This window comes from Martes martes, assembly GCF_963455335.1.
Source record: "Martes martes genome assembly, chromosome: 2".
In the NCBI taxonomy this organism is placed as follows: domain Eukaryota; kingdom Metazoa; phylum Chordata; class Mammalia; order Carnivora; family Mustelidae; genus Martes; species Martes martes.
In genome coordinates, this window is record NC_137889.1 from 159,019,907 (window position 1) to 159,081,733 (window position 61,827).

Below are 61,827 nucleotides of genomic sequence, written 5' to 3' on the forward strand. Positions count from 1 at the left end.
TGGAGCCGTGAGCAGCGTGATGCTCCCTCCCAAGGCTCTGGGGTGGATCCTTTCCTGACTCTTCCTAGATTCTAGCAACCCTAGGGTTCACCTGGCTGGTGGCCGCAGGGCTCCCATCTGTGCCTCCCTCTGTCTTCACCTGGCTTTCTCTGCATGTCTTTCTGTGTCCCCTCCACTCCTCAAAAGGACACTCTTGTCAGATTTAGGGCTCCTGGAATCCAGTAGGACCTCACCTCTGTCCTTAACCCATTACATCTGCAAAGACCCTATTTCAAGGTCACATTCCCAGGTTCTGGGTGGGTACAACTATTTGGGGGAGTCCTACTTAACCCACTACCCATGGAACTTTGCTTTTCATAGATTTATTTATTTTTAAGTTTCATTTCTTTCTTTCTTTCTTTCTTTTTTTTAAGGGTTTTATGTATTTAAGAGAGAGAGAGGGTGAGCAAAAGAGCACAAGCAGGGGGAGCAGCAGAGGGAGAGGGAGACGCAGACTTCCAGCTGAGCAGGGAGCTGCACACAAGGCTCCATCCCAGGCAGGACCCTGAGATCATGACCTGAGCTTAAGGCAGATGCTTAACCAACTGAGCCACCCAAGCACCCCCTAAGTTTCATTTCTCTGTGTTCCCAGAAACAGTCCCTGTCATGCATATACACATATTCTCTTCTGTCCCTTGTTCTCAGCTCTCATGCTAGAGGGGCAAGCAGAGGCAGGAAGAGATGAGTTGGCAAAGCCCCTTCAGAGCCCCTGGAGTGCTTCCCAGGGGCTCTTTGTCTCTGTTGTTCTCTGAGGTCCCTTCCCCTGGGGGGCTCCTCTCTGTCTGGCCCCAGGATGCTGGCCAAGCCAGGCACCTCGGATGACCAGCAAGTCTCAGTAGATTACCCAAATGTCCTTACTTTCAGCATGTTCGGTTCAGAGTGTTGCTGTTTTTCAAAGATCCGAGGAAAATCGCAACAAGTACCTTTGGATCCAAGTCCTTCCCCAGCCAGGTTGTCAGAATTCAGGCTTCTCAGGGGTGGGGAGAGGGTTGGTGAGTTTTCCCCTCAGAAATCAAAGCAGAGAGGGAAAGTCAAGGGTATGCATGACTGTCTTGGTCAAGGGCGGCCACAGCAATACCCCAGCTCTGTGGCATAAGCAGCAGAAAGTTATTTCTCACAGTTCTAGAGGCTGAGAAGCCCAAGATAAGGTGCCAACAGATTCAGTCCCTGGTGAGAGCCTGCTTCCCGGCCAGTGGGTGGTCTGTTCCTTGCTGTGTTCTCACTGGGCAGAGAAAGAAAGAGAGAAAAGGAGAGGGAGAGGGAGAGAGTAAGAGGGAGGGAGAGAGGTAAAGAAAGAGAGGGCGAGGAAACTCTGATGTCTCATCCTTTTCTTATAAGGGGACCAGTCCTATCTGGGGGCTCACTCTCATGACTTCATCTAAAACCTAATTATATTCCAAAGGTCCCCTATCATAACATTGGTGGTTTAGAGTTCCAACATATCAATTTGGTGGGGGTTTGGCGGTGGAGGGAGAGGGACACAATTCAGTCCATAGCACTGACCCTGTGAACAGGGAAGTTAGGATACGTAACCAGAGAGCAGAGACAGCCAAGGTGAAGTCTGTAAATTTCCTTCATTTTTGGTGGTCTCCCCTGGCAGCTTTCCCTTTAAAAAGAAGTAGGTCCATGGGGTGCCTGGCTGGCTCTGTCGGTGGAGCATGAGACTCTTGATATCAGGGTTATGAATTGGTGTAGAGCTTACTTAATAATAATAATAATAAAGTAGGCCTGTGTTCTTGCTTTGGGGCAGCAAGAAGAAGAGCAGGTAGGGGGACAGAGTTCCATGACAAAGGCCAGAAGAGATAGATGGGTAGGAGGGCAGGCAGACTGACAGGGGGAGTGGCAGGGAGAAAGGAGAGCAGGGTTCGCTGGTCTTGACTGGTAAAGGGTTTCAAGGTGTATTAACACAGATACATCCATCCCATGTTATGGCCGCAGCCATAGAGCCATGGAGTTGGCATTCTTGGGTGTGGTTGATGGAACCAACCGCATCTCAAACCGGCTTAAGGAGACAAAGGAACTTATGACCCCTATAACTGAAAACTTCAGGCATGGCTGGATCTAGGTGCTCATATGGTATCCTCACACATTCCCATTTCCTAGTTCTGCTCTGGCTTTTCTGCCAAGGCAGGGGCTCCTTGAGTGGTGGGAAACCGCAGCAGCCATAACTACCGCAAATACAACAGACCCGTGGTTGCTGCTGTGGAAAGTGCTTCAGGGATGGATTGTGCTGCCCGCTCCACTTCATCACCCCCTTCTGACCCATGCCCTTTGCGAGGTTCACCCTGCTTGGGCACATGACTCGCCTAACCCAAAAGCGTATGGCAGAAGTGACAGGGGCATCTCCAAGCCTAGGTCTCCAGATGCTTGTCCCTTTCTCTTAACTCTTGTGCTCCGGCCATTCCCATATGAAAACATGTCCAGGATGGCCCTCTGGTTCCAGGAGGGGGATGAGAGACACATGGGACCGAGATGAATTACCTCCGCCAAGGCAACCCTAGACAAGCCAGTCACCTGTCCCAGGCAAGGTGGGAAGGCTGAACGTGTGTGACATATGAACAGTCAACATGACAGATGCCACTAAGATGACAAAATGTAACCCTTGTAGTTTCTTTCCCAACCTTTCCAGCAGCGGCCCCCAGTCATCTGCCCGAATCCAAGCCAGCCCCTCTGGTCCTTTGCATTTCTCCCACTACATGGGCTAAAATTGGGAAGAGTTGGATTTCCAAAGGGAAACTGAGGGGCTGATTACAGAGAACACAGAGAAGTCGCTCAGGCATTACTTAGAAAATGTTCCTCAGGCATGAACCATTTTCTCTGTAGTAGGTTTGAGGGTGAAAGTCCTTCTGCCCCACTAACAAAGTAAGGAGCATGCCTTCCTGGTCCCTGTGGGAAGCTCCGTGCTTTGTCCTTATCCTCTGGTGGGGGAATTGCCAAGTCTGAGCCCATCTTAGCGATGTGGGAGAGTCGGCTCTGTATGAAGGCATGCACCCAAGTCTGTCTCCATGCTCTGGCCTCAGAGGACCCGTTTCCAGCTCTGCGCTTCTGCCCCTTTGAGCATCCTGCTGACATCCCTCAGTTTCCCTCTGCTCAAGGATTTTCCTGCACACATAGACAATAAAAAGAAACATTCCCAACTTACTGTTGTGAGCCCCTATCTATGCCCCTCTCAGCAAATATTCAGAGAACATGAATTTTACCATAAATGTCTGAATCTAAGGTGAGGTTTTTTTTTTTTTCCTTCCCAAAATTGTGCCCCAGAAAAGAAGGAACTGCCTTATTTTTGAAACTGTCAAATTCTCTCCCACTAAGGGGTACTCTCTCATTTTCCTTCTTTGGGTCAACACTTGCCATGCTTTTACTGTCTAGGGAAGGTTACCTGTCAAGGCTGCAAATCCATGCTGGTTTGGCCTGCCTCTATAGGTCACCCCACAGCATCAGTGTTGTTTAAGACAGAATCAGAAAATATAGATGCAGTGACAATTTTTGGTGGTATGATTTCATGACCTCAACTGTAAATTTTGTAAAGAACTCTTTTAATGATCACAAATCTGTACCTATAAGAAAAAATTTTAAAGATTTTATTTATTTATTTGAGAGAGAGTAAGAGTGAGAAAGATCACAGAGGCAGAGGGAGAAGCAGACTCTCCACCGAGCAGGGAGCCCTATACAGAGCATGATCTGAGCTGAAGGCAGATGCTTAAGACTGAGCCACCCAAGTACCCCAAGAAATTTTTTAAAATAGAAGTGTTAATGCTAATGAGAATGTGTAGTTAAGTCTTGAGATAAAATTTCCCAAAGTACCAACATAGCTAGATCTAGAGTTTTCCATCCAGATGACGAGCTCGTGCAGATAAGGTGCTCTGGCAACTTGTGCTGGGCAGTTTGAATAGGGCCCTTATTACGTCAGACCAGATACTACAGGTGAAGGTGAAGGATTTAAGTGAAACTACTGGATGAAATGTGCGTGGAAAAATGCAGTGTTTCTACATTAAGACACCACAGAGTGTAAGTGTGTGATGTTACCATGGGTGTGTAAATCAATTCTTCAGTACTGTAAGAGACATTTGACCAGTCCATCTACAACTCCGTGGGTGTAGGTGTGTGTATACTATCATGTCTTGAAATTGGTTAGACTGATTCCTCCTACTTTAATATTTTTAATATTTTTCAAAGTTCCTGCAGCTATTCTAGTTCCCTTGCTTTTCCTATGAATTTCAGAATATCATTTTTATCTACAAAAATCTGACTGAGATTCTGAAGAAATTGCGTTAAACTTTTTGTTTCTGAAGATTTTACTTAATCGCTTGAGAGAGAGAGAGAGAGAGAAAGAGAGAATGAGCTGGACGGTGGCGAGGGGCAGAAGGAGAGGAACAAGCAGGCTCTCTGCAGAGCAGGGAGACCAACGCAGGGCTGGAGCCCAGGACCCTGGAATCAGGATCTGAGCCAAAGGCAGACGCTTAACCAACTAAGCCCCCCAGGCCCCCTGAAATTGTATTAAACTTGTATATGCACTAAACCTGGGGAGAAATGACATCTTCACTATGTTGAGTTGTAGTAACAGTCTCTGTGTTTATTCAGACCGTTGATTTTTTCATTAGCATTTTGTTGTGCTCTGCATACAAGTCCTGTACATATTTTGTTAGATTTACACCTAAGCATTTCATTTATCTGAGCAGTTGTGTTTTATTTCTAGTTTGGGTGTTCATGGGATCATTCTTAGTACACAGAGGTATGACTGGTTTTTGTGTGTTTGTTTATCTGGTATCTTGCAAACTTGCTGAACTCAATTTCAGCTGGAATTATTTTTGCAGACTCCTTGGCATTTTCTATGTAGACAATCGTGTCATATGCAAAGAGGGACAGTCTTGTTTCTTTCTTTCTGATGTATAAATGTCGATGGATACGCAACTACAACATGCAACGGGAAGTGTTGCCCAAGAGGTAGAAGAGGACAGTGTGACTCTGACTTTGGGGGAAAAAAAAGAAGAGGATTTTTTCCTCAAACGCGGTTGTTGCAGTCATTTCTGTTGTCAGGTGCTGGTGGTGGTGATGCTGCCTTTCGGTCTGAAAACCCCACCAAATCTTTGCTCCAGACGGTCTTCTCATCCTCAGGCTGTATTCTTAATGAGAGGACGGTACTAGAGGTGCTGAGGGTAAAGCAGAAGATAGGTGAACTTATTGCACAGGTCCAGTAAATTGCCGGCAACCCCCCCCCCCCCGCCCCCTACTTCCCAAACCCCTATCCCGCGGATCCACCAGGTATCCCTTAGGGGAAGCCTGGGCAGAAGGGACTGCTTTTTGGGGGCTCAGTTCCTCCAAGGAGCATGGGGGCGCTGTGAGTCCTCGCGGGGCGCGGCGGCACTCTTTCTCAGCCTCCTCGGTAGGGACTGAGACTTTTGGGACGGTGGCGGGAAGATGGCGGCACCCAGGGATTGGCTGGGAACCGTAGAGGCAGAGGGGATCGCGGGTCGTCAGGGAAGCTCGGGAGTGGAGGTGGTATTTCCTTCCGATCCCGCCACACCCGCCCCGCTGTGCCCTCACGGTGGGTGTGAGTCTGGGTTCAGCCGAGCGGTCTGGCGCGAGGGGCGGAGGTTAGCCTGAAGATGCCTTGGGCTTCTCAGGGCCCCCACACTGTTTTCCCAGATTTTTACCTTCCTCTCTTTTCACCACAGGTGATGCCAAAAAACGCCCTTTCCCGGGGACGCAGTGTTTTCACTTTACTTAAGAAACTGTCATAGAAAGTTCTCACTGTGGTGGTTTTGGCTCCGTGGCTGTTACATTTTATTTTTCCCGTCAAGGGAAGAGGCGAGCTAGGCAAAGGCGATGCATGTTACTGAGTGAATCCGTTGTCAGGTATTTGGGGGATTTCATTGGTTGTTTTGCTATCCTTTTATTTTAAAAACTTAGGAAGAAGGATAGCATGAATTGCTCAGATACCAGACCCAGTTTTTCTGTAATTTGTGTAGAGAGGATGTGTCCAACTCCAAAGCCCGGATTTTCACCGAAATGATAATTGGTTGGAGGTGGCCAAGTGCTCCGTTCTCTGGATCCCTTCCAGATTTTAGTCTCAATACCGGATCATTCACCACGTAGACAGCAACTGACAATAGCATTTTCTTTATGCAGAGACTAGTTATCAAGAGTTAGGTCTCAAGTGATCAGTGCCTAAATATAATAGGTTAAAAAAAGTAATCAAATGGAGTGGTGGGCTTAATTATGACAAATTGTGCATAAAACCAAATCAAGTTTTATTTAAGGGTGGTGAAAACTAGGTACTTGATGTAGATGACTCTAGTTTTACATGTTTTTTTTTCCCCATTCTGGAACTAGGACCCACTCTTCTGTTTGTAAAGGTGAACCAAGGGAAAGAAGAAACACGGAGATTCTATGCCTGCTCAGCCTGTAGAGATAGAAAAGACTGTAATTTTTTTCAGTGGGAAGATGAAAAGGTATATCAACTTCTTAGGCATATTTTTAAAAAATTTTTGAAGTATGTGACAATTTGAGAATGTCTAAACCAATAAAAACATGCAACTTGAGCATTAAATGAGGTAAATCTCTTTAGATAATTGAAGATACTATCGTTTTTGGTTTGAGAGATTGGAGTTTATACTTACTCTAAACTTTACTCTGAGTACTGATGTTGTAAACTGTCTCAAATACCATTCGTTTTTAAGACAATAAGGTATCAGTACTGGTTGGGTGATCATTTATTTATTTATTTGCAAATACAGATTTCTCCATAAAGAGTTTAGGTTGTGATCATTCTAGGCAGTGTTTTAGAAAAACATTTATTTTATTTTATTTTTATTTTTTAAAATTTTATTTATTTATTTTAAAAGATTTTATTTATTTATTTGACAGACAAAGATCACAAGTAGACAGAGAGGCAGGCAGAGAGAGAGGAGGAAGCAGGCTCCCTGCTGAGCAGAGAGCCAGATGCGGGGCTCGATCCCAGGACCCTGGAATTGTGACCTGAGCCAAAGGCAGAGGCTTTAACCCACTGAGCCACCCAGGCGCCCCCATTTTTTTTTTTTTTTAAACATTTGCATTGAACATCCTTTATACTGCTACTGTATAACCGATGAAGGCACTTAGAGATTTGGCTATGAGCTTGGTATCCTCTTGGACTCAGCTCTAATTAGAGTTTCAGAAAGTTTTGCCTAGAAAAATTTCAGCTGTCTTAGATTTATTGGAAAAAAATCTTGTTTACCACTTCTGCACACCTGTTAAAATCACCATGTGTGAGATAATCTCGCAGTGCTTTAATATGTTAGGTATTGCTTCATAGTATTCTAGAACTTTCCCAGTTTAATGTGTTCTGTTTTTATTTTCCCCTGAAACAGATGCTTGTTTACAACATTGAGCTGTTTTAATTGGCTTTTTAATGTTAGCATGCGAAACCAGTTTTTCTAGGATGGTAGCAAGTTTGGTAGTTTATTAAATGGTGTTTTTATTCCTTTTCAGTTGTCAGGAACTAGACTTGCTGCCCGAGAAGCTCATAACCAAAAATGCCAGCCTCCTCTCTCCCGAACGCAATGTGTGGAAAGGTGCTGATGTGTTACCATTTTTATTTATTGTTTTTGTTTTCTTTTTCCCTGTACCTTTGCATTTACTTTCATTTAAAAAAAATTTATTGTGGTAAAATATATATTACATAAAATTTGTCATTTTAATAATTTTAAGTATACAGTTCAGTGGCGTTAATTATATCCACAATGTTGTGCAGTTTTCACCATTACCTATTTCCAAAACCTTTTCATCACTCCAAACAGAAACTCTGTTATTATTAAGCATTGACTCCTCATTCCAATTCCTCCCAAACCCTGGTAACCTCTACTACACTCTGTGGATTTCACTATTCTAGCTACCTCATGTAAGTGGAATCAAATATTTGCCCTTTTATGCCTGCCTTATTAACACGTTTTCAGGGTTCTTCCATGTTGTAGTATGTGTCAGAACCTCCTTACCTTTTAATGGCTGAATAATATTCCATTATATGCACATACACCACATCTTGATCTGTTCATCCATCAGTGAACACCTGGGTTGTTTTTCCCCTTTTGGTTGTTGTGAATAATGCTCCAGTGAACATTGGCATGCAAATATCTGTTTGAGTCTTTGTCTTCAGTTCTTTTGCATACATATCTAGGAGTGGAATTATTGGATCATATCGTAATTCTGTGTGTAGTTTTTTGGGGAACCACCAAATTCCTTTCCACATTGGCTGCACCATTTTACATGTCCCACCAGCAATGTACCAGGTTTCCACTTTCTCCATATCCTTGTCAACACTTACTATTTTCTGTTTTTTGTTTTTGTTTTTGTTTTTGTTTTTAATTAGAGTTGTGAAGTGATGTGTTATTGTGGTGTTGAATTTTGGGTCCTTGATGAGTAATGATCTTCATTATCTTTGTGTGCTTATTGGCCATTTGTGTATCTTCTTTGGAGAAATGTCTATTCGAGTCCTTTGTTCATTTTTAATAGGATTGTCGTTTTTGTTGTTGAGTCATGGAAGTTCTTTATATGTTAAGGGATTTATGCCCTTAACAGATGCAAGATTTGTGCAGCTCTCTCCTGTTCTGTAGATTGCCTTTTCACTTTCTTGATGATGTTCTTTGATGCACCAGAGTTTTTAAATTTGATGAAGTCCCAATTTATCAGATTTTTGCTTTTGTTTTCTTTGCTTTTGGTAATATAGCTAGGAATCCATTGTTATATCCACTGTTAGGAAGACTTACCATACTATTTCTTTTTTGAAATACTAATAAAATTAAAACATTTTTTGAATGCTGTGAACATCACTTTTTGAAAAGCTACGTTGTTGAAATGTTTTATTGGGTGACTGGGAGTTGAATCCTAGATTTAACTCTTTGGAGACATGTGAAAAGCACCTCTTCCTATGTAATAGGCCTTATTTGTGTATGCTGGGAGAGGCTCCTTAAGAAGCCCCTGGTTTGGGTTGCTGGAGGTTTTTCCTCTCAAGGCAACTCCTTTGGTTACCTGGGCTGCCATTTTCAGGAGGATTCTGAGGTCTTTTCTATGTTAAGTGGAAAGGAGAACTGGGCTCTATTAAAAATACCTTCTTGAACTTTTTACATTTTGAAGTCTTTTGATGGAGTAGGCTGTTTCTTAAGATAACTTGATCACTCCTAACCAAAGTACTTAATCAGTGATAACTACTTACTACATGGAAATTCAATCAACAACAAAACATATTTACAAGGGAATTGTAAATTTAGCACTACTGTGAGCTGGTTAGTGTGCTGTGTTTGACATGAGAATTATTTAATCTTGCTAAGGTAGTTTACTTAGATGAGAAAATTGAGGCCTGGAGAAGTTGAGTGACTTCATTAAGCTCTTACTGCTAAAATGACTTAGCAGTGACTCCGACTTATGCCTCTGATTCTAAAATGTTATTTTTAAACATAAAAGCAGATAGTAATTAACATATGATGTGTAATGATTTAAGGAGATTTAAGAAGTTAAAACGTGAGTTATATAGAGATATAATGAGATTATCATAATGACATAAAATGGAATATCAAAGATGCAGAAAGTAGAAAGCAGAAAAACATCACCGGTTGTTTCTCCTTTTGAACCCATCTCCTTGTTCATTTTGTAATATTTTCTCCTGACTTTTTTTATCTGTACCAAAGTTTGTTTGTTTGACAAGGTCATTGCCTTAATGCGTACATAGTCTCCTGTACTCTGCCTTATGGATTTTATCTGATAAGCCTGTTTTTATATCATAAGGATATTGATGATTCAATTAAACTCTATAAGAAAATCTAGGTGATCTTGTTTCCTTGTGTAACCAAATTTTAGTCTGGAGTTAAACCACTGTTCTGTCTTTGTAATGCCAGGGTGTGTTTTTTTGATAATAATTTTGGAAATTCATATTTCATGTTAATTAGAAGAAAACACTGGCTAGAATGTGAAATATCAAAGAATTTCCAAAAGTTTATTTCTTGGAGGCCATACTCTCATTGCTGGTGTTGATTCTTGAGAGCGTATCTTAATATTTTAAATCATCTGGAACCCATTAACCTTGAATTTTGTTGCCCAAGCTTGCTTGCTTCCTTCTTTCCTCTCTCCCTTCCTTCTATCCATGTATTCATTCTTTGAGGACTCAAAAAGAACTTAAAATGCTAGTAGTGGACTTGAGATATGTAAAGATAATGCAGTGCTAAGAAGAATATGCTAAACATAGAAAATAGTGATAAGAAAAACCATGTGCTCTAGAAAGTCAGCAACGATGCTGCTACCTTGTGCCATCGCTGATCAGTACAGTTTAAGGACACGAGACTTGAACAGGTTGTGGAGGATGGGGAGAAGTTGAAGCTTTTTGACAGGTAGTATCATTGATTTCGCTGCCCCCCTTTGTGATCGATGCTGTCATGCTTGCTTGGCGGCTTTCTGTGGAGTAAAACATTTGAAATCAGTCATTCCTCTAAAAGTTTAAACTTTTGGCTTTTTAAAATCCAAAAGTTTACTAACAGACTTACTCCATGTTATTAAGTTACCTATTCTCTTAGATGAGAGAATTGAGACTAGCCGATCAAACTCGTGTGTAAAGGAACCTAAGAATGGTGTACTGTTACTCGAGATTGTAACTGTTTTCGAAGTTAACTTTCTACAACTCATTTATAAATTATCTTATGAAATAAGTAGTCCATTTGAAAGTATTAAAATACATTTAAACATGATTTCTGTTCTATAATGCAAGCCTTCATCTGTCACTGTGGAGTCACAATAGCTTTTCACTGATAATTTCTCTTCCAAATTGTTAGAAAGGAATTATGGTAGCAAGCAAGATAAATGGGCCCGTGTTACTTGGTTTTTATGACAGAGCTGGGACTGCTCCACAGATGTCAAGGTGCTACAGAACGGGATTTGATAATTCGTTTTTTTAATCTCACTCTTTGAACCATGCTTTATATTTCATGTGTTCAGTTGACAGATTTACCTTTTGTGTCTGAGATTTGACTTTCCTTATAGTTGTTAGCTGCCTGTTTTGCCCTTAAATGTTATTCTATTATGTAGTATGTTGGCACCTTATTGTGACCTATGAAGTCTTAGAGAAGATCTATTTTAATGCTAAAATAAGTATTAATTTATGTGCATCCATATAGTTTTGTTTAGTTGATATTTCATTTGGTTATGTGTTTTCAGAGCTCATTTAAACTCAGATTTTCAAGGTCTGCTATTAGGGAAATGCCATAAACATAATTCGTCTACTCTAGGAAAGGCAAATGGAACATCAAACGGAGATCAATAAAAATGACATTTCAAAATGCTAGCCTGCAAATTGTGAATCATGCTGAGCCCTGCGGCAGACTGGATTTCTTCTGCCCACCCCGGGTCTATGCAGAAAGGACAACGAGGAGGGGGCGCTGAGTAAGCCTCAGCCTTCCACTCGCGTGTTCTTCCTACTGTACTTCGAAAAAAGCTTGTTTCTGAGTGCAAAATTTAAAGCAGTGTACTTGAATGATTATGATGTGATTTTGAATAGAAAGAAGTACGCACGAGATCTCTGTTTATCTTTTGTCAGAAAAAGGTTAATAAACTATCAGGAAAGCTTTCTGAGGAACAGTTTTGACAAAGCACAAAGATATATAAGTGGAGGTTCATTTAAGAGTATTTTTTTTCCCTTTCTTTAAAAGCCATTAAACTAAGCGCCGTCAGACAGTCCTGCGTATGAGCAAATTATACCCCGGTCCTTCATGGTTTTGAACTGTCTTTCATCTCTTCCTGGTGATTTGGCAGCTTCCCCTGCCCTCAGTGGGCATCACGAGGTGAGGGCTAGGCAGTCCTTCTGATTGTGTTTAAGTAACAGAACCTGACACAGTTCTGTCTATGGGGATCTTCCCTCTCTTTTTTCCTGTAAAGCCCTTGATTGTTGTCATTCTTTCAAGGATGAGTATTTGCTTCCCTAATACCAAACATACACTCTGTTGCTCGGTTGTGGTTCCTGACTGCATGTATGATACCTTTGTGTTTTGGGACTGAAATTGTAGGTGATGGCAGTGACCCTCGCTTGTAGTTCCAACAGTCTGCTGTGCTGAGTCTAAGAGATGACAGCATGAAGGGCTGGGACAGGTTTGCACATTGGAGGACCATCCCAGCTACGTCATGACCTCAGTCTGGCTGATGGCATTATATATCCTATCTCTATGTTGTAGATGCTAGAATGTGAAAACATGTGTCTTAGAAGTGATGGAATGGGATGGTTGGATTTTGCTTTGTGATCTGGTCCATCAGGGTTTCTTTTCATGGGTAGATTTAGCTCATTTGCATACTGGATATAACAGATGTACTTGTTTTTTTTTTTTTTTTTTTTTTTTTTTTTTTTTTTTTTTTAATTTTTTATTTTAATAAACATATAATGTATTTTTATCCCCAGGGGTACAGGTCTGTGAATCATCTGGTTTACACATTTCACAGCACTCATCATAGCCCATACCCTCCCCAATGTCCATTTCCCCACCACCCTCTCCCGTCCCCCTTCCCCCCCGCAACCCTCAGTCTGTTTCTTGAGATTGAGTCTTTTATGGTTTGTCTCCCTCCCAATCCCATCTTTTCATTTTTTCTTTTCCTACCTCCCCCCAAACCCCCCCACCTTGCATCTCCCCTTCCTCATATCAAAGAGATCATATGATAGTTATATTTCTCCGATTGACTTATTTCGCTAAGCATGATACCCTCTAGTTCCATCCACGTCGTCGCAAATGGCAAGATTTCATGTCTTTTGATGGCTGCATAGTATTCCATTGTGTATATATACCACATCTTCTTTATCCATTCATCTGTTGATGGACATCTAGGCGCTTTCCACAGTTTGGCTATTGTGGACATTGCTGCTATAAACATTCGGGTGCACGTGCCCCTTCGGAGCACTACGTTTGTATCTTTAGGATATATACCCAGGAGTGCAATTGCTGGGTCGTAGGGTAGCTCTATTTTCAGTTTTTTGAGGAACCTCCACACTGTTTTCCAGAGTGGTTGCACCAGCTTGCATTCCCACCAACAGTGTAGGAGGGTTCCCCTCTCTCCGCATCCTCGCCAGCATCTGTCATTTCTTGACTTGTTAATTTTAGCCATTCTGACTGGTGTGAGGTGGTATCTCATTGTGGTTTTGATTTGTATTTCCCTGATGCCGAGTGATGTGGAGCATTTTTTCATGTGTCTGTTGGCCATCTGGATGTCTTCCTTGCAGAAATGTCTGTTCATGTCCTCTGCCCATTTCTTGACTGGATTATTTGTTCTTTGGGTATTGAGTTTGATAAGCTCTTTATAGATTTTGGATACGAGCCCTTTATCTGATAGGTCGTTTGCAAATATCTTCTCCCATTCTGTCAGTTGTCTTTTGGTTTTGTTTACTGTTTCCTTTGCTGTGCAAAAGCTTTTGATCTTGATGAAATCCCAATAGTTCATTTTTGCCCTTGCTTCTGTTGCCTTTGGCGATGTTCCTAGGAAGAAGTTGCTGCGGTTGAGGTCGAAGAGGTTGCTGCCTGCATTGTCCTCAAGGATTTTGATAGATTCCTTTCGCACATTGAGGTCCTTCATCCACTTTGAGTCTATTTTCGTGTGTGGTGTAAGGAAATAGTCCAATTTCATTTTTCTGCATGTGGCTGTCCAATTTTCCCAGCACCATTTGTTGAAGAGGCTGTCTTTTTTCCATTGGATATTCTTTCCTGCTTTGTCGAAGATTAGTTGACCATAGAGTTGAGGGTCTATTTCTGGGCTCTCTATTCTGTTCCATTGGTCTATATGTCTGTTTTTGTGCCAGTACCATACTGTCTTGATGATGACAGCTTTGTAATAGAGCTTGAAGTCTGGAATTGTGATGCCACCGACTTTGGCTTTCTTTTTCAATATTCCTTTGGCTATTCGAGGTCTTTTCTGGTTCCATATAAATTTTAGGATTATTTGTTCTATTTCTTTAAAAAAAATGGATGGGATTTTGATAGGGATTGCATTAAATGTGTAGATTGCTTTAGGTAGAATAGACATTTTCACAATATTTGTTCTTCCAATCCATGAGCATGGAATATTTTTCCATTTCTTTGTGTCTTCCTCAATTTCTTTCATGAGTACTTTATAGTTTTCTGAGTATAGATTCTTTGCCTCTTTGGTTAGATTTATTCCTAGGTATCTTATGGTTTTGGGTACGATTGTAAATGGGACTGACTCCTCAATTTCTCTTTCTTCTGTCTTGTTGTTAGTGTAAAGAAATGCGACTGATTTCTGTGCATTGACTTTATATCCTGACACTTTACTGAATTCCTGTATAAGTTCTAGCAGTTTTGGAGTGGAGCCTTTTGGGTTTTCCACATATAGTATCATATCATCTGCAAAGAGTGATAGTTTGACTTCTTCTTTGCCGATTTGGATGCCTTTAATTTCTTTTTGTTGTCTGATTGCTGAGGCTAGGACTTCTAGTACTATATTGAACAGCAGTGGTGATAACGGACATCCCTGCCGTGTTCCTGACCTTAGCGGAAAAGCTTTCAGTTTTTCTCCATTGAGAATGATATTTGCGGTGGGTTTTTCATAGATGGCTTTGATAATATTGAGGTATGTGCCTTCTATCCCTACACTTTGAAGAGTTTTAATCAGGAAGGGATGCTGCACTTTGTCAAACGCTTTTTCAGCATCTATTGAGAGTATCATATGGTTCTTACTCTTTCTTTTATTAATGTATTGTATCACATTGATGGATTTGCGGATGTTGAACCAACCTTGCAGCCCTGGAATAAATCCCACTTGGTCATGGTGAATAATCCTTTTAATGTACTGTTGGATCCTATTGGCCAGTATTTTGGTGAGAATTTTCGCATCTGTGTTCATCAAGGATATTGGTCTGTAATTCTCTTTTTTGGTGGGATCCTTGTCTGGTTTTGGGATCAAGGTGATGCTGGCCTCATAGAATGAGTTTGGAAGTTTTCCTTCCATTTCTATTTTTTGGAACAGTTTCAGGAGAATAGGAATTAATTCTTCTTTAAATGTTTGGTAGAATTCCCCTGGGAAGCCGTCTGGTCCTGGACTTTTGTTTGTTTGAAGATTTTTGATGACTGTTTCAATCTCCTTACTGGTTATGGGTCTGTTCAGGTTATCTATTTCTTCCTGGTTCAGTTGTGGTAGTTTATACATCTCTAGAAATGTATCCATTTCTTCCAGGTTGTCAAATTTGTTGCCATAGAGTTGCTCGTAGTATGTTCTTATAATTGTTTGTATTTCTTTGGTGTTGGTTGTGATCTCTCCTCTTTCATTCATGATTTTATTTATTTGCGTCCTTTCTCTTTTCTTTTTGATAAGTCTGGCCAGGGGCTTATCAATCTTATTAATTCTTTCAAAGAACCAGCTCCTAGTTTTGTTGATTTGTTCTATTGTTTTTTTAGTTTCTATTTCATTGATTTCTGCTCTGATCTTTATGATTTCTCTTCTCCTGCTGGGTTTAGGCTTTCTTTGTTGTTCTCTCTCCAGCTCCTTTAGGTGTAGGGTTAGGTTGTGTATTTGAGACCTTTCTTGTTTCTTGAGAAAGGCTTGCAGTGCTATATATTTTCCTCTCAGGACTGCCTTTGTTGTATCCCACAGATTTTGAACTGTTGTGTTTTCATTATCATTTGTTTCCATGAATTTTTTCAATTCTTCTTTAATTTCCTGGTTGACCCATTCATTTTTTAGAAGGATGCTGTTTAGTCTCCATGTATTTGCGTTCTTTCCAAATTTCCTCTTGTGATTGAGTTCGAGCTTCAGAGCATTGTGGTCTGAAAATATGCAGGGAATGATCTCGATCTTTTGGTACCGATTGAGACCTGATTTATGACCCAGGATGTGGTCTATTCTGGAGAATGTTCCATGTGCACTAGAGAAGAATGTATATTCTGTTGCTTTGGGATGGAATGTTCTGAATATATCTGTGATGTCCATCTGGTCCAGTGTGTCATTTAAGGCCTTTATTTCCTTGTTGATCTTTTGCTTAGATGATCTGTCCATTTCAGTGAGGGGAGTGTTAAAGTCCCCTGCTATTATTGTATTACTGTCGATGTATTTCTTTGATTTTGTTATTAATTGGTTTATATAGTTGGCTGCTCCCATGTTAGGGGCATAGATATTTAAGATTGTTAGATCTTCTTGTTGGACAGACCCTTTGAGTATGATATAGTGTCCTTCCTCATCTCTTATTATAGTCTTTGGCTTAAAATCTAATTGATCTGATATAAGGATTGCCACCCCAGCTTTCTTCTGATGTCCATTAGCATGGTACATTGTTTTCCACCCCCTCACTTTAAATCTGGAAGTGTCTTCGGGTCTAAAATGAGTTTCTTGTAGGCAGCATATTGATGGGTTTTGTTTTTTTATCCATTCTGATACCCTGTGTCTTTTGATTGGGGCATTTAGCCCATTAACATTCAGGGTAACTATTGAGAGATATGAATTTAGTGCCATTGTATTGCCTGTAAGGTGATTGTTACTGTATATTGTTTCTGCTTCTTTCTGATCTACTACTTTTAGGGTCTCTCTTTGCTTAGAGGACCCCTTTCAATATTTCCTGTAGAGCTGGTTTGGTGTTTGCAAATTCTTTCAGCTTTTGTTTGTCCTGGAAGCTCTTTATCTCTCCTTCTATTTTCAATGATAGCCTAGCCGGATATAGTATTCTTGGCTGCATGTTTTTCTCGTTTAGTGCTCTGAATATGTCATGCCAGTTCTTTCTGGCCTGCCAGGTCTCTGTGGATAGGTCCGCTGCCAATCTAATGTTTTTACCCTTGTATGTTACAGACTTCTTTTCCCGGGCTGCTTTCAGGATTTTCTCTTTGTCGCTAAGACTTGTAAATTTTACTATCAGGTGACGAGGTGTGGACCTATTTTTATTGATTTTGAGGGGCGTTCTTAGCATCTCCTGGATTTTGATGTTTGTTCCCTTTGCCATATTAGGAAAATTCTCTCCAATAATTGTCTCCAATATACCTTCTGCTCCCCTCTCTCTTTCTTCTTCTTCTGGAATCCCAATTATTCTAATGTTGTTTCGTCTTATGGTGTCACTTATCTCTCGAATTCTCCCCTCGTGGTCCAGTAGCTGTTTGTCCCTCTTTTGCTCAGCTTCTTTATTCTCTGTCATTTGGTCTTCTATGTCACTAATTCTTTCTTCTGCCTCATTTATCCTGGCAGTGAGAGCTTCCATTTTTGATTGCACCTCATGAATAGCTTTTTTGATTTCAACTTGGTTAGATTTTAGTTCTTTTATTTCTCCAGAAAGGGCTTTTATCTCTCCGGAGAGGGTTTCTCTAATATCTTCTATGCCTTTTTCGAGCCCGGCTAGAACCTTGAGAATTGTCATTCTGAACTCTAGATCTGTCATGCTACCTATGTCTGTATTGATTAGGTCTCCAGCCTTCGGTACGGCCTCTTGTTCTTTTTTTTGAGGTGAGTTTTTCCGCCTTGTCATTTTGTCCAGGTAGGATTTGCTTTCTCCTGCTGTGGAATTCCGCTGTTCTTGGTGACTGAAGTTGGTTTTGGATCGGTTTCTTGTTGATCTTCTGGGGGAGGGGCCTGTTGTAGTGATTTTCAAGTGTCCTTGCCGCAGGCGGAATTGCACCGCCCTTGCCAGGGGCCGGGCTAAGGAATCCGCTCGGGTTTGCTTTCGGGAGCTTTTGTTCCCTGAGCGCTTTCCGTAGAGTTCCGGAGGACGGGAATGAAGATGGCGGCCTCCCAATCTCTCGGCCCGGAGGAGCCGAGAGCTTGGGGTTCCGCTCCTCAGTGCGCTCTCAGAGCAAAGCGCCCAACAGTCCCGCCTCCCTGGCTTGCGGTCGCGCCTCGAGGAAAGCAGTCAATTGTTGGAGCTGGAGAAAAGCGCCGGGTCGCTTTTGTCTCCGTGGCCTCCGGCCGCGCTCCGAGCCCACCCAGCCTGCGACCGGCACAAGGTAACCCTGGGCTTAGAGCTCACTCCTCGGCTTTGTCGCTATAGCCGGCTTCCCCACTCCAATACCTGCGAGCTCTGCGGCACTCAGACACCCCCAGTCCTTCTGTGACCCTGCGGGTCCTGGGGTTATGCTGACCCCGCCTGGGTTTCCCCCCAGTTTAGCCTCTGGAGCGATGTCTCCCACTGGAGCCGACTTTTAAAAGTCCCGATTTTGTGCTCCGTCGCTCCGCCGCTTGCCGGGTGCCGGCCCCTCCCCCCGGGGTCTATCTTCCCGTCACTTTGGATTCACTTCTCCGCAGGTCCTACCTTTCAGAAAGTGATCGATTTTCTGTTTCTGGGATTGTTGCTCTTCTTCTCTTTGATTTCCCGTTGGATTTGTAGTTGTTCACAATGGTTAGATAAGCTATCTAGCTGATCTCCTGCTACCCGATGTCGTCTCAGCCTGCTACTTCTCCGCCATCTTGACTCCTCCTATAACAGATGTACTTGATCTTGGTTTTGCTGTATTATTTTATGCTTTCTGGTTTCCTTGCTTCTCTTTGCTCTTTCACTATGTGGTGTATGTTTTCTCTTTTTAATATGTGTTTCTTCTTTTCTTTGTTTTTGTTTTTGTTCTTATAGTTGCCTTTGTAGTTTTTTGCTATATTTAAATGTTTTGGTTTTTAGATTATCTTCATACATCTAAAAATGAGAAATGATAAACTTATATTTCATCTTCTGATCTCTTTCTCTACAATCACTATCCAGTTTTGGTTGTTTCTTTTTAAGGATAACCTTTTTGCCTTTGAATATTGCTTACAGCTTTTACTTGATTTTTCTGTTTTAAATATCTTTTGGCCTTTAACTCTGACACATGAGAAAATCAGTATACTTACAGCATCTCCCACTTTCTCCAGGACTTCCCCCACCTCTTATATTTGGATTTATATTATTTACATTTTATACTGTAACTATAATACCCACATTGTTCTGTTTTCATTCTGTGGCTAAATGGATTTGGTACTTACTGATGGCCCCTTTGCTGTAGTTTCTTCATTTATCTCCGATTTGGCTAAAATTTATCCTCCAGTGGTTTTTGCTTTTTAAATAAAAGTCCTATATTAATCAAAAATTTTAAATCAGAATCCTGTGTGGCTATCGTATGGTTCCATTTACATGAAATATCCAAAACAGGCATATCTATTGAGACAGAAAGTAGATTAGTGGTTGTTAGAGGCTGGGGGTCGGGGAAAGGGGAGTGACTGCCGATGGTTACAGGGTTTCTTTTTGAGGTGATGAGATTGTTCTGGAATGAGATTGTGGTGATGGTTACCCAACTTCACGAACATTCTAAAAATCACTAAATTGTATACTTTAAAAGGGTGATTGTATGGTTCATGAATTAAATTTCAGTAAAAAAATGAAATCTGTATGTGGCAATGGAATCAAATAGTTCAAAAACAAATAGAGGCTTTACAGAGAACAATACCCCTGTCTCCACCTGTGCATTTTCCCCTCCCCAGAAGCAACTATAGTCAGCTCTTCTGGCTAATTAGTTTAGAATTTTACCTTCCTGTCTGTGAAATACAAAACATGCTTATATTGCTACTTCTTGATTTATCAAGTTGTGAATTATCTATTTCCTGTGGAAGTTGAGGGTTTATCTTTCTTTCTCTCTTCTCCTGCCCTCTCCCCTCCACCTCCACCTCCCCATAATCCATGCCTTTTTCCTACCCCATTTGTATATGGTTATATCATAATTTTAATTAGATTCATATTTTATTGTTTACATTATTATAACCCTTATGTACTGCTCAGAGCTAAACTGTGTAATAAATCAAAGTAAGTTTTTTTCTTTCCTACACAACTTTTTGGTTTTTTTGGAGTTAATAATAGACTTGGATTTTTTATTATTGTAGCTGCTGTTTGCTTATTTATGTACATATCACTACTTCCACTGCAAACTCAGATGTCTGAGTCCTTTAAGAACATTCAGATGTAGCATAATCCATTGGTTTCATCTTCTTAAAGAAATCCGTCCCAGGGCTTTCAGAAATGCTCCAGTCTGGAATGGCCCTTTTACCTGGTACCCAGCTATCCTGAAGGTTTTTCATTAAGGACCCAGATTCTGTGACTACATAAACCTGAGTTCTCCCAAGTCCCAAAATATTTATTTCCTTCCTTTATTCTTGAATGGCACTGATCCAGCTATAAAATTATTCAGATTACATATTTTCCTTGGAACAAATGCAGGATTGCTTCAAGGCTTCCACAGTAGTACTTCTTAAATGATCTCTGTGAAAGGATCAGTCTTTTGTTTGCTTGTATTATGTATTATTATTTGCTTGTTTTTATTCCCTACCTATTAAGATCAGATACTTCTCTAAATATAATGAAAATAAATTACTAGGAAATTAAGTGAAAGAAAAGAGAAGACGTACAAACTACAAGCCCACATTTTTTATTAGTTTGAATACACATAAAAGTGCTCTGATTGGTATAAAAATTCCTAAACATAGACTCTTAATATCTGTCTTTGTCTCATCAGGAACTGGTAATAGTTAACTGCCAGCATTAGTGCATGGCCACTCTGTGAGGAACACTGTTCTAGAGTTAAATTTGATATTATAGAAGTCTGAGGCCAACCTGATTTTTACCACCCAACAATTTTGAAACCTGTATTTCTGAAAAAACTTCTCTATGCTGATACTTGGTTGATCCCTATACAGATGGATGGAATTCTAGGTTGGAAATATTTTTCCCTCAGAATTTGGAAGGCAAGGTTCCATTTACTTTTGTATTCATTGTAGCTATTGAGAAGTTTAAGTTTAGAAGGTTCATTCCTGATTTCATAAATAAGCTGTGATCTGTTTGATCCCTTTGTCATTTTTTTTTTAAGAATCTTACTATTCCTGTGGGTCTGACATTTCATGATTACCTATCTTGATGTGAGTCTTTTATATTCTCTTTTGCTGGGTATTGGGTGAATCCTTTCAAACTGGAAACTCATCTTCTTTAGTTCTGAGAAATTTCCCAGATTATATTCCTGTTGCCAAAGAATGAAAAACCAAATTGCATATGATTCTGGGCTGAATACAACCCATTTCTTGCTTAGTATTTTCTGGGGTCATCTTTGCTTGTTTTCTTTGAATTTAATTCTTGCCTTTTCTTTAAAGAACTTTTAAAAATCAATTATTATGGAAAATTTCAGGCATACACAGAAGCAGAGAGAACACTATAAAGAATCTCCTACACCCACACCCAGCTCTATCAGTCATCAGTATGTGGCTAATTTTATTTCACCTGTACCTTCTACCCTGACTTCCAGTGTAGATATGTATAATTTTACCCATAAATATGTTACTATGTATCTCAAGAAATAAGGCCTTCTAAAAAAACACAATTACAATACTATTAAAAATACCTGAAAAATGAACAATTCCTTAATATATAACATGCAATTAGTATTCACATTTCTCTAATTACCCTATAAATGCCATTTTATAATTGGTTTTTCAAATCAGATCCATACAGGGTTTATGCATTGTAATCGGTTGGTATCTTTAATCATTTGTTGAAGAAACAGAGTAATTTGTCCTATAGAATTCCTCACATTCTGGGTTTGTTGATTATATGCTGTAATGTTTAACATTTATTCTATCCCTGTATTTCTTGTAGCGGTATCATCAGACTTGTGTTCAGTTTTAGGGGACAATATTCTTTTGTAAGTAATGGGGTACATTTCCTTTTGTATTACATAGATAATGTCTGGTTATTCACTTTGTGTAATTTTAAGATTGATGACGTGCAAATTAGCCAGTCTGTAAGCAATATAGTTGATTTTGTATATTAATCTTTTATCTTGTAATCTTGATGAGCTTACTTTCTAGTTGTAGCAACTTCTTAAAAATATTTCTTCAGGACTCCTACATATAAGATCATGTTGTCTGTGGATAAGATTTTTTTTATATATTTGACTGAGAGAGACACAGGAAGAGAGGGAACACAAGCAGGGGGAGTGGGAGAGGGAGAAGCAGACCTCCGACGGAGCAGGAAGCCCGATGTGGGGCTTGATCCCAAAATCTTGGAGTCATGACCTGAGCTGAAGGCAGATGCTTAACAACTGAGCCAGCCAGATGCCCCTGTGGATAAAATTTTTATGTTTCCTTTCCAATCTGTGCCTTTTATTTCTTTTTCTTGTCTTATCAAAGTGGCTGGAATCCCTGGTCATCGTTGAATTGAAATGGTAAAAGTAGACATCTTTGCTTGTGTCCCCGTCTTGGGAGGAATGTGTTCAGTCTTTTACCAGTATGGTGTTAAACTATAGGTTTTTCTCAGATGCCCTTTATGAGGTTGTAGAAGTTCTCTTCTGTCCCTAGTTTTCTGAGAATCTTTCTTGTGAATGAGTGATTTTTGTCAAGTTCTTTTTTTCTGCACTTGATGAGATGATCTTTTTTTTTTTTTTTTTATGATTGTTAATATGGTGACTTGTGTTGATCGAATGCAAACATTGAAGCAGCTTGGCATTCCTGGGCTAACCTACACTTGGTCATGATCTGTTACCTTCTTTATATACTGTGGTTTTGATTTGCTAAAACTCTATTAGTTTCTGAGTTTGTGTTTATGAGGTTTATTCATCTTTGTTTTTCTTATAATTTTTTTTTTCTGGTTTGGTATTGGTGTCATGCTGGCCTGATGAAAGGAATTGGGAACTGTACTTTCCTCTTTAGTGTATTGGAAGGGTTTGTGTGGAATTGGTATTGCCCCACTGTCTTCTTTTTTGCATTGTTTCCAGTGAGAAGTCTGGTATTGTTCTTAATCTTTGTTACTCTATACGTGTCTTTTTTTCTTCTGATTTTAAGATTTTCTCTTTTTCACTGATTTTGAACAATTTTATTATGAGGCATCTTGTAGTTTTCTTCATGCTTCTTGTGCTTGAGGTTCTCTGAGCTTCTTCAATCTTTTGATGTAATTTTTGGAAAATTTCAGCCATACTTTTTTCAAAAATTTTTCTGCCTGCCCCTCTTGGGGGTCCATTTTCATGTATTTTGGTCCCTTGATGTTTCATTTTGGATGATTTCTAAGGCTGTGTGCCTTCATATACACTGATCTTTTTTTCTCTGTAATATCTAAATTGCTATTAATCCCATCTAGGGTATTTTTCAGTTCAGACAATTAAAAAAAACTTTTAAGTTCGATTTGGGTCTTTTTAATATTTTCTGTGTTTTTACTTAACAGGCTCGTGCTTTTTTCTACCACTTGAACATACGGAGTATAGTTACAGTAGATGGCTCTGATGTCTCTGTCTACTGATCATAGCATCTCTGTCATTTCGGACTCAGTTTGAACTGATTGTTGGTGTTGTGCCCCTAGCCGTGGGTCATGTGTTCCTGTTTCTTACATACCTGCTAATACTTGATTCAGTGCTAGCAGTGTCCATTTTACCTTCTTGTATCCTGGGGAGTTTTAATTTCTTTCCGTATTTTTTTTTTAAAGATTTTATTTATTTATTTGACAGACAGAGATCACAAGTAGGCAGAGAGGCAGGCAGAGAGAGAGGAGGAAGCAGGCTCCCCGCTGAGCAGAGAGCCCAATGCGGGGCTCAATCCCAGGACCCTGGGACCACGACCCGAGCCGAAGGCAGAGGCTTTAACCCACTGAGCCACCCAGGTGCCCCTCCATATTTTTGAGCTTCGTTCCTGGAATGCCGTTGTTACTTGGCTGTAGTTTGATACTGTGGAGCAGGATTCAGGAAACTGCAGGGCGAGGGCCAGCTGTGGTCAGGCCTGTTCAGTTACACTGGGTTTGTAGTTTGTTTTGTGCTACAGTCACAGAGTGGATGTGACCGAGAAACCAGATGGCCTGCCAAGCTTGAGATTTATTACCTGATCCTGTACAGAAAAGGTTTGTTGTTCCTTGCTTTTAAAGGCTTATTTTTAAGCTTTTTGGCAAGACTGGGGCACGTTGGAGGGTAGGGCTAGTTGCTCCCCACTCTGAAGCAGTTACCCTCCTTAGCACTGTACCTGATGCTTGTGTCTTAGAAGATTTCTTCATTCGGGCTCGTTGGTTGGAACCATCTCTGTGTCCTGTTGGATATCCGGTGATTGTTCCACCTGCTCCTTTCCAGGGATTCTCTCCCTCGCTCTGGGGTCTTTCTTCACATGCACATGCTGCTCAGTACTCAGCAACAGACTTGAGGGGAATCACGGCAAACCGTGGAGCTCCCTCTCAGTGGCCTGCTTTCTGGCCTGTGGACTCCACATATATCTTCTCCAGTACTCACCCTTGTGGATTCCAGCCGCCCTCGCCTCCAGCACTTCTTAACTCTGCCTGGTCAAGTCATTGAGCTGTGTTTGGGCTCTCTGTGCCCATGTCGCCAGCTCTCCACAGGCAGTAAACTGGGCAGGTGTAGCGGTCCCTCGTGTGTTCCCTTTTCCTCTTCACTGTTGGGGCTGCTTGTTGTCCATTATGTTATAACTGTACTTTCATATATTTTGTCTGTTTAAAAAATTTTTGAGGGCCAGGATGGGTAAATCTGGTCTCTGTGACTCCATTATGGATGGATGTGGAAGCCTTCAACTCTTTACCTTTAATAACGAAAGGTAGTAGTCGTAAATTCAGTGTTTCTGTTGCTGGAGAATGTACTGGTTCTTTCTACTGCATTTCCTGTCTTAGGGGCCTTTTCTGTACTGACATTCTTACTTTGAATTACTAGAAAAGTTTCCCCTAATACCGCTCTTCCTTTTCTTCCCAGCCATAGATAAAGCTGTCAGAAGCACAGTTATCATGGAAATAGAAACATTTAAATTACTGGCACGATAAGCTTATTTCTTGCTGTAGCCATTCAGAGTATCGATTTGTCACTGCCTTGGGTGCTTTCAAGTGAAGCTGAGCTTAGATATAAAGTTTTAAAGCCCACTTTGGTTCTATGTGAAGCTCACAGTTTTTCCAGTGCAGTTCAAGGGGTTAGTCAGTTGAAACTGTGGGCCTTTTCTCGTATTCTAAGAACCCTTTAGTGCAGTATTCGACATGCTTAGATTTGGACATTACAGACCCACTGTGGGCCTTGATACTGGTGTTTGTTTTTCTTTGGTTTTCTTACTCTGATTTCATAGCTGCTACTGCATGTACAAAATCAGCAGTTTTAAAATAACGTGCCGTGATTATTTTCTCTCTCTAATTATCTCTAATAAAATGAAAGGGGGAAAAAAAACCCAAAGTGGTAACTTTGAAATCAGATAGGAGGATGACTTGAAAGGGATCAAATGGGATATCAGTACGGGTTTTTTGTTTTGTTTTGTTTTGTTTTTTAAGGCTTTGGATATTGTCTTGCTTTTGGGGGTATGAGCTTTTTCAGAACTGCTTTCCTCGGTGCTGCTAAGAATAGAGGAACTTTGTAGCAACATTTTTTCTCCTAGGAGGTAATTTTTCTTGCTAAGTATGCCATAAAAAATTGAAGAATGATCTTAATTTCTCATTTTAAAATGACTGTCATACTGAGCCAGACTATTTAACACTTCAGAGTTAGAACACATGGATTTGTCAATAAATTTAAACGTGATGGTAGTCTCCATTACTACTAAGTTGTTTGAGTAATATATTATATTCACATTTTAAATGGATATTGATCCTCATTCAGTGACTGAATTGGAGCATCTCAATTCTTATAAAATTGCTGATTCTTTTCTACTTTGTAGGTATGCAGCCGGACATCAATTCCAGCCAACATTCCACAGATTTTTCTTACCTTTGCTTCTTTACACAGTACTCTTAAGGAAGTAATAGTACTTTGTGCCTCCCAAAAAGAGCAAAGAGAAATTGTCTTTAAAACACCTTAAAATCTGTGACTTTGTGTTGACTTATGTCTTGAAGGTACGTGAAGTTCATTGAGTTGCCCTTGTCTCAGAGGAAGTTTTGTCAGGGATGTCAGCAGCTGCTGTTGCCAGACGACTGGGAGAAGCATCAGGAGCACCAGGTGGTAGGTGATATTTCTATCACCCAGTTGAAAAGGCCCAGTAAGCTTCTTTATCCACTGGAAAACAAGAAGACAAATGCCCAGTATCTGTTTGCTGATCGGAGCTGTCAGTTCTTGGTAGACCTACTTTCTACCCTTGGATTCACAAGAGTCCTGTGTGTTGGAACACCGAGGTATGCTATATGATTTTTTAAAGACTTCTACCATCCCCACTATTGAAACTGTAAGAAAAAATGATCACGTAGTTATTTACTATGTTCTGGAAGATCGCATGCAGTTTCAAATAAGCAAGAGAAGTATAAAGCACAATCCTTCTCTTGAGGCATTCGTAATCTACATTACATTTCAGAGAAATCTTTGTAGATTTCTGATATACGATAGGAGATTTCTTCTGATTTGATTTTTTAATTGCTTATCGTTTTAGACTCCTCTTTTTCAGATAAGTTCTACCTTTTTAAAAAAATGTTTGAAAAACCGAAATCTTGGTTATATCTGCCAAATTCTCTTCAGTGTTTCATTGAAATATTAGAAATACCAGGAGAACATTGGTGGGGTTGTTTTGGTTTATTTGCTTATTATCTGTGGCATTTGTGATTCCTCATTAAGTTTGCTTTCATGAATTATTTTAGGTTGCATGAGCTGATCAGATTGAAAGCATCAGGTGAAAAGAAGTCTAACATTAAAAGCCTTTTATTGGATATTGATTTTAGGTAGGTTTATAAAGTATGATATTTATTCTCGTTCTCTGTCTCCTGTTTCTGTTTAATGTTTTTCTCTTATTTGTTGTTTATTACCTGTTGCAGTCCTTTACTGTTCAGAAGTAGTAATTGGTTAGAAGCCACCTTTTTAGTCATACAAACTTGCCTTGTAATCTTCCGTATTTCAAACAGAAAGGCAGTGGATTTCTTTTGTTGTTGTTGTTGGGTGTGCTTCCTAAATTTTTTCAGTGAATGTGTCTCATTGACTTGGGCTTGTAATTTAGAGATAAATTCTTACTGACTGAAATTTCCTCTCATACACTTATTTTTCAAAAATAAATCTGAACTTCTCCCAGGATTTTGTTTCATCATGATGTTTTAATATATTTATTTAATACATATGTATATTTATTTATTTTAATTCATTTTATTCTAATTCTTTTACTATATTTTACTTAACACATTTTATTCATCTTATTTTAATGTATTTTACCAGATGATGTGCATATTGGTTTTCTCTGGATATACCCTAAATTCAATCAGGAAATAGACAGGTCTTAGAGCAGAGGATTAGCAGACAGCTGGAATCTGTGGGAGAAGGTCAGAATTAAATGGCATCTGATGTGTTGGGACAAACAGAGAGGAGCACAAGTGGCCCTTTAGGTGATAATTTAGAAGCATATGTGTCCACCCACAGTCTCTGGGATCCTGTAAACTTGAAGTACTTTTCCTTCTTTCTGCAGTTGTTCGAAGTCTTAAATTGAGACACAGTACACTGAAAACCCACCAAGTTAAGGTGTATGTGCCAGTGGTTTGGGGTATATTCATTATGTTTTGCAGTAATTACCCCCCTCCAATTCCAGAACGTTCCCATTACACCGAAAAGAAACCCTCTCCCCACTTGCTGTGATGGTCAGTGATCTGGCTTTTGTCCCTGTGGGTCTGTCGGTTCTGTGTGTGTCCCGTAAATGGCAATCCCCATATGTGACCTGTGCTTGTGGCCTCTTCCATGTGCCGCAGTGTTCATCCAGCTCACAGAATGGAACAGTACTTTACTCCTTTTGAGGCTGTATTGACGTTCCACTGGATGGATGTATCAGATTCTTGTTTTAAATACCACGTTCCTTTCCTAAAGAATGACTGTTAAATTATTGTCAGTGTATTACTTTAAAGGTAGAAGTTTAACTCTGGGGTTCTTATCATAACAGTGCAAACAGTAGCTGGTGTTTGCATTGGGTGTTTGTACTGAGTGCTTGTCCCGGGTGAAACTCTGCGCTCCCTCAGTCAGTCCTCACAAGAGTCTCCCCTGTACAGTACGTGCTGTTATCCTCCTCGTTTTCCAGATGCGAAAATCAAGGTACGAAGAGGTGAAATAACTTGACCTCACAGTGATGAGTGGCCAAGTCAGGATTCAAACCCAGTCAGTGTGGCTCCAAAAATTAAGATACCCTCTGGGAATAACTTTGCTTTTAAATGTGTATAGAAGCTTTTTTTATATGGCCCACTTCTCTCTTGTCCTAATGTCTCTCCCTTTCCCCATCTTCCCCCGTGCCTGTTCCACAAAGGTTCACATGAGTCAGCAATGGGTTTACAGGTTATTCATATATTTGGAATAAGGCCCTCCTTCATCAGGTACCTTTCCTTGGAGCCTGGAGATCTATTTATGTCAGACAGGACGTATTGGCTCACATGACTGGAGCCTAGGATCTAGCAGGCCTCCATGCAGGTGAGGTCCTGGGCCTTGCCTGGTGCTGTTAGGGCTGCATTTTTCTCTTTCCGCCTCTTGTTCTTTCTCGGGATTGGCATTATGCTACCATTTACTTCTCGCTCACTGCCAGGGATTTTGGTGGCAGCAGATTTCAGCTTAACTGTCTAGGAGACAGCGGCTCTCTTTCCTGAGAGCCCCAGCAGCACAGCTCCAGGGAGGGACTGGCTTGGGTGGAGCTGTATGCCTATTCCAGAACCTTCTCTGTGGCCTCGCAGGTAGAATTCCCTGCCAGCCCTGACCAAACACATTGAGTGGGTTCACCAAAGGAAACCCTCTCTGACCATAGGTGCAGGGGAGACGCACACACACACACACACAGAAACACACACACACACACACAAACACACACACAAACACACACATACGTCACACGTCCAAAACTGAATTAGTTAACATAATGTGTATCAGTTGTCAGCAGCACTCCCCTTCCTACCTTTGGGACTTTTACCTCAGTGAAAATGGTACAGGGTTGTTTTTCTAATAGTACAGTTCTTTGAAGTTACCATACAGTTTGTTTTCTGATTTCATTCAAGTCAAGCTTTTTCCAGGCTAGTTGTGGTGGACTGGTTTCTACGCAAACTAGAAAAAAATCAGTGATTCATCTTGACTTGTTCAAATTTCAAGAATCTCTGGTTTACTTTTTTTTTTTTTTATAGCAGCTTTTTAAAGAGACATGGTCTTTAATTCTGTCACCCAAAACATTATGGATTTTGGCTTTTTAGACCTTTTTTATGCATATAAACATTTTAAAAAGTAAGAATCAGTCTTTTTTCCCCCACCAAATATCAGGCATATTTTTGTCTTTTAAATTGAGATGTATTTCACACAGAGGAAAGAGGTTTTTAGTAATCTTCACAAGGTTGTGCAGCCATCACCACTACATAATTCCAAACATTTCCATCGTCTTTGATGGTGTCTCCATCACGGTCCCCATGAGTGACCTCTCCTCTTTTCCCCCTCCCCCAGCCCTTGGCCATCATAATCTACTTTCTGTCTCTATAGATTTGCTTATTCTGGATATTTCATAAAAATGCATTCTTACAATATGTGGCCTTTAGTATCTAGCTTCTTTCATTTAATGTAGTATTTTCAAGGTTCATCAAGTTATACCTTCTTAAGGCTGAATAACACTCCATTATAAGGATATACCAAATTGTGTTTATCCATTCATCAGTTTATGGACATTTGTGTCACTTCCACATTTGGCTATTTTGAATAATGCTGCTGTGAATATTTGTGTCCAAGTTTTGTGTGAATATAGGTTTTATTATCTCTTGGGTATTGTGCGAATTTTTTAGGGCTGCGATAACAAAATAACCATAGATAGGGTGGCTTTACCAACAAAAATTTATTGTCTCAGTTCTGGTGGCTAGAAATTCAAGATCAAGGTATCAGTAGGTTTGGTGACTTCTGAGGTCTTTCTCCTTTGGTTGCAGGTGACCTTCTTCTCACTGTATTCTAACATGGTCTGTCCTCTGTGTGTGTACATCCCCAGTTTCTCTTTGTGGGTCCAGATTTCCTCTTTCATAAGGACACCAGTTATCTTGCATCACAGACAACCCTAATAACCTCGTTTTATTTTAATTACCTTTTTAAAAGGTCTTCAAATACAGTCATAGTCTGAGATACTGGGGATTAGGGGTTCAGTAGATTAATGTTGAAGAGTCACAGTTCAACCCATAACAGGTATTTATCTTAGGATTGGAATTGCTGGGTCACATGGTAGCTCTACCTTTAACTTCTTGAGGAACTGCTAAACTATTTTTTAAGGTGACTACCATTTTACATTTCCACCAGCAATATATGCAGATTCCAATTTCTCCACATTCTTGTCAGCTCTTGCTATTGTCTATCTGTATTTTTAAATTAATTAATTACTTATTTTTTTGAGAGAGATAATGAACACAGGCAGGCAAGGGGAGGGGCAGAGGGTGATGGAAAGAAAGAATCTTAAGCAGGCTCCATGTTGATCTCAGGACCCTGAGATCATGACCTGAGCTGAAATCAAGCTCAGCTTCATGAGCTTAACCAGCTGAGTCTCCCAGGCGCCCCTGTTGTCTGTCTTTCTAATGTGGTATCTCATTGTGATTTTGTTTTGCATTTTATTAATGGCTCATGATGCTGAACATCTTTTCATGTGCTTATAGGCCATCTGTTTGTCTTTTTGGAGAAGTGTCTATTCAACTGTCCATTTTTTAATTGGTTATTTGTCTTTGTTTTTGTTAAGTTGAAAAGTAAATATATTCTGGATACTAGACTATTAAAAAAATGGTGATAAAACACACATTGGTTAAAATTTACCACGTTAGTTATTTATGTGTACAGTTCAGTAGTGTTAAGTAAGTTGAATATCTTCACATTGTGCTACAGCCAGTCACCAGAACTCTCCATCATAGCTGAATTCCTTTTAATTTGAAAGGTTTACATGGACCCTTAACTCTTAATTTAAGCTATATGTCTTTTAGTTTTATCTTTCTTGAGCCTGTATATTAAAATTTCCTGGGGGCGCCTGGGTGGCTCAGTGGGTTAAAGCCTCTGCCTTTGGCTCAGGTCATGATCTCAGGGTCCTGGGATCGAGCCCCACATCAGGCTCTCTGCTCCGCAGGGAGCCTGCTTCCTCCTCTCTCTCTGCCTGCCTCTCTGCCTAGTTGTGATTTCTGTCTGTCAAATAAATAAAATATTAAAAAAAAAATTTCCTGGACCGAGTAGGGGGATGTGGATAAAGTTATTTTGTAACTTACTGAATATACTGATACTTTTTTCTTCTTGTATCTATAAACTTCTGTGTATGTGTTGGAAACAAAAACTGAAGGTGTTGTAATAGTTAGCTTAGCTTCTTATAGTTAGCTTAGCTTCTTTTACACGGAGTCAGTTCTGTAAGAGTTGACATTGGGTATTAAGAGAGAGCTCGTTGGGGCACCTGGGTGGCTCATTTGGTTAAGTGTCTGACTCTTGGTTTTGGCTAGGTCATAATCTCAGGGTTATGAGACTGAACCACACGTCGGGCCAGTGTGGAGCATGCTTGGTATTCTCTCTCCCTCTCCCTGTGCCTCCCCCCAGTAAATTAAAAAGAGAAAGAGAGAGAGATTTCATGTTATTGAAAGACGTTAGTGGCCAGAATGAACAGTCTGTTGCCTGTACTGACGATATTCTGGGGTGTGGAGTAGCTTCAGATTTCTCACAAGGACCACAATTAAATCAGGAACAAATTCCTATGTGATATAGAGTGACAGCGAGTAGTTACTTTGGGCACTTTGACTTTAGTTTGTCGTCAGCCTACAAAAGGTCTGTCCAAGGCTTCAGAGAACTACCTCAATTCCAGTGTTACATATGCTATAAATATCCTCTTTAGGGGGTCTAAGATACGAAGTTAACATTTGCTAAGATGGATTTTTATATGCTCCAATTTTAGCATGAAAGATGTGAAACTCTATTTGGCAAACTATCATCCAAATAAAGTTATATCAAAAAAATGGATTTCTTAGGTTCATTTCATGGACTAATTTTATTCAGCTCTTGATTACATTTCCTGTGTATAGAGCATGTTTCACACTTGGTAACTGACTCTCATTTAAAGAGAATGAATGGCCAAATTAAATGAATGTCCTTTTGCAGTTTTCAAGTGCATGCATTTCTGATTGGTTTTGTTTGCCTTATTCAATACAGAGAATAATTCTTCGAGGCCAATTTCATTTTAAGAGGGTAATGTTCAGTGATTTTTCATAATTTAAAATATGAAAAATTATGCTCCCTTGTTTGTATTTGATGGAAACTCGGAGCTGAAATCTTGGCTTTTTTCTCTCTCTGACTCTACCTACTGCTGCCCAGAATGTTTTGGACAAGTGTGCTGTGCTGAATATTATGTAAATAAAATTTTCTTTTTTAATTTTTAGAAAAAGACTATTGTATCTTTGAGAAGCAATACAAAAAAATGGATATGGGGTAGAAATATATTTTAAAAGGAATTCTATTTTCCTTTGTTCACACTTAACAGCAATGCAAGAAAGAAGAAAATCCTCAAATGATAGTCAATCCACAATGGTACTGGTATTGAGATATACTTATATATAAAATAACTGATATATCTATATTATCAGTTATTTGGAATTTAGTTAATTAGGAAGACATTTGTTTATTGACGGCAATTGACATTTTCCCAGTGTTTTGGAATGTTCATCAGGTTACAGTCTATTTCAAATGTTTTTTCAGTTATCCAAACCTTTTGTTTATTTCTTCAGTGCAAATTTATGTTTTATGAAATCCGCAGATGTACTGACAGTATCTCAAATGATATTAGGGGACATTGTACTTAGAATGAACAGCTGTTCTTCTGTCTCTACAGAACAAGAAGAAATGGGTTTAGATTATAGGAGGAGAAATTTTTCTTGGACATAAATGTAATTCCCTAACATGAGGGGCATTAAGACGTATATCTTTATAGCCAATACTTATTAAAGTAGTGATGCCTAGCATTTCAGTATATGCTATGTAGCTGCTTTGTATTAAACACTTTACATATATTTTCTCATTTATACTTACCAAGTCCAATGAAGTAAGACACTATGTAATTTTTTTCCATTTTGTAGATGAAGAAACTGAGGCTCTGGTAGGTTAACTAACTCACTAAGGTTACATAGGTAATAAGTGAGACACCTAGTGTTTTGTTTTGTTTTGTTTTCTTAAGATTTTATTTGAGAGAGAGAGAGTGTGTGAGTGAATACAGGAAGGAGTAGAAGGGGAGGGAAAGGGACAAGCTGAGTGCAGATCCCTGTGTGGGGCTTAATCCCACAACCCCAAGATCATGACCTGAGCCAAAATCAAGAGTTGAATGCCTAACTGACTGAGCCACCTAGGCCCCCCAAGACCCAGTGTTTGAAACCAGACTATCTGACTACAGAACCTGTATAACTTTTAACCATAGTGTAATACGAAAGGGATAAAGCAGGTCTGTCCATTAGACTACATGCTCATCATGGGCAGTAAGTCCGTTATGGACAGTAAGGGAGGAGTAGAAGTAGGAGCAAAGTGTCACTCTCACGATTTGGTTAAAGAAGTTGTATAAATAAGCATGTGCCCCTGGATTATTTTCACTAAGTTATGAATTCTGTACAAGGATGGTGTGGTTCGTATGTGAATTGTTTATAGCAAAATTTTGGAGGTTCACAATGCTATCCTGATATTATACAAAAAATTCAGAATTCAGCAAGAGCTAACAAGACCCATATGTATATAACAAGGAGGAAGATGTAGAGACAGACAATACAAATACAATTAAGGTGTAAAGAAAACTCAGTCTTGTAAGAAATCAAGTAAATGCAAATTTAAACCATAATGTGCTATGAATTTTTAGTAAATTAGCAAAAATTTATAAAATGTTAATGCCCAAAGCTGGTACTTTCATTCATTACTGATTGCATTTTAAAGTAGTATCTTAGAAGAATAAAATTGTTCAATCAGTAAATAAATATCTCTCTTTCCTGGCACTAATTCAGTAAATATGAAATGCACATGCTTATTTTTCTTATATATTGAGAAGCATATTTTATTGAGCTAATCTGCAATAGACAAGAAATGCTTTGTATTAAATATTTTTTTTGTTAACCACAGAAGAAAATAATTAACAGCTGTTGAGCCAAAATGTTGATTCAGTGTTTTTCTTGAAATTATTAAGTATGAGAGATGTATTTTAATTGCCAGCCCATCTCAAACTTAAATTGTATAACAATCTATCAGTAATCTCATTGTTTCTGTATAATTCTGTAGTTTGAAGGAACATGTGAATTTTGTATGCGAGTCTTCTATAGTTTTCTCACTGACTTATTAACTTGGGAACATAATTGAAGTTGATATTCATTCATTGTTACTGACTCCCTGAGAGTTTGGGAAAGTATTCTTTATTTCAAGAAACTAAGGAATGATGAAGTTGCTTTTATTAAGGGTGTGATTTTATAGTTTTAAAACTTAGTTTGTATTTACTTACTATATAGCCATAACTGGGCAAATAACTACAGTAATAAATTATTTTACAGGTATTCACAGTTTTATATGGAAGATAGTTTTTGCCATTATAACATGTTTAACCATCACTTCTTTGATGGAAAGGTAAGAATTACAACCGTTATCCTTGTTATTGTGGAAGAACAAGTTCCAGAGTACCTCCTTTCTTATTTTTTAGAATCCCTCAAGATCAAATCGTGGCTGTTGCACCATTTATTGATTGGCTTTTTTTCCTTCATCCACTGAGTGTGTATCAAGCGTCTAGAAGTGATTGTGTTATTCTTCTTTTGTGACTTTTCACTGCTTTTTGGATATAAACACACTTTCTTACCACAGCCTCCAGGGCTTTGCCCGATCTGACACCTGCCACCCTCCAGTCTCTCTTCTTGTTCCTGCTCTGGGGTTTGTGTTTGTGTTCTGGATGTATGACTCATCTGGAACTATCTTTTCCACCACACGGGCTTTTGCCCATGCTGTTTCCTCTGCCTTCTAGTTTTTGTTAACTTCACCTCGTCCTTCAAAGCTCTATTCCAAGTCGCTTTCTCTAGGCTCCCCTTAACCCCAGGCAAGGTCAGGCTGTCCTCTGTAGCTATATGAAACTGTAATTAAATAACTCTGTGGTTAGTTGTTTGATGTCTGCCTCCCTGGTAAATTTCATGTCCCAGTTAAGGGGATTCATAGTTTTATTAGACTAATTCTTAAAAATTAGACAAGTTTGAGAGTGACCCCTAATCTGTGAGCTCTGGGTGATAGTGATGGTGATAATGGCAGAGGCCCTCAATGGGTAGCAGGGGGTAGCTTCTTTCAATAATATGATGTTAGTAATGTCACTATGAATAAGCAGCATAGCAGAGCTGATACTTTTACTCCTAGATTGAGCTCTTTGTGAGTCATATTACAAGATAAAAAAACTATACCCAACCAAGTAATCACGCCTGACAGGAAGTTGGCCACAACTGTTTGAAATGATCAAGACTACCTGAAGCACATATCCATATATGCATGTAAATCAATTTTTCAAAAATTGTGAACCTTGTATGAATATATATTGTTTCTTAAAATGTTAATTAATGATAGAAGAAAAACCGAGCAAAACTAAACAAAACTACGTATCTAGGAAATGAAAACAAATTCTAAATTATTGGTTGGGATTAAAAAATGAGTCTCCTGATTCAGTCTAGCCAATGATGCACTCCATCCATGAGACTCAGTCAGCATTGGGGTATATATTTTTTTAGCTGTGATCACCATGAAAACTAAGTATTGAAATAAATAGCAGTTAGAAATAGACATAGTTCAGTTTCCCAAAGGGCTTATGTGGTCTATAATCTCTAGGATTTGAGAACTGATTAGATGAGTGTGAAGAAGAGAGAAGAATTGCAGACTCACTTGAGAACAGATGATGATGGACTTCTCAGCTAGGCCAGTGGTGGTGGGGAAAAGAGAGGTGGGTTCCGTGGGCGTTTCACAGATGGAAACCAGAAGGCTCGGTGGTAAGTGTACTGGGGTAGAAGTCACAGATGACTTGGTTGTCTGGCCTGGCTTTGTATTTCATTCTTCAAAACAGAGGAGGGAAAGTTGGAAGTGGAAGTTGGAAATGTTGGGTTTGTTGGGCAGGTGGAATATTGCTGTAGAGGTATTCAGTATGGCTTCTTGGAACTCTGGGGCCTCAGGTTCCAGGGTGTGTTCAAGGGGATGTGTGTCAGGGCCAGCGCCAGAGGAGGTGAAATAACCGAGTGTCTATTACTGCTGGATGCCGGTTTGTGTATGTGCGTCTTGTTTTTTATACCATGACTTTGCTTTCTATCTTGAATAGTAATGGTGAGATAAGAGTGAAATGACATTTGAATACCTAACAGTTGGCTAACCATTGCTTATATTTTAAGAATAACATGTAGGGGCACCTGGGTGGCTCAGTGGGTTGGGCATCTGCCTTCCGCTCAGGTCATGATCCCAGGTCCTGGGATCGAGCCCTGCATTGGGCTCCCTGCTAAGCAGGGAGCCTGCTTCTCCCCTGCCTGCCATTTCCCCTGCTTGTGCTTGCTCTCTCTCTCTCTCTCTCTCTCTGTGTCAAATAAATAAATAAAATATTTTTTAAAATGTAATATGTAATTAGCCAATTAGCCTTTTCCTAGAAAATTCTTTTTTAACTTTTATTGAAAGCTTATGGAATTACCTTTTAAGTTTCTAAAATAATGGTTGGAATAAGCTGCCAAGACTGAGCTCCACTTTATTTTTCCCAGAAGAAAACAATTGTGTAGCTCAGGGTTTCCTTTCTCTATATTTTAGGAGCAGCCTTTACATAGCACTGCAACTGTAGAGATTGATCTCCAGAAAACTATTGTCTTGGATGATTTTATGATGGGCCCTTTTTCTGCCTAGTTCCTGAGTCAAGGTTTTCTGTGGAGGCTTACCATCTACTAATCAATCGCTGAGTATTTAAGCGTCAGCCAGGCGCCTGTGAAGGTGTGCAGGGTGCTTTGGGGGATATAAGCCCCTGTCACGGACCATATGCACTTCACAGCCCACTGGATTAAAAAGCAGGAGTTCCCTGTGCAGGATTTTCTTATAGAAAATCATATAGTCTTTCAGGTAATAGAAAATGTCATATACCTTAATGGGCAAGGAGGTTGAAGTATATACAGGGGATCGTTACTTAAAGTACCAAGCACCTTGGGGGCACCTGGGTGGCTCAGTAGATTAAGTGTCTGCCTTTGGCTCAGGTCATGATCCCAGGGTCCTGGGATCGAGCCCTGCTTTGGGCTCCCTGCTCAGCTCCCTGCTCTCTCTCCTTCTCCGTCTGCCTCTCTGAGACCCTGCTCATGTGCACGCACTTGCTCTCTCTCTCTCTCAAACAAGTAAGTAAATAAATCTTTAAAAAAAATAATAAAGTACCAAGCACTTTTTTAGAGGATGATTGAGTTGAAAGGCAGAGTTAAGACACTGTCAGCATTGGTGGCATAAGCAAGCATCTGGTTTCCACAGGTGGCCAACATTAGGACCCTCAGCAGGTCATGACGGGACATCATACCATTGATTCTTACCTGGAAACAAATGTACTCTATTGGTTTTTTAATTTGGCTAAGACTTTAGGTTTCATTTACTTGTTTATTTTCTTTTCCTACTTTTAAATCTAAGGAACTGGAAGGTTTTTCAATAACATCATCTGTACTTTAAGTCCTTGTTCATGTAGGCAGGTTAAGGAAGTGCCAGGCAGCACTTGAAAAATGATTAACCTTCCTGACATGCCATCCCTCGCTCCAGGACTTCCAGTGGGAAGTTAATAAAGACTGTCCCCGGGAAAGGGGATTAGGATGTTGTCGTTTTTCCTCTCATCAATTGAGTCTTCTAAATTGATTTAGTAATAAAACAATATATATTTTATTATAAAGTACATATGGGTTTATTAAAGTTTAAAATGCCATTAAACTTTAAAGTCTTAGGCTATTCTGTATACTGTTGATTTGCTTTTATAGGTGAGTGCTTGAAAATGACTACAAAGTCAGTAGACGGGGGTTAGTGTTATAGGTATATCTCTTATTATCTGTTCTCCTGAAGCAGAAAATAATAAATATGCTAGACAGTGCATAATGTTAATTTTACAGTGACTAAAAACACTTCATTAATAGCCTGGTTTCGTGGCTTGGCTAAGCTTTGTTGTTTGTGGACTTTCATTCATTTACTTAGTGTGCATGTCCAAACATGCCTGTCCAACACCTGCTGCCCAGCAACGTGTTCGAGGTGACTGGTAACGCATAGCTCTTATTAAACTGAACTCGTGGTGGACAAACCAGACAGGAAGAAAATAGGTCTTATTCGTCTTTGTGTCTCCAGTGTTTAGCTCAGTCCCCGCTTCTGTTTGTGGGATTGAATTTAGCGTTTTAGATAGTCTTCATGGGTAATGAGTTTTTCTCTCTTGGGTTACTAAATTTAGTTTTTTAATTTAACCATTTGAAATGTGTAGTCCTCTGATAGTGATGGTGCTTGAATTTGCAATTTTAAAAACCTGCTTATCAAGGAACCCAAAAGATAAAATCTCCTGGGGGCTGAATGAGAGAGGCTTCCGGATGTCACTGAGGGACTCTGGGGTGGCAGGATGGGTGAAGTTTCAGGACAAACAGTGGGACTGAGCCTAATGCATTCTCTGAATAGGATGGAGTGCCTCCCTCTAGTCCTCATTTAGAAATGAATTTTTATTTGTTCCAGGCTGCCCTTGAAGTATGCAGAACATTTTTACAGGAAGATAAAGGTGAGGGAGTCATTATGGTGACAGATCCTCCTTTTGGTGGCTTGGTTGAACCTCTGGCTGTTACATTCAAGAAGTTAATTGCTATGTGGAAAGAAGGTCAAAGCCAAGGTGTGTAATTTATTACTTACTGCAGAGTAAACATGTATCTGTGTATCTGCTTCCTGTCAAATATTAGCAGAGCTCAGTGAATCAGAGCTCTGATAAAATATACATGTCTTGAGTTGTGTGTGTGTTTTTTTTTAAACAGGCTTATTTGAGAATGCAAGAGACTTCATTATCATGATACACTTTGTATTATCCTAATCACGTGTTCTCAGCATGACTTGTAGGTGAATATAAGGGGACCTTATGAAGAATAGGAGTAAACTGTTGTCATTTATTCAATAAATACTTACTGAGCGGCCCCTGTATGCAGGTACTGTTTAGGTGCTAGAAATAGAGACTGAACCAGACAGATACGTATTCCTGCCCACATGGATCTTACATTCCATGTTCCTGAAGTCTTGCCCACAGCTCTAAGAGGGTGCCCAGCCTCTGGCTCAGAGCTCTAAAGTGTGCCAAGATTTGGGTAGGAAGATCAGATATGCACGAACCATACAGTGGTTATCAGTGACAAATAGATACCTACATGGATAGAGGTGGGTTAATGGCTGGGGGTTATTATTCAATTTAAAGTGCCTTAGGCCTTCAAAATATTTTATTTAATTAACTGTCTAATTAGTTGGTATGATCATTTTTTAGTTTCCAGTTTGCAAATTGATAAACTGTAAGAGTGTCAGGAATTTGTGATCAGGTTTCTCTTTTAATTATGCTATATAAATAGTGTGCTTTGGAGACAGAATGCAAAAGAAATCTGAAACATGACTCATAGTGTTAAGTTTTCCACTTATTTTCAGTTCTTAAGTCCACTGATCAGAATGGATAAAGTAAGTCACTGTTATTGAGGAAGCAATGAAGAGCTCCTCTTCTTTGAATTTCAATGGGCTTGAATTTCAGTTCTGCCACTTATTAGCTGCATGAACTTGAAAAAAAGACTTAAATCTTATGGCTTCAGTTGCCCTGTCTATGAAATGGGATAATTAATATCTAACTCCAGGTGTTACTATAAGGAGGTAATATATAGAAAGTACCTGGTATTGGGCTCAGCCTATAGGAGGTGCTCTGTAAATAATAGCTATGTCCCCTGTCATTGAAGTTAATTTTGATTGTTTTTAAGAATCTCCTGTGCTTCAGGAAAGATTGATTCATCTCTGAAAACAGACATAATAAGTTATGGCAGAGCTGGGATGCTGACCTGAGGCCTTCTGCCTTCTGGCCCAATGCTTCCTGCTACCATATCACAATGATCTTTGGGCTTCCAAGTCAGGCTCCTTGTCATTCCCCACTTTAATGGTGATATCTTTACCTTGACCTAGAATATAGAGATTGTGTGTGTAAGGACTACTTTTACATACCATTTATACCTGCATTTAGATGTAAAAGAATATTTCCACTGACTTTTGGGAAAGGTCAAGTTGTAAATGGCACTCTGATAAACATTCTTTTCTTTTGTATGATTTAAGTGCATTGAACAATTGTAATTTTTCCCAATATTAGAGGTCTTTCAGTTACAGCTCTTTTATTTTTTTTCAATATCAGTTTCTTACTTTCTTTTCCTTTTTTGTGATCCATTAGATAGCAGTCACAAAGAACTACCCATATTCTGGATTTTCCCCTATTTTTTTGAATTCCGAATTCGTCAGTTTTTTCCAACCTTCTGCATGCTGGATTACCAGGTATAGTAAATATTCTGTTTTCTGGCATGGTTGATGAATGGACATTCTGCTTAAGTAAATATCCTGATGAGACAATCCATCGATTTTAGTAAATGAAAATATCATAAGCTGTATTAAACACTAAAATTGTCCAGAGGTTCCTAAATGTAATTCTTAGGGTGCTGAAATCTATATTAAAAATACAGATTCTTAGGTACCAAAATACACATATGAAGTCAAAATTAGAGGGTACAGCCCCAAGAAACCACGTTTTACCAAACTTCTGAGGTGATCCTGCAGCACAGCCAGGTTTTAGACCAGCTAACCTCACTGGCCCCAAAGACGTTGTTATGAACAGGAGTTTTGTCTGTTCAGAGGTTGTAGAGAAGTCAGTCGCTTTTTCTGGTCGGTGGAATGTCAACTACACTTTACTGTGCCACTCAGAGGATACCAGGAGCTCTGAAGGGAGGTGTGTCTGAGGTGGCAGGTGTCAGAGAAGCAGAGAGGCTGAGGTCTGTGTGTGTGGGCGAGTGTGCTGATTTCAGGGTGGAGTTGACTGGCCCTCCTTCCCACCTCTGCCCTCAACTCTTACTGCTTTAATGTCCACTTTCCCGCATTCATTTCCTTGGTTCTGAAGTTAACCCCCTTGTCACCATCACTGCGTGGGGTCACCAGGTGGCCACTGCTTCTTCTTTTGTAATGAGATCTTTCTATTTGAGCTTTCTGAGCAATGGACTACCTTGATGAAGGCTTTTTCTGCCCTGGAACTAAAAATGAACATGTCTTCACTACCCGTTCCAAGCTAGCACTTGGGTCTCATCTTTCTAATCTTGAAGGCGTTTATCATTATGAAAATTATTTAGAAATTCTGAAAGAAACAATGTTACCAAAAATGAGAGGACAGACCCTACCTGTGATTCCATCCCAAGTAGCAAATATCATAATTTGACACGTTTTATGGGTATGTAATCATAACAGATGAATCCGAATTCTGCATTCTTCACTGTGTCTTATTTAAGTGTACATTTTAAAATGTAGCTCCATAGTCTTTATGCTATTAATCACTTTATTTTCTTTTAAAGATTTTATTTATTCATTTGACAGCGTGCATAAGCAGGGGAGAGCGGCATGCAGAGGGAGAGGAAGAAGCAGGCTCCCCACTGAGCAGGGAGCCCAATGTGAGGCATGATCCCAGGACCCCAAGATCATGACCTGAGCTGAAGGCAGATCCTTCACCAACTGAGCCTTCCCGGCACCTGCTTTTAATCACTTTAAATTATTTCATTAGCAGGTTATATTATCAATTGTTAGCTTTTTTTTTTTAGACACACAGGTTGCTCTCACCTTTATGGTACCATAAATAACACTGCCATAAACATCTCTGATTCACATAATTTTTTCCATATTTTACATAACTTCCTTAAAATAAATTTCCAAAACTGAAATAGTGTTCCAAAAATTATGTTATCAAATTTAATGGACATTTTTATGGATACTGAACCGTGTAACAGTTCCTTTCCAAAGTTTATAGCACAAGCCGTTTTAACCTTGACTTCTTGAGCTCTGCATTAGGCAAAGTCCACATCATAATTCTTCCCAAATCTGGTTTACTTTCCTTTTCTGGAGCACATAATTTTGTTTCTTGTCTGAGGGGTACTTCTAGTATTGACATTTGCAGTACAGAGATAGCAGGCATATCCTAAAGATGTTAACTAAATAAACTATTTTCAGTTGTCAGGAGCGCCTCCTGCCTTTGACAGTGAATAATCATCTAGTACATCTAATACAGTGTCCGGCACAGAGTAGGTGCCTTACACATATTGAATTTTTGAAAAATAGCGTGAACTCCAGAATTGAGAAGGAACTGAGTTTTAATCCTGGTTCTGCCACTTACTGGTGAAGCCTACACATTTTATCTGACTCTGCAGCTCATGTGACTTGTTAAATGAGCAGAGTAATAATATACCTGCCTCATAAGGTTTTAGGAATTATTTGAGATAATACATGAAGAGGCTTAGCCTTGTTCCAAACACACAGCAAATGTAGACCAAAGGTTATTGCTCTCAGCATTGTCAAGACCAATCAGGTAGTCTCTGGGTGCAGGTAAAACTCTTCTTTGGGGATTTTTTTTTTTTTTTTTGGTACAGTATATGAAACATAAGGTCCCTCAGAAAACTGTTCCATGCACTTTTAGAAATGCGTTTTCACTGCAGGCAAGAGTTTGAAATGGCAAAGAAGCCAAAGAAGGCAGATCCAGAGTAGAGTGCACGAGAGAGGTTCATGTGGAGAAACTAGCCATGGCTTGTTTCGACGGTCTGTGTTACTAGAAAGGAACTTGTGGAAATTCTGGAGTCTCAGTTTTGAGAAACAGTTCCAAGGTCCAAGCTTATTAAAAATAATTATACAATTCAGTGTACGGGTGAAAAAAGTTTCTCTAACTAGGCCATTTCAGACTGGGTATCAGACAAATTGAAAAGCAGTCTTTAGAAAGGAGAAAGCCAAACTTTGAAAAGAAAAACTAGAATAAGGTCTGTGAAACAAAACAAATCTTCATTTTTCCTGATTTCTACTAAAGAGAAGAACACTGCAGCCCATCGCATGCTCAGTTGGAGAAACTGATTTTACCATATCTCCTGTTGTGTTTATAAGCCTTTATTTGTCATACCTCACCTTGATATTCCGTCATTCATTCTTAATTTCTTTCTTTCTTTCTTTTTGAAAATTTCTCTGGAGTTATTATTATCCTTTCTGAAACTTTTGCTTTCTTTCTTTTCTTTTGTTATTTTAACCTTATTTTATAGTAATTTCTTTTCTGGTGTATATTAGCTGCCTTCATCAAACGAAAAATTTGAAAGTCTCTTGTCTCCTTCACAGGTCTTCTGCCATAGACCTTGATTAGACTTCTTTCTCACATTGCCCAAGATGATTATAAGCCAGCAAACCACAATGCAGTAAAAAAACCAAAATCACTAAATCTCTTTTGTTTGAAATACTTTTCAGGTAAGAGGGAGGCAGAAATGCTGCAGATCTTCATAAAATGTAAATTATGTAGACTCTTCAGTGATAAAGCACTTGATGAGTACAGAATAAAATAGTCACCAAAAGGGTACCGGGGTGGCTCAGTCGGTCAAGCGTCTGCCTTCGGCTCAAATCATGATCCCAGGGTCCTGGGATCAAGTCCCACATCAGGCTTCCTGCTTGGTGGGGAGTCTGCTTCTTCCTCTCCCTCTGCCTGCCATTCTGCCTACTTATGCTCTCTTATCTCTCTGTCAAATAAACAAAATCTTTAATAAAGAAAATAGTCACCAAAGACCTAGAAAAGCAAGAGTTTTATTAAGGGCAGATTAGAAAGGAAGGATGTAATAATGAAAAGAAATTTTGACCCAGAGTCAGAAGTGTGAGTCCTAGCACACTGCCTTTTAGATGCTCTATAATTTGAAGAGGGAAAAGTCAGTTTATCTTTCCTGGCCTCTGTTTCCTTACCTATAAAATAAAATGATTGAATGAGGAAAGAGATGGCAGATAAGTTTCACTTTTAGTGCTAAGCCTGATGAATTCGTAGTGACTTTCTGGAGAATTTGTTGAGAATACCAGGCTCAGTGGCAGGGAGTAGTGTGTGATTGATTAGTGATGTCTGCCGCAGGTGCCCGGTTGGGGCGAGGTGACATTCAGGTCCTGTGTTTACCATATCGGAACTAGATCACCTCACTTCCCTTCCACCAGGAACATGCTACGATCCATCTCTTGTTTCTCCTTAATCCGGGACATTTGTCTGGATTGTTAAAAGTAGAGCTTTGTTTTGTTTTGTTTTAAAGCTATCCCTTAAAAAATCACCCTGTGTCGAAAACTGTTTTTCAAGGTTAGTTTCGTGTTCAGAAGTTAAGATATTTTGACAAGAATTTCTGACAAGTGATTGCAAATTATAAGATGACAACTGAAATTCTTAAAACCTGATGTGTAATAAATATAAACATTTAATGGGTTTGGAGTGACAAGGGGAATAAAATATATACTATATATAGATAGCTATTATTTTGTTTATTTTTTAAAGATTTTATTTATTTATTTGACAGAGACACAGTGAGAGAGGGAACACAAGCAGGGGGAGTGGGAGAGGGAGAAACAGGCTTCCTGCTGAGCAGGGAGCCCGATGCGGGGCTCGGTCCCAGGACCCTGGGATCATGACCTGAGCTGAAGGCAGACATTTAACGACTGAGCCACCCAGGCATCCCCAAATAAGAGGTATGTGGGATATGGGGAGTATGACTAAAAGACCTTTTTGTTCTGGTGGAAGTTGGCTGATGGTGATCTTTTGATGCAGTGAAATTAAGTAGAACACAGTCCCCAGGAAGTTAGGAAAATACAAGTACTCTGTCTTATTTCATTCATCTTTGTTTCCCTGCTGGATGCCTAGAACATAGTAGGTGCAAAATGAATGTCTGTTGACTTGAACGTCTAGGTTTCCGTATAACTGGTTTCAGTCTCATGTCACAGAAGAAATTTGCGTATAGATAAAATTAAAAGTTAAGAATTGCAGAGATTCTCTGCTTTCCCTCATTTCTATACAGTACTTCATCACATTAATCAGTTCCATGGGAGAAATTTTCTATTTGAAAATGCCTCTCATCATCATTGTGAGTGAAATGTCAGAGATAATGATGGGAAAATGGTGTATCAGCTCTACCACTAGTGATATGCAATTTGCAAAATTGTGTTTGCTTTACAGCGCTTCCATAGGACGTTTATTTGTGTGGATGAAGCTATGAAATATGGATGTATGTTAGAGGTACATTAATTTACCCTAGCAGCATGTGTTTTACATACCATATGTTTATAGTTAATTAGCACAACAAACCCGCATTTAAAAATAATAATAATCTCAATTAGGTTATGCAAAATCAAGCAATCAACCACCTTCCTGACATATACGTTCTCTGACTCCTTGGGTAACCATAAAGAGATTGTTCTTTCTTTCCTCCTTTTCCATCTGCTATGTATTGTATTGCATGGAATATTCCATTTACTAGAAATCTTTCTAAGGCCCTCCTTTCCAGCATTTGAAGATCTTTGGAAGAATTTTTTTTTTCCCTTAGGACACTCACAAATGTTCAAAATATCTTTGTTGAATTTAATAAAGTGTCATATATTTATTTAATACATAGAGGAGTGCTTAGGGGAAATTATGAATTGAAATCATTTAAAAAAACTACTTATGGTAATATTTTAAGGTGATTTTGAAGTAAAATCTGCTTTGTATCTTAGTCTCTAATAGGTGACATATATTCATAGAAATTTAAAGTTGGAAAGAACCATTAGGGGTGTAACGTAGGCTAACTTCCCATCGTAATAATCCTCTCCACTAAATTCATGACAAGCCGTCACCCGGCCTCACTTGAATGCTTTCAGTGAGCAAAGTCCTGCAGCCTTACAAGGCAACTCAATTTATTTAATAGCTCTAATCGTTAGAAAATTTTCTCATATTGAGATAAAATATGCTCCCTATTAACTTCTAACCATTGGTCCTACTTCTGTTCTCCAAAGCAATAAAGGCTGAGTCTCATTTCAATTCCACTGACACCCCTTCAGTTATAAAATAGCTATCAGATCCTCCTAGTTTGCGCTTTTCTGAATAAACACCCCAACACATTAAATGACAAATCCTCTTCGTTTCCATTACTTTTGGTAGAAACGAACTGGTTTTATCAGCATCTCCCTTCACATGCAGTGACTGAATGCAGCATTTCACGTGATCTAACCTCGTCCTTTGCTTGTTATGATATTGCACTTCCGTACAGGGTGGCTGTGAGCCCACGCCAGCTTTCGCACAGTTAGCCAGACTATGGACTCATGGTGCTGACAGTTAACCGGAACTCCCAGGGTTTGTTGTTTTGTTTTGTTTCCCCACACTGTCCCTTGTCTAGCTGGGTCTCCCATGGCACTTTCCCCCCCACTGCTATAGCTTGTTGATCTCTCTTCCTGAACTCGTTCACCTGCTAATGTGGTAGCTGGTAGCTGTGGGCAGGGCCATATGGAGAGCTTAGGAATTTCTCATTAAAGCCCTCTCTTTCCATTGTCAGTAAGTCCTTACATTTTTGTGCTTTGCTTATTAAATAGAGCTAGCTTGCAGGCCATTTCTTTTGAACAATTCTTAAGTGTATTCTTGTTTAGAATCTGAACAGTTCATTATAACATATTTGAAAGTTGGGCTCTACCTTTACCGACTTCATAAAAATCTCACAGTATTCTTGTGGATGATCTAGAACAATGGTGCTCAAACTTTAGTGTGCCAGGAGGGCTTGTTAAGAATACAGATTGTGGGGGGGGGGGGTGTGGTGCCTGGGTGGCTCAGTGGGTTAAAGCTTCTGCCTTCGGCTCAGGTCATGATCCCAGGGTCCTGGGATCGAGACCCGCATCGGGCTCTCTGCTCAGCATGGAGCCTGGTTCCCCCTCACTCTCTGCCTACTTGTGATCTCTCTCTCTGTCAAATAAATAAAATCTTAAAAAAAAAATAAGAATACAGATTGTGGGGCCTGACCCCCAGGAGCTTCTGTTTTAGAAGGTCCTTTGATGGGGCAAGAATGTGCTTTTCTAACAAGATCTCAGGGGCGACGCTGATGTTGCTGATCCAGACTCCGCACTCGGAGAATTACTGATCTAAAGAAAAATGGACCTAGTGACCAGGTGGATTCTGAGCAGGCTTGAATCCAAAGTGAGAACGTGTGTGTATAGTAGAGAGGCTGGAGAAGGAGAGGAGAGCAAGAAGCTACTAAACATTGAGCCTGTTAGCTCCAGCTTCAGATGCTCTGCCAAGGCTGAAAGGTGAGGTAGGGTTCTTGAGGAGAGGTAAATGTTTGAAATAGTCACAACCATTGTTGTGAATCTCTTTCTTCATCTGCATCTTTCTGTCTCTACCATATATTATGCCAGACCCCGAACTCGGCATTTTATGCACATTGTCTCATGTAACCTTCCCAGCATCTCTGAGGCAGGGCTCAGTAACCTTCTTTTCTAGGTGAGAATTGCCTCGAGACACCAACAGGTGAGTGGCAGAGCTGCTCTCTGGTCCCCAGCCCTGTGCTTGGCCAGGGCATAAGATGTCAAATGGTGAACGGTGGGGGGTTGAAGTAAGGCTGTACTGGGACTTGGTGACCTGCAAACTGACAAGCAGCCGATTTCACACACAAAAATGAAAAGCTCCAGCGAAGTCATCACGCATCTTCAAGGTTGGAATTCTTAAGCACCAAAAGCTGAATTTGTAATTCCTTAATAGACCTTCTTATGAAGTCTGTTGTTTTTGGATAAAAGATTACAGTTGTTCTTTTAAGATCAGGCTATATGAATTTATCATAGCAAAGTTTACCTTTTCCATAATGGAATTTCACTGCCACCGAGGCCCCTCAGATTCTCTCAATTAAGAAGTACATTTTTGCTTTTAAGAATTTTGCCTTAAAAACTTTGGTTAAACTCCTCCCTTGGCACCAGCTTGTACTTTTTGGTTAAAGAATCTTTGTAGATGTTGATTCCTTTGAGTAAATCTTCTTTTTCAATTTTTTTAAACTTTCCAGGTAGATTATGATAATCATGCACTTTATAAACATGGGAAGACAGGTCGAAAACAGTCTCCTGTGCGTATTTTCACCAATATTCCACCCAACAAAATAATCCTTCCTAGCGAGGAAGGGTACAGGTAAGATCTTAGTGAGGCCTTGTAATACATGAGAATCAAGTTCCATATGTCCAACATCAAAATGCTTTTAATAGTGACTCATATAGTTCTTCTGCTACCTTTAAATTTGGTCTATAATTTTGAATTGAATTTGGATTATACTCAATTTTTGTAACAAGTGCCATTTACCTGCTCTGTGAATCTTCTTAAAAATATGCAGCTGATTTAAGTCTTTCTTCCTTAGATTTTGCCCTTTGTGTCAACGGTATGTTTCCCTAGAGAATCAACACTGTGAGCACTGTAATTCTTGCACCTCCAAGGTATAGTTTCTCTAGAATGCATTCTTATTCATATATATTTGTTTTATTTTAGCTTACTCGTTTCATTACATTTGCTTAATGTTATTTTTTTTAAAAGATTTTCTTTGAGAGAGAGAGAGAGTGAGCACAAGCTGGGGGGAGGGGAAAAGGAAGAAGCAGGACACTCCCTGCTGAGCAGGGAGCCCAAAGTGAAGCAGGGCTCAGTCCTAGGACCTGGGGATCGTGACCCAAGCCGAAGGCAGACGCTTAACCGACTGAGCCACCTAGGGACCCCAATGTTATTTTAATAACATTATAATTTGTATTACTATATTATTTATTATTGTATATCATTTATTATGCTTTGATACAATGTTTCTAATTTTAAAGTACGACAGGCTTTAAAAAATAAGTGCCTTGGGGCACCTGGGTGGCTCAGTGGGTTAAGCCTCTGCCTTCGGCTCGGGTCATGGTCTCAGGGTCCTGGGATTGAGCCCCATGTCAGGCTCTCTGCTCAGCGGAGAGTCTGCTTCCCCCTCTCTCTCTGCCTGCCTCTCTGCCTGCTTGTAATCTCTCTCTCTGTTAAATAAATCTTAAAAAAAAACAAAAAACCTTGGGTATTGGTATCACCTGTTGCTCCAAATTGAGTAAACACCCCCTTTAAAAAAAAAAAAAAAGTGCCTTAAAAAAAAATAAGTGCCTTCATCGTTATTAGCAGTTAATTGAGTTCACTTTTTTTTTTTTTTTAATTTTATTTATTGGGGCAAGAGAGAGCACAAGGACGGGGAATGGGAGGGCAGAGGTAGACTGAGAAGCAGCCCTCCCCACCCCCCCACTCCCCACCCCACCACACAGGGTTCAATCCCAGGACACCAGGATCATGACCTGGGCCAAAGGCAGATACTTAACCGACTGAGCCACCCAGATGCCCCTAAATTCACTTTATGTGAGGTACTATATGATTACTAAAATTAGGAGTGTCTCAAATAAAGCATGAGGTGAGTGCTGAACTTTGTTGAGGGTAAAATTAAGATGTTTCAAATAAGGAACTGAACCACAAGATACCATCCCTATTTTGATGAAACAGTAAGAGCATACACTGTGCACTTTTCATGTACCAGGACCTTCCCTGAGGGCTGTCCATGGATTAACTCAGTTACCACACAAAACCCTAGTAGAGAAGTACTCTCCAATTTTTACAGGTCAGGAGGGACTACAGGGATATACCTTCTACTCATTGTCTTAAGGAGGTAGGGTGGCCCTTTAGGTGGCCTTAAATCCAGTCAGAAAGAACAGATGAAGTTTAGATTGGCTAATACGCACAAATGATTCACCAAAGGAAAGGCTGTATTTTTTATAACCATCATAAAGTACATTTTGCATAACTTTATCATTTTGTTATTGGTTATACTTGTTTTTAACTGTGGTAGCACATCTGATTACATGTATTCTCAGTCAGCAGAGATACTATCTGTGTCCCTTATTTTAAAAAAATTATGCCCAGGTCATTTTCATAAAGCTCAAAATGAGGAAAACAAAATTTTATTATTTAGAGATACACACATAAGTGGTAAAAATAAACAAAGGTAAGGAAGTGGCCATCACAGAAACCAGAGTACGTGTTACTTGGTGGGGCAGAGGAATGCTGGATTGGGAAGGGTACCTGCGGGAGTGTCTAGGGGGTCAGCAGTATTCTCTTGACCTATTGGGATTCATCAGTGTGTACTTCACAACTCTCATTAAACTGGACATGTAAGTGTCTTACATAATTTTCTAGGTAGTTTTAGTTCACAGATTTAACATTACCCAAACAGTACCCTGTAATCTCTATCTTTTTAGATGATCTAAAGTTCTCAAATTCCAATTTCATTAAGGATTATGCTGCACAGGCACGTAAAAGTTATGAATCATTAATTCTCTTGAAATTTTCATCGAGTCCTCCTTTGTGCAGATTGGGTTGCTTGAACTGGAGTGGACTTTCAAGTTCATGTAGATAAATCCCCTAGTTTTCCAGTTAAGGAAATTGGGGCCCATCAAGGAGGTGTTTGAGTTGAGTGGAGAAATGCATAGATTAAAATCAAAGTATTTAATTGTGAAGCCCAGGAAAGTGAGAAATAAGGAATGAATAATTTACACAGATTTTAATAAGACATTTTAATTTTTAATTGTGGAACTTGATTTTTTAATGATACATTAAACATAATTTAAAAATTATTTTTGTAGGATGGCAGGAAATGGAACCATTGCTTTCTCTGCAAAAAGTGTGTAAAACCTTGTAAGTATTTAGACTTAGTGTTTGAGATCCTATGAAAATATTTTAGAGTTTTTCTTCACCTAAATGGGATTTTTATTTAATTGTATTTGTAAGAGAAAAAAAATTAATATAGAGACCTACATTGATTTACTTGCTTTTTAATTTTTGCAGTTGCCAAAATACACACTCTCTCCTTCCTGGGGAGAGACATGACTTTGTAACCTGCTTCAGTGTGGCATTTGGTTTGGCTCATTTTAATAAGGCTTTGTGTCACTCAGCCAGCCCCCATTGTGTCAGTGGCCTGCTGCTCATGACTCATTGAAGAAGGGCTGCACTGGCTGCCATGTATCAGAAAGAAGTTAGTTGCTTTATGTGGGATTCTGATCTCTTAACCTTGGCGTCTTTAACCAAATTATAACCAGTTATGCAGATCGGTCATGATATTTGAAGTAAACACTGTTCATGCTTCCCCGTCATAAAGGTTGATCAAATGAAAAATTAAATGAACTTCTTCTAAAACTCAATTTTTATTTTATAGCCTGGATCCACTGTAGCATTTGTAGTCACTGTGCTCTTCCAGATCATTCTTGCGGGGGCCCTAAAGATGGCTGCTTTATTTGTGGTGAATTAGACCACAAACGTAGTACTTGTCCTAAGATTGCTACATCCAAGAAAGTGAACAAGTGAGTTGAATTCTTTTATTGCCTAGAAAAAAATTTGCTTTATGTGATTTGTGTAAAGCAGTCCTCCACAAAAGTATGCAATAGAGGATTCAGAAGTGTTGAATTATTTCCTGTTTTTACTGTTACTTATTGTTTGCATAGATGGGAGGAGGGAGGGCACAAAGATAAGTGAAAGAGCTTAACATTTTACAGGTAAGACATGAAAATCACCAAAGTTTAAGGTAGAAACTGATTAACTTTTTATCTCCTGTGGTTCATATGAAATTATAATTTGTGGGGAGAGAGTCCAGCCTTTATTGATAGACATGATATTTAAGTCAGGACAGATCAGATACAGACATGTGACAGCAGGTGAGTCTGGAGAAGGCATTTCAGGTGGAATGTAGTATGTAATCCCACAATGAACACATCGGAAAATGAAGTTATCTCTTAAAATTATATCAGACTTCAAAAAAACATTGACTATTTTAGTATGTAAAATTTTAATTTTTACCATTTTTTGCCTATGCTTATTTTCACTTTCTCCACCAGTATTTGGTGTTGGTTATCACTCAGAGTCAAGTTATACCAATGACAACAGCATATTTTTAAAAAACATTGCTATTTCAACTGGGCGCAGTTGCATGATTACACTTAAAAAAACCCAAAAGGGATGATAGTTATTGAGTCTTCTTATTTTGTTGTTACGAAAACCAGATAGACAAATTAACATTATGTGAGAATTGAGATCAGCATAAAATTTCTGAGCCATCTTATGACTTGTGATTAAAAAAAAATTCCTCGTATTTGAAATAATCTGATGTTATTGTAACTATTTATGGTTGTATTAGAATTCTTTTCCAGTTGTTCATTTTTTTTGGTTAGTGGCAATTAGTTTTTCCCATTAAGGCCCAGCCATTTGAATTCTGCCTACTGTTTTATTTTTCCATTACTTTTCACCAAATTTACTCTAAACAGTTATTTCTACTAAGTAATCCAGGGTAGAAATGGAAGTTTCTAAATTAAGAAATGTATTGAAGAATCTTCTAAAAGATTTTTTCTTAGAAACCATTAAGAATAGAGACCCCCAATAAGCTATTGGTCTGGGATTGTTGTACCGTGTACAGGGTAAATCTGGTTGCAATTTTGATCATGATCAGACTTTGAGTCTGTGATTTTACGATACAAGGGAACTGAATTTGCATTTTGGTAATGTATTGTAGGCTCTTTGTTGGTCCTCCGTAGCCTGGGCTAGTTGGCTTGGTGGTATTGTACTGTTTTCATTGAAGGAAGTCATTTAGTATCTTTCAGTATTAGATTTTATCAAGTTTAATTCAAGGAGCAAATTCATTAGGATGTAGTGTACCTGATAAGTCTTAAATAGTATTACTTTTTTCTCTCAGAAAAGACTCCTAAACTCCTATGAACAGTTATCTTCAGGTATTGCTTTCAAAAAATTTTCCTAATGAAATTGACAAGGCAAAATGGGTTTTTTTTCTTTACAATAGTAAAAAATAATTCTAATCATCTTTTTAGCATATATGGCATAAAAGATATCTCATAGCTGTCTTATATTAACTTGTTTTTCTTAAGTTTAATTTGCCTTTGCTTCTGAACTGGAATGGTGCTGGCTCCCTCTTGTGGTTAATCGTTTTTATCATTACATAAATACCTTTAATTTAGAGGACAAACACTAGGTCAATTCAATTTTAAAGCAAAACAAAACAATGAATTGATTTATACTCAAGCAGTTCAATTTATACTGCGTTGAAAGACTTTATCTCTGGAAAGTTTGTTTATTCATATTAAAATGAATATTTTTTTTCTGCTTTTGTTTACTGTGTCCTCTAGTGAGGTCTGGTTTATGTTTAGTTCTTCTTATAAGTGGAAAAGCCAAAGAAAATATCTGTAGGGGCGCTTGGGTGGCTCAGTGGGTTAAAGCCTCTGCCTTCAGCTCAAGTCATGATCCCAGAGTCCTGGGATCGAGCCCCGCATTGAGCTTTCTGCTTGGCGGGGAGCCTGCTTCCTCCTCTTTCTCTGCCTGCCTCTGCGTACTTGTGATTTCTGTCAAATAAATAAATAAAATCTTAAAAAAAAAAAAAAGAAAGAAAATGTCTGTAAATTTTGTATACAGGCACACACAGCTTCACTGACTATGCCGTCAAGAAATTATACTTCATTAAATTTGCTAAATCATCACTTATCAGGACATTAGGCTTCTTAAAATAATGGTTGGAGGGAAAAGAGATTTATATAACGTACACAGAAAAGTATAAAGATGGCTGTGGTATTTGTTTTATTTTTGAACCGATAGGTTATCCCAGTCTATGATCCAAAATCTAAATATGGAAAAATAGAGAGTTGTCAAGCAAAATTCTGAAGAATAGTCATGTGGTACTACTAATAATAGCTAATATTTGTTTAGTGATTATGATATGCTTAGCACATTATATATCTGAATAATTTATAGCAGAGTATATAGTACAAGGTAATTAAGATTACAGGTTCTAGAATCAAGCTGGTTCTGCTACTTCCTCAATGGAGGATTTCATAGCCTCAGTTTCTTCCCCAAAAAAAGAGTTGGGGGAAGGATAATGAAAGGCGACATCTAGCTTGTCTCAGTCTCCCAGATCCTTAGAGTCAAAGATGATACCCACTCATTTTTGTATTTCCAGCACTTAATATGTATGTTATATGAACCAAAAGTGAGGCCAGAGTTTGCTCCACGGAGTGATTATATTCTGTTTGTGAATTGCAGATTTGGGTCCTGGGAAGATCAAGATTAAGCTTTTCCCCAGGACTTCTGGTTTAGGAGAAGGGAATCTAATGATTGATATGGCTGGGTACCTGAGGGGATTTCCCAGGTTTGCAGGAGCTGGCAGCCCCAGCCTTTCCTCGGTTCACTATATGATGAATGGCGTGATTCTGCTAGCTTGGAGAAAGTGAATGAACAGACCAGTAATCTTTCTCAGCTATAGGTAGTCTGTAACTCAGTGCAGAGAGCACCAGAAACTAAGGATCTGTTTTGTTCTGGTGTGGTTTAGTGTCTTCAGAGCGTGAGTTCCAACTTGTTCGATGTGAAGCTAGTCTTTCAGGAAGACAAAGACCACAAAGTGTGGGCATCCTGTATGGCACTTGTTAAGACTTTTAGACCCACTGAGGAAAGGAGAATTAGCTGTAGGACTTATAAGATGGGCGTCTGTAAGCATTGTCCATTTTTCCATTGTGCTATTTCATTTCTCTGCCTCTGCTAACTGGCAAATGTGTTGGTCCTTTTCCTGAAAAATGTCATTCAAGGATTTGGAGATTGAAGTGCTGAGCTGAGCAGGACGGATGTACCGAAACCAAAACTGTAGCCCCCAAAATAAATAAATAAACCCTAACTTATTGGCTTTATGATTTTTAAAATTTAAATAATATGTATCCCAAATGTTATTTGAACACACAATCAACATAAAAACTATTGACAAGATATTTTGCATTCTTTCTTCAATATCCAGTGTGCACTTTACGTTTAGAGCACTTTTAACTTGCTCTCACCATGTCCTAGGTGCCTGGTTGCCGCACACTGGCTAGAGGCTACCGTGCAGTTCAGCACAGCAGGGGCTTTTCCTGCCTTGACTCTTTACTCCGTGCTGGGTTTGTCACAAATAAATCTGTAGTAACCGTCTTTCAAAGAAATTTCTTTACTAAAGCATTTTGCTTAGTCAGGCCTCTGACTGTCTCCTTGTTATTATGGTTAGGATCCTGAGGATTTATGCTTATGATACAGTAAATTCGTTTCCTTCTGTTTTCTTATTTGGTCAGCTGGTTAATTAAATTCCAACATAATTACATAATTCACTATGCTTATTCTACAAAATAATTTAGCACCTTGTTTTTCAGAGCTGTCAGAAAGCAGAAGCAAAGAAAAAGTAATAAGATGAAAATGGGGACCACTAAAGGACAATCCATGAATCATACATCTGTTACAAGGAAGAAGAGCAGGAGAGAAAGAGCCCATCAATATCTTTGCTCTTAAATGTCCAGTGACTTGAGAATAAGAAAGATTTATAGTCCAACCTTTGATGCCATTTTCTGAAAGTGCCACACTGGACTTAAATTCTTTTGCTTTCAAAGGTATGCACCTTTCTAAGGCAGATAATGGGCAGGTGGTATTTGCTGGTTTATGGACCCCTCTGCAGCCCCTCTGGAGACCTGGGGGAGGTGTCCCATCCTGAGCTGGTTGACCAGATCTCTCTGTATGCCTTTTTTTTTTTCCCTCTCTTTTAATTCTCTCTGAATCATATGATTTTTGGCCTCTTTTGAAAAAAACGGGCATGCAGCGTTCTTTTGCAGAAAGTGTCAGAAGAAAAATGAAAGTGAAAACTTGAGCTCTTGTTTACATTGAACGCGGGTATGTTAAACTAGGTCCAGAAATCTTTTAAGTTAAATATCAAAACATTGTATGATGACTTAAACCCCACTTGTGAAGTAAAGTACAATGAACAATTATTTTTAGACAAAGATGATGGGAAGAGTTTTGACAAAACTAAAGATATAGAGATTATAATTTTGATTTTATTATTAAATATTTGTCTCTCAAGTACTTTTTATAGTGTCCTTTGATGTAATAGAACCATTTAAATGTTGTAGGATAAATGAGACATCTAGAATTATGACTTGCTCTGTCATCTCAGTGTCTTTTAACCTAAGCAGTAAGGTTATTTCTTTGTAAAAGTAATAGAAGGCAGGAGAGTTTGGGGATTAAAACCTCTCATCCCTATTCTGACGAACGCTTCCTGACTGTAAGTCATTGGCCAGGCTGTTCACTTGCAGCCCATTTCTTATTATTATATAATTATTTGATTATATAACAGTAGTTATACCACAGGCTTGTTTTCGTGATGACGTTAAATGGGGCACAAGTGCCTGACTCTCAGTTCTTTTGGTGAGAAATGTTACCAAGTGCAGATGGCTGGAGCCCTAGTGGTAATCATCTGGTGGTCCAGGATCATAGCGGTGAAGGGACCAGGCTTGAACTCTGAGAACAAACAGTCTCCCTGTGTCTCTGCTACATACCTGACATGATCTTCGTAAGACTGCATACTTTTGAACTGCTTGCATTTGCATAATGACTTTTCTCTTCTTCCCAAACATCTGCTTTAGAGCAGGTTTGGAGGCATGCTTGCGTGGGCTTAGCTAGAGCCCTTGAGTGAAGGTACAAGAGCTGCTCCCCATCTGGCCTGGAAAATCCGTCTGGTCTTTAATTTAGGACTGTTTGATGCCTGATGTGGAAGCACGAGCATGGCCCTGATCCATGGATTGGGGTATATATTTGGTGACATCAAAAGATGAGCTAAGCCCCCTGGATTTAGCAAGCATCATAAAACTCTTCCCTTACCCCCTTTTCCACATGGATTGCTATGGTGATCAGAGGGGTGGATTCAGAGGTGACTGGGTGAGATATGAACCTTTTGCAGAATCATTGTGAGTGTTCCCCCCACCCCCTGGTTCAACCATAGGCCTGGACTTTACTTGACCTTCATCGTGTCCCCCAAACCATGGTAAAGTCTCAAAATCTCCCCTGAAATTCAAGACACCTGAGGGGACCGTGATTCCTGAAGAACTAGGTCCTGCTGATAAATGGGTTATTATCATGACCCCATTTCCTTAGTTTTAAGGTACCATCAATTGTAAAATGCACTATTGATGTGATTGTAGCTTTTCTGGGGAAGAAACCCCATAGCTCATTAATTGTGTATATTAAATTTTAGATGTATCTTATTTTGGAGATGCTGAAATGTTAAAAAAAAAAAGTACACCTTAGAATTGAGAAAATAGGGTATTACTTACAATCAGAAATTATGTACTTTAAAACTTTAACTGCTTAGGAAGTTAAAAATAAGAAATTTGGTGATTCTGGGGGCCCCCTGGGTGGCTCAGTTTGTTAAGCGTACAGCTCTTATTTTTGCTCAGGACATGATGTCTGACACAGGGTTGTGAGATTGAACCCTGTGTCGGGCTCCACACTTAGCGGGGAGTCCACTTGAGATTCTCCCCTTCTTCCCTACCCCCTCCAACCCCTGCTGCCAATAAATCTTAAAAAAAAAAAAAAAAAGAAATTTGGTGATTGTGTTCTTTGTTTAATTAATACTAATTTTAAGGACTTTCTTTTCTCAGGAAGTAAACCAATAGGATGTAAAAATGTCTCTGGAAGGTAAAGTGTGATGGGAGATGAGGTCATTTGTTCTAATTAGGAATCTGCATATCTGAACATTAAGATACCTACTCAAAACAGCCATAGGGGAAAATCCCTAAATTTGACACATAAAACTTTCTAAGCTTTTTAAAAGGATGTTTTTTCTTAAATTATTATAGTTAAATTTCACTGTAGTTCTTGCTTATATTACAAAATTTAAGGAAATCCAGAGTTACTTTGTAGGCCCTGAATGATCAGATTTCAGGCTTTTCTTACATTTAGTTTGATATTCAGACTAATTTATTTCTCCAGTATGCCTCACTGTTTTCATCTCATCCTCTTCTTTCTGTTTGGACTATTTCAAGTCTCACTCGCTTTGGGAAGTCTTGCCTGGGTCCCCGCCACCAGCCAGTACCTTCCTCTCTCAAGCCTGGGTGTTCTGCAACCCATTTGAGGCACTTTTTATGTATTATTCTGTGATTAAATTTGTAGATTCTATTTCCCCCAAAAGATTTTAGTTTCTTAATGTCAGTACCCATTTTATACCATCTTATATCTCTCATGCATTGTAGGTGCTCAATAAAAATTTGATGAAAGCACGAAATTTTGTAGGTGTTTTCACATGGTGGGTGCATTAGTTTGTTAGGGCCGCCATAACAAAATACCAGGGACTGGTGGCTTAAATAGCAATAACTTATTTTCTCACAGTCCCAGAGGCTGGAAGTCCAAGATCAAGGTGTTGGCAAGTTTGGATTTTCTGCCTCTCTCCTTAGCCTACCTTCTCACTCCTCCTGTGGTATTTCTTCTGTGTCTATGATTCCCTGGTATCTCTGATATCTCTTTGTGACCAAATTCCCTCTGCTTATAAGCATACTGGTCAGGTTGGATTAGGGCCCACTCTCATAGCCTCATTTTACCTTAATTTCCATTTTAAAGGCCCATCTCCAAATATAGCCCCATTCAGAAGTACTGGGGGCTAGGGCTTTAGCATCTGGATTTAGAGGATGCGACTCAGTTCTTAACAGTAGGCATGCCTAAGATATGGAGAGGACTTGGTCTTTTTCTTGTATTTATTTTTAATTTTTATTCATTTATTTTTGTAAAGTATGTGGGGCTTGAACTCATGACCCCTAGATCAAGAACTGAGCTGAGATCAAGAGCCGGATGGCCAACCAACTGAGCCACCCAGGCTCCCCTTGGTCTTTTCTCTTTCCTATAAGGACTGAAAAAAGGAGAACAGGCTTAAACATATTGGGGGTTATTTAGAGTCAGGAGGAAGACCATCTTGATACTCAGGGTTTAGATGCGTATTTAAGGTTGGGATGTGCTGTGTGAGCAAGACTGACAGCCTTGAAGCTTAGAATAATTCAGCTTCCAAGGTTATTTTAAGAAAAACACTTAGGTTGATGTCTGGCCCCTTCAAAGTCATTTACAAAATACTAGGCAGCTAGGAGAAGTTTGACTAATTTTTTAAAAGAAAATCACAGCCCACAGAAGGTTCTGGTGTGATGCTTCCTCCTTCACAATGTCATTGTTGGGGTCTCCACTACATGTCTTGCCAGTGAAATAAAAAATGTGTTTGTGTGTCTTTTCATTTCTACTTCTTTTAAGGTACTTAATGTATGCCCTGTATTAGATCGACTTTTTTGTGCTTATTTCTCCTATATAGATTAGAAGCTCACTGGTGGCAGGGGCCTGTGGACACCGTGGTGTGTGTTCTCTAGCTCCTAGAGCTGTGCACTGCACACAGTGATGTCTGAGGCAACCAGCTGCTGCCCATGTGACTTCATTAATCCCCCTGCCCCAACCCCAGAAAGTGGGTGGCCAGGCTGACACGTTTCCTCACCCACCAAGTGATAGCTGCTCGTAAGTCAGGACTGAGTGAATGGAAATGCCATGTCATATACTGCATGAGGTCTCAGCACCCTAACTGGGCTACATGAGGAAGAAGCTAATATGCTTAGAGCTGCCCTGGTAAGGAAGGCTTGCACAGACTGCAGAGGAAAATCCAATTTCACTTATTTGATGCGATTTTAATTGGAACATTAGGACAGGGTTACATTAGTCAAGGGTCAGCCAAGAAGGTCATTGCAATCAAGTGCTGATAAGATCTCGACAATTTGATTTCAAGCGATTTAGTATAAATGTTAACTCAGCAAGACTGGGGGAAGAAAGCCCCCACAGTGAGCAAGCAGATCTCAGAGCTCTGAAAGGTGAGTTTTATCCCATTAGCTGGACAGTCACAAGATTCTCACACTGTTTAGTTGCTTAGTACCACTGCAGATGAGAAGCGTGACAGCTGCTGTTCTCTGAGAAATGGAGCCCGAGGAGATGGGCCAGTTTCTTCGCCTGTGAATATAGGGGTGAGGAGTAGGAGAAACCAGAAAAATCAGACTGAACATTATATATGCCTAATGAGGACAAAAAGAGAAAAAGGGCTTGCCTATTAGCTTAACAATTAATGCATGAGCCAGGTAAATCAAAGAAAATGAAAAGTTTCTCCAATCTTTCTACCCGGAGAGAACCACAGTCAGAACTTCTGTGTGTGTTCTTCAAAGGTAAATTTTTATATAAATAGCCATGTAAACAGACACTCTAAAATTTCCCCCACAGAAATGGAATTGGGAGTACATACTGTTTTGTAATCTTCTTTTTCATAAACATCTGATCATCAGTTTATATTTACAACAACAGTAATACTCTTCAGTATGGGTATAATTTTTTAAATCAATATCTGACGTTTGTACATCTCATTTGTTTGCATTTTTCCCCTCTTGTAAACAACCCTATGCTAAACATACTTATGACCAAATCTTTTGTTTCCTTAGGATAAATTTCTAGACATGAATACTGGGTCTGCAGCTCTTATTAGAACCTCTTTCTTCAGATTGGAATTGCATGAGTTGGTCTCTGAATTTCTTTCACAGAGACAAAACACCCTGGATTTAGACTCTCTGCTGGGATGGACAATCTCCCAAATGCCTTTTGTACTTAAAACTTGGGTAGTTGTGATTGATTTTCATACTGAACAGTGTTGATTGGTTGTGTCAGCAGTATCTTTCCCATCCTCTCCATCGTGTGCCTATTGTGGGGTTTGGGAGAGAGATGACTGACATCCTCTCCAGCTCTTGGGGAGGACTTTTTATTAGGCATAATTCCATACCCTTCTGATTTTGGGTAGGTTCATGATAGGGCTTGGTCTAATTACAGGAAAACTCAAGACTTCAGTCTTGTGATGGGTGAAGAGGTGTTTGTTCTCTCTCTGAATCGGCTCCAGCTGATCAGGACCTACTTGTGTTCTCTCTCTGAATGCAGGTGCATGTAGATCAGTTGCTGTTGGTAGCTTTCCAGTAACCACATGGGGAGCTAGACTTATGATGATGTACACCCTGAGCTCTGTCAGGGTTGATGACTGAGGTTGCTGGATCTAGCCTGACCTGAACTTGAGCCTATTTTTGGACTTGTAATTTACATGAGCCAGTACATTCCAGTTATTACTTCTGCCACTTTAAGGTGGGATTTTTTTGTTACCTAATAAATGCAACCATGGTAGGACAAGAGATTCTAACACCAATCTTCTACATTTATCTCTTGCCAACAAGTTCGGTCAATTTCTTATTTTGTATGTTTCACCCATTTTAGGACTTGGAAATAGACCTCTCAAAATAACAGCCTTTCACATGGCCTAGATTAGTCACATCCCACATTCTTGTTCTATCTTCCATTCTTGTATACAGTGTTCTATCTTCTATCTTCCATTCTTGTATACTATCTTTCATTCTTGTATACAGTGTTTCCCACATCTTTGCTCAGGCCCTGACTTTTCCCCTTCAAACCTGCCATTCCAGGTTCCTGTTGGTCATCGTAGGTTCACACACCATACCTCCACCTGAACATAGTCTTCACTCAGCTCCTTTCCTCTGGTCTGCTCTCCCTCCCTTCCCCTTCACACTTCCTTCATTACCTCTGCCCTAAACCAGCAATAACCATTTCTCTGTCCCCTGAGTCTGCATACCCAAATATCCCAGTCTTGACTAGTCCCTTGCTTTCATTCCCTCAATCTAATCAATAATCAGTTCTTTGTATTCTCCTTCAGAAACTTCTGGAATTGCGCCTCCCCCATCCCTACCTAACTAGTCTTCCTGCCCATCTTTACTCCTCCAGTCATCACCCCATCACATGAGTTAAGGTCCTGAATAATCAATGAACCAGTGTGATGCAACCAATGATATAACTCCCCCCGCCCTGCTGCCGGCAGTAAATCTGTCGACAGCAGCCTTGCCTTTCAAAATCCAGCCTTATACCATTACAACACATGGAAGGATGCCTTCGGCATGAGCTAGCCCAAGGAGTACAGTGATCAAATAAACAGCCTAG

The 61,827-nt window shown here is 39.5% G+C and overlaps 1 protein-coding gene across 1 annotated transcript; it reads left to right on the plus strand.

Annotated features, from left to right (window-relative positions):
* The first annotated feature begins 5,437 nt into the window (after positions 1-5,437).
* ZCCHC4 (zinc finger CCHC-type containing 4) lies at positions 5,438-55,365 on the plus strand. The gene is given in 14 exon segments (XM_080797141.1): positions 5,438-5,584; positions 6,373-6,491; positions 7,510-7,592; positions 25,820-26,095; positions 26,552-26,632; positions 34,418-34,490; positions 38,592-38,742; positions 40,309-40,409; positions 47,954-48,075; positions 48,299-48,374; positions 50,577-50,628; positions 51,146-51,290; positions 55,155-55,200; positions 55,202-55,365. Coding segments are annotated over 14 exon segments (1,476 nt in total). The 5' UTR covers positions 5,438-5,457; the 3' UTR covers positions 55,226-55,365.
* The last annotated feature ends 6,462 nt before the right edge of the window (positions 55,366-61,827 follow it).